Source organism: Eschrichtius robustus, chromosome 17 (assembly GCF_028021215.1).
Source record: "Eschrichtius robustus isolate mEscRob2 chromosome 17, mEscRob2.pri, whole genome shotgun sequence".
Lineage (NCBI taxonomy): Eukaryota > Metazoa > Chordata > Mammalia > Artiodactyla > Eschrichtiidae > Eschrichtius > Eschrichtius robustus.
Window position 1 is genome coordinate 33,555,209 of NC_090840.1, and position 72,089 is coordinate 33,627,297.

The following is a 72,089-nucleotide window of genomic DNA, read 5'->3' on the forward strand; positions in this document are numbered from 1 at the left end:
GAGCTGTGGGAACAGGGAAGAGAAGGGGAAATCTCTCCCAGCAGCCTCAGAAGCAGTGGATTAAAACTCCACAAACAAGTTGATGTGCCTGCATCTGTTGAATACCTGAATAGACAACGAATCATCCCAAATTCAGGAGGTGGACTTTGGGAGCAGGATATATTAATTTTTCCCCTTTTCCTTTTTTTGTGAGTGTATATGTATATGCTTCTGGGTGAAATTTTGTCTGTATGGCTTTGCTTTATAATAGCTTTACTTTACTTCACTATATTTTATCCTCTTTCTTTCTTTCTTTCTATTTTTTCTCCCTTTTACTCTGAGCCGTGTGGATGAAAGGCTCTTGGTAGCTCCAGCCAGGCATCAGGGCTGTGCCTCTGAGGTGGGAGAGCCAACTTCAGGACACTGGTCCACAAGAGACCTCCCAGCTCCATGTAATGCCAAACTGTGAAAATCTCTCAGAGATCTCCATCTCAACATCAAGACACAGCTTCACTCAACAACCAGCAAGCTACAGTGCTGGACACCCTATGCCAAATAACTAGCAAGACAGGAACATAGTCCCATCCATTAGCAGAGAGGCTGCCTAAAATCATAATAAGGCCACAGACACCCCAAAATACACCACCAGACGTGGATGTGCCCACCAGAAAGACAAGATCCAGCCTCATCCACCAGAGCTCAGGCACTAGTTCCCTACACCAGGAAGCCTACACAAACCACTGGACCAACCTTAGCCACTGGGGACAGATACCAAAAACAACAGGAACTACGAACCTGCAGCCTGTGAAAAGGAGACCCCAAACGCAGTAAGATAAGCAAAATGAGATGACAGAAAAACACACAGCAGATGAAGGAGCAAGGTCAAAACACACCAGACCTAACAAATGAAGAGGAAATAGGTAGTCTACCTGAAAAAGAATTCAGAATAATGGTAGTAAGGATGATCCAAAATCTTGGAAATAGAATAGACAAAATACAAGAAACATTTAACAAGGATGTAGAAGAACTGAAGAGGAACCAAGCAACGATGAAAAACACAATAAATGAAATTAAAAATACTCTAGACGGGATCAATAGCAGAATAACTGAGGCAGAAGAACGGATAAGTGACCTGGAAGATAAAATGGTAGAAATAAATACTGCAGAGCAGGATAAAGAAAAAAGAATGAAAAGAACTGAGGACAGTGTCAGAGACCTCTGGGACAACATTAAATGCAACAACATTCGAATTATAGGGGTCCCAGAAGAAGAAGAGAAAAAGAAAGGGACTGAGAAAATATTTGAAGAGATTATAGTTGAAAACTTCCCTAACATGGGAAAGGAAAAAGTTAATCAAGTTCTGGAAGTACAGAGAGTCCCATACAGGATAAATCCAAGGAGAAACACGCCAAGACACATATTAATCAAACTGTCAAAAATTAAATATAAAGAAAACATATTAAAAGCAGCATGGGAAAAACAACAAATAACACACACGGGAATCCCCATAAGGTTAACAGCTGATCTTTCAGCAGAAACTCTGCAAGCCAGAACAGAGTGGCAGGATATACTTAAAGTGATGAAGGAGAAAAACCTACAACTAAGATTAATCTACCCAGCAAGGATCTCATTCAGATTTGATGGAGAAATTAAAACCTTTACAGACAAGCAAAAGCTGAGAGAGTTCAGCACCACCAAACCAGCTTTACAAAAAATGCTAAAGGAACTTCTCTAGGCAGGAGACACAAGAGAAGGAAAAGACCTACAATAATAAACCCAAAAAAATTAAGAAAATGGTAATAGGAACATACATATCGATAATTACCTTAAATGTAAATGGATTAAATGCTCCAACCAAAAGACATAGACTGGCTGAATGGATAAAATTATGGAAACACTCCCATTTACCGTTGTAACCAAAAGAATAAAATACCTAGGAATAAACCTGCCTAGGGAGACAAAAGACCTGTATGCAGAAAACTATAAGACACTGATGAAAGAAATTAAAGATGATACAAATAGATGGAGAGATATACCATGTTCTTGGATTGGAAGAATCAACATTGTGAAAATGACTCTACTACCCAAAGCAATCTACAGATTCAATGCAATCCCTATCAAACAACCACTGGCATTTTTCACAGAACTAGAACAAAAAAGTTCACAATTTGCATGGAAACACAAAGGACCCCGAATAGCCAAAGCAATCTTGAGAATGAAAAACGGAGCTGGAGGAATCAGGCTCCCTGACTTCAGACTATATTACAAAGCTACAGTAATCAAGACAGTTTGGTACTGGCACAAAAACAGAAATATAGATCTATGGAACAGTATTGAAAGCCCAGAGATAAACCCACACACATATGGTCACCTTATCTTTGATAAAGGAGGCAAGCATATACAGTGGAGAAAAGACAGCCTCTTCAATAAGTGGTGCTGGGAAAATTGGACAGGTACATGTAAAACTATGAAATTAGAACACTCCCTAACACCATACACAAAAATAAACTCAAAATGGATTAAAGACCTAAGTGTAAGGCCAGACACTATCAAACTCTTAGAGGAAAACATTGGCAGAACACTCTGTGACATAAATCACAGCAAGATCCTTTTTGACCCAGCTCCTAGAGAAATGTAAATAAATACACAAATAAACAAATGGGACCTAATGAAACTTAAAAGCTTTTGCACAGCAAAGGAAACCGTAAACAAGACCAAAAGACAACCTTCAGAATGGGAGAAAATATTTGCAAATGAAGCAACAGACAAAGGATTAATCTCCAAGATTTACAAGCAGCTCATGAAGCTCAATAACAAAAAAACAAACAACCCAATCCCAAAATGGGCCAAAGACCTAAATAGTCATTTCTCCAAAGAAGATATACAGATTGGCAACAGACATATGAAAGAATGCTCAACATCATTAACCATTAGAGAAATGCAAATCAAAACTACAATGAGATATCATCTCACACCAGTCAGAATGGCCATCATCAAAAAATCTAGAAACAATAAATGCTGGAGAGGGTGTGGAGAAAAGGGAACACTCTTGGACTGTTGGTGGGAATGTAAATTGATACAGCCCCTATGGAGAACAGTATGGAGGTTCCTTAAAAAACTACAAATAGAACTACCATACGACCCAGCAATCCCACTACTGGGTATATACCCTGAGAAAACTGTAATTTAAAGAGAGTCATGTACCAAAATGTTCATTGCAGCTCTATGTACAATAGCCAGGACAAGCAAAAGCTTTACAGACAAGCAAAAGCTAAGAGAATACAGCACCACCAAACCAGCTCTACAACAAATGCTAAAGGAACTTCTCTACGTGGGAAACACAAGAGAAGAAAAGGACCTACAAAAAGAAACCCAAAACAACTAAGAAAATGGTCATAGGAACATACATATCGATAATTACCTTAAACGTGAATGGATTAAATATTCCAAACAAAAGACACAGGCTTGCTGAATGGATACAAAAACAAGACCCATATATATGCTGTCTACAAGAGACCCACTTCAGACCTAGGGACACATTCAGCCTGAAAGTGGGGGGATGGAAATAGATATTCCATGCAAATGCAAATCAAAAGAAAGCTGGAGTAGCTATACTCATATCAGACAACATGGACTTTAAAATAAAGAATGTTACAAGAGACAAGGAAGGACACTACATAATGATCAAGGGATCAATCCAAGAAGAAGATATAACAATTATAAATATATATGCACCCAACATAGGAGCACCTCAATACATAAGGCAACTGCTAAAAGCTATAAAAGAGGAAATCGACAGTAACACAATAATAGTGGGGGACTTTAACACCTCACTTACACCAATGGACAGATCATCCAAAATGAAAATAAATAAGGAAACAGAAGCTTTAAATGACACAATAGACCAGTTAGATTTAATTGATATATATAGGACATTCCATCCAAAAACAGCAAGTGCGCATGGAACATTCTCCAGGATAGATCACATCTTGGGTCACAAATCAAGCCTCAGTAAATTTAAGAAAATTGAAATCATATCAAGCATCTTTTCTGACCACAACGCTATGAGATTAGAAATGAATTACAGGGGAAAAAACGTGAGAAGCACAAACACATGGAGGCTAAACAATACGTTACTAAATAAACAAGAGATCACTGAAGAAATCAAAGAGGAAATCAAAAAATACCTAGAGACAAATGACAATGAAAACACGATGATCCAAAACCTATGGGATGCAGCAAAAGCAGTTCTAAGAGGGAGGTTTATAGCTATACAAGCCTACTTAAAGAAATAAGAAAAATCTCAAGTAAACAATCTAACCTTACACCTAAAGGAACTAGAGAAAGCAGAACAAACAAAACCCAAAGTTAGCAGAAGGAAAGAAATCATAACGACCAGAGCAGAAATAAATGAAATAGAAACAAAGAAAACAATAGCAAAGATCAATAAAACTAAAAGCTGGTTCTTTGAGAAGATAAAGAAAATTGATAAGCCATTAGCCAGACTCATCAAGAAAAAGAGGGAGAGGACTCAAATCAATAAAATCAGAAATGAAAAAGGAGAAGTTACAACAGACACTGCAGAAATACAAAGCATCCTAAGAGACTACTACAAGCAACTTTATGCCAATAAAATGGACAACCTGGAAGAAGTGGACAAATTCTTAGAAAGGTATAAGCTTCCAAGACTGAACCAGGAAGAAACAGAAAATATGAACAGACCAATCACAAGGAATGAAATTGAAACTGTGATTAAAAATCTTCCAACAAACAAAAGTCCAGGACCAGATGGCTTCACAGGTGAATTCTATCAAACATTTAGAGAAGAGCTAACACCCATCCTTCTCAAACTCTTCCAAAAAATTGCAGAGGAAGGAACACTCCCAAACTCATTCTATGAGGCCACCATCACCCTGATACCAAAACCAGACAAAGATACTACAAAAAAAGAAAATTACAGACCAACATCACTGATGAATATAGATGCAAAAATCCTCAACAAAATACTAGCAAACAGAATCCAACAGCACGTTAAAAGGATCATACACCATGATCAAGTGGGATTTATCCCAGGGATGCAAGGATTCTTCAATATACACAAATCAATCAATGTGATACACCATATTAACAAATTGAAGAATAAAAACCATATGATCATCTCAATAGATGCAGAAAAAGCTTTTGACAAAATTCAACACCCATTTCTGATAAAAACTCTCCAGAAAGTGGGCATAGAGGGACCCTACCTCAACATAATAAAGGCCATATACGACAAACCCACAGCAAACATCATTCTCAACGGTGAAAAACTGAAATCATTTCCTCTAAGATCAGGAACGAGACAAGGATGTCCACTCTCACAAGTATTATTCAACATAGTTTTGGAAGTCTTAGTCATGGCAATCAGGGAAGAAAAAGAAATAAAAGGAATACAAATTGGAAAAGAAGAAGTAAAACTGTTACTGTTTGCAGATGACATGATACTATACATAGAGAATCCTAAAAATGCCACTAGAAAACTACTAGAGCTAATCAATGCATTTGGTAAAGTTGCAGGGTAAAAAATTAATGCACAGAAATCTCTTGCATTCCTATACACTAACGATGAAGAGTCTGAAAGAGAAATTATGGAAACACTCCCATTTACCATTGCAACAAAAAGAATCAAATACCTAGGAATAAACCTACCTAGGGAGACCAAAGACCTGTATGCAGAAAACTATCAGACACTGATGAAAGAAATTAAAGATGATACCAACAGATGGAGAGATATACCATATTCTTGGATTGGAAGAATCAATATTGTGCAAATGACTATACTACCCAAAGCAATCTACAGGTTCAATGCAATCCCTATCAAATTACCAATGGCATTTTTTACGGAGCTAGAACAAATCATCTTAAAATTTGTATGGAGACACAAAAGACCCCAAATAGCCAAAGCAGTCTTGAGGGAAAAAAACAGAGCTGGAGGAATCAGACTCCCTGACTTCAGACTATACTACAAAGCTACAGTAATCAAGACAATATGGTACTGGCACAAAAACAGAAACATAGATCAATGGAACAAGATAGAAAGCCCAGAGATAAACCCACGCACCTATGGTCAACTAATCTATGACAAAGGAGGCAAAGATATACAATGGAGAAAAGACAGTCTCTTCAGTAAGTGGTGCTGGGAAAACTGGACAGCTACATATAAAAGAATGAAATTAGAACACTCCCAGCACCATACACAAAAATGAACTCAAAATGGATTCGAGACCTAAATGTAAGACCGGACACTATAAAACTCTTAGAGGAAAACATAGGAAGAACACTCTGTGACATAAATCACAGCAAGATCGTTTTTGATCCACCTCCTAGAGTAATGGAAATAAAAACAAAAATAAACAAGTGGGACCAATTAAACTTCAAAGCTTTTGCACAGCAAAGGAAACCATAAACAAGATGAAAAGACAACCTTCAGAATGGGAGAAAATATTTGCAAACGAATCAACGGACAAAGGATTAATCTCCAAAATATATAAACAGCTCATTCAGCTCAATATTAAAGAAACAACAACCCAATCCAAAAATGGGCAGAAGACCTAAATACACATTTCTCCAAAGAAGACATACAGATGGCTAAGAAGCACATGAAAAGATGCTCAACATCACTAATTATTAGAGAAATGCAAATCAAAACTACAATGGGGTATAACCTCACACCAGTTAGAATGGGCATCATCAGGAAATCTACAAACAACAAATGCTGGAGAGGGTATGGAGAAAAGGGAACCCTCTTGCACTGTTGGTGGGAATGTAAATTGATACAGCCACTATGGAGAACAATATGGAGGTTCCTTAAAAAACTAAAAATAGAATTACCATATGATCCAGCAATCCCACTACTGGGCATATACCCAGAGAAAACCGTAATTCAAAAAGATACATGCACCCCAATGTTCATTGCAGCACTATTTACAATAGCCAGGTAATGGAAGCAACCTAAATGCCCATTGACAGATGAATGGATAAAGAAGTAGTGGTACATATATACAATGGAATATTACTCAGCCATAAAAAGGAACGAAATTGAGTCATTTGTTGAGACGTGGATGGATCTAGAGACTGTTATACAGAGTGAAGTAAGTCAGAAAGAGAAAAACAAATATCGTATATTAACGCATGTATGTGGAAACTAGAAAAATGGTACAGATGAACCAGTTTGCAGGGCAGAAGTTGAGACACAGATATAGAGAACAAACGTATGGACACCAAGGGGGGAAAACCGCAGTGGGGTGGGGATGGTGGTGTGCTGAATTTGGCGATTGGGATTGACATATCTACATTGATGTGTATAAAATTGATGACTGATTAAAAAAAAAAAAAGACTTAAGTCATCATGATGTATATAAAGACTTCAGTCATCACTTTTGTAGATAGCATTGTAGAGCTTATTTATTCTGTAGATAGCAATGTAGAGCTTGTGTCCCATACTACATACCAACGAGCCATTCACATCATAGACAGTCAATAAATGCTGAATTAAAATGTTACTATGTAAAAGAAAAAGCAAATTATAGCCAATGGAATTAGTTCCATAAAGTTTAAATTATTCGTAACAGACACTATTATTAAAGAGACACATCAACACTTTAATATTGCTAGACTGAACTTCTTTAAAAGATATCCTTGCTCACATATAAAATAACTCTTCATATAAAAGTGTGTTGAGTGGTGCCAAATTATTCACACTGCATCTCTCAGTACTCTATTACTTCGTGAGAACAGATGAACTGATTCAGAATACAGCAATATAATTTCCTTTGTTCAATTGCTGGCTATGCCTCTTAATAGCTGTGGGACCTTACACAAGTAATTAACATCTCTGTGCCTCAGTTTCTACATCTGCAAAGTTAGAGTGATAATAGCATCTACTGCATAGTGTTGGGGTACTAAGTGAGTTACTCTATGGAAATTGCTTAGAAGAGTCCCTGACACGTAGCAAGCATTATATAAGTGTTAGGGTTTGTTTTTTTTTTAATTCATTTATTTATTTACTTATTGGCTGCATCGTGTCTTCGTTGCTGTGCGCGGTCTTTCTCTAGTTGCGGCGAGCGGGGGCTACTCTTTGTTGTGGTGCGTGGGCTTCTCATTGTGGTGGGTTCTCTTTGCTGTGGAGCACAGGCTCTAGGCACGTGGGCTGCAGTAGTTGTGACACGTGCACTCAGTAGTTGTGGCTTGCAGGCTCTAGAGAGCAGGCTCAGTAGTTGTAGCACACAAGCTTAGTTGCTCCGCAGCATATGGGATCTTCCCGGACCAGGGCTTGAACCCGTGTCTCCTGCATTCGCAGGCAGATTCTTAACCTATAAGTGTTAGTTATTATTGCTGTTGTTGATATTGTTGTTGTTGTTGCTGTTTTAGAAATTCAGTACCTCATGTCCATATCCCCATAATCCACAAAGGACTTGAAGGGTGATATTATGGCCAACCAGAATCTCTTCCTCAGGAGTTCTGGGCTATGAAAAAGAACCAACACCGTAGACAAGTCCCTAGAGAAGTTAGAGGAGCCAGTTCTTTAACTGAAATGCAGATAGTGAGGGCTCCAGGCTGGGTAATAACTGCTCTATGAATCTGCCAATGTCCTCTATCCAAAGACCACCAGGAACACATCTGCAGTTCTATAAATATGGGTTTACTGACTCATTGCAAGCAGGAGTTATGTGTACCATGAGGAATCAGGACATCTCAGTAAGAGGATGTTTGTTAGACATAATTTATTATAGGATTTGGACTTCTTGTAGGTGGTTCTGAGGAGCATTCAAGGAAACGGGTATCTTCCCTGCATTGGATGCTCTCCGGGAGCAGGTATCTTAATAATTTATATCTAGACAGTGAGAATAATGAAACTGAGATAAAGCTATAATTGGTAAAGAAGAAGCAGGTACTCATTATTAGCCAGGAAAGGGCAATGTTTGCTCATTTTTGTGGTTTGAACAATGTTTTTACCTCTGTCTGTTCAAACATGATGATGAAGTGGTCTTATTTTTCCTTGCTCCACTACAGTGACAAAATAGTCTTGTCTGAGGTTGGTGTTCTATGAAAGTGTTTATATTGAACAGGAGAATGCCACAGATTCATTGGGAGTGCCAGGCCAGCTCCCAGCTAATAAGGGCTGCTTTTCTCTTTCTTAAACTAGGTAAGAATGTTTTGCTTGAAGCGCAGAGCTGGCCAGGAAAATAACTATTATTATTATTATTTACATAGATTGACAGGTTTATAACTTATAAAGTTCTTTTATATTCATTGTATAACTTGAGTCTCTCAGAACAATCCTAGGAGATAGGTAGGCTATAGGGCCTCCACATCGCACAACTCTAGGGGGCCCATTCATAACGTATTCCACGTGAATGGCACCTCCCCACTGTGAATAGTGTCCTTGGCAGGAGTTGTGCAACAAGGTTTCCCTGGCAGGGCAGACATTTCTATTCCTTTTTCCAATTATAAAAATTAAGTCAAAGAAGCTTCCTGAGTGTTCCTTAGTTCCCAATAAACCTTAGAGTTCTCTCTGGCAACCTGTTCAGCTGCTGACGTTGGATCCCTGCTTCAGTCATGTTTCCGATTCCAAATTGCACCAGCCGGCGCTGTTATGACCTAGACTACAGGTCCCCAACCTTTTTGGCACCAGGGACCAGTTTTGTGAAAGACAATTTTTCCACGGACTGGGTGGGGGGAATGGCGAGCGATGTGGAGCGATGGGGAGCAGCAGACGAATCTGTGCTCGCTTGCCCGCCGCTCACCTCCTGCTGTGCGGCCCGGTTCCTAACAGGCCACGGACCGGTACCAGTCTGCAGCCCGGGGGTTGGAGACCCCTGACCTAGACTATATTGGCTACTACAGTAAGAAAAGCTCTGCCTTCTTCCACAACTTTGTCTATGCTTGCCCAAAAAAGGATGCTAAAAAGGGTACTGAACTTATAATCTCTTTCATATAGCCACTGCCTAAAGCAGAAAAAAAAAAAAAAAAGTGTGTCTTTGTCTCTGTGTGTGTGTGTGTGTATTGCCTAAAAAATATATCTTAGTATATTTTGCTTACAAGCTAGGAGTGACAGCTGGAGAAAATGATTTTGAGTTCTGAAGACATTTGAAAAAGCAAAATATCCTGCTTAATTCAGGAGCTAAAATTTTTAAATGCAGACTGTGCTACTGGTAACATATCTTTCCACACTCTTGGAAACCTGCCAAGTAAAATGTCAAGAGAAAATGGAATTTCCCATGAAATGTCCATTAATAATAAATTTTTGTCCATCACTGTCTTTTTGTAGCTGGGAAATTCCCTCTTGCTACTAAATTCCTCTCCTGAGACATCATATAAAGTGAAACCGAAAATGTACTACCCTAGTGATACAGCAAGCAGTTCCCGGAAAGAATATGAGCTTTAATTCAAATAGATTTGTGCAGGAATCATGTCTCTGTAATTTAAAAACTCTATGACTTTGGGCAGTTTGCCTTACCTCTCTTCATTAAATTACCATGCATTGCTTCTTTCCCCTAATTTCTGAGTGTGCCCTGGACTTCACTATCAGACCCTGGACTTCCCTATCAGAACATTTATCGCACTCTACTGTAATTGTATGCTTAGGTTCTATCTCCCTTAGAACACTAAAAGCATTTTAAGGACAGAGACCATGTGTCTTTTGTTATCCCTGTATTTCCAGCACCTAGCATTATGGCACATAATATTTGTTAAATTTATTTGTTGTCTTAGGGGAGGTGAACTGGAGATCTGAAGAATCAGGAAGGCTTACTTTTCATTTACATACCTTTTTATAATTCTTGTGGTTCTTTGTTATGGCAGTCCCTGGAAACTAATACACCCGGGTACAACTTTTTAAAACTTTTTATTTGGACATAATAATAGACTCACAGGAAGTTGTAAAAATAATACAGAGCGGTCCCACATATCCTTCACCCATTTTCCCCCAATGGTTACCAGATGCTTTTAGACCAAAAAATAGAAAAAAATAGAATATGAGATGTTTTTAATTCTTGCATTTGTACTTTTTTAAGTAGTTTATTTTTCAACTTTTCTGTCTTGTTTCTAATTTAAAAGACTATGAGATATATCCCCTCTTTTTTTGGATTTCCTTCCCATTTAGGTCACCACAGAGCATTGAGTAGAGTTCCTTGAGCTATATACAGTAGGTTCTCATTAGTTATCTATTTTATACATAGTATCAATAGTGTATGTATGTCAATCCCAATCTCCCAATTCATCCCACCCCCCCACTTCATCCCTTGGTGTCCATACGTTTGTTCTCTACGTCTGTGTCTCTATTTCTGCTTTGCAAATAAGATCATCTATACCATTTTTCTAGATTCCACATATAAACGTTAATATATGATATTTGTTTTTCTCTTTCTGACTTACTTCACTCTTTATGACAGTCTCTGGCTCCATCCACATCTCTACAAATGACCCAATTTCATTCCTTTTTATGGCTGAATAATATTCCATTGTATATATATATCACATCTTCTTTATCCATTCCTCTGTCGATGGACATTATATGTATACATATAGCTGATTCACTTTGCTGTACAGTAGAAACTAACACAACATTGTAAAGCAACTACAATAAAAATTAATTTAAAAAATAAAATTAGAAAAATAAATAAATAGCACTTACAGGAACAAAAGGCATTGAAGCTTAAAAAAACAAACAAACAAAACAAAAAACAGACTATGAGAGATTTCAAGCATGCCATTTGAAGCTACCATGTCCCTAAAATAGCACATGCAGATATAAATAACCTTTATTCTCAGTAAATGGAAAATATGACTTAATATGATTCCACAGAATTTTGAATAGATGAATTCAACATACAGGTGTTGAGGCTTGTTTTTTAGCCTAATTTGCATAATTTTTCTCATTTTTTTGTTTCTCATTTAGTTGATGTAGTTTAGCATCAGTATTCTTTAGGTTTTCTGTCATTAGCCATTCATTATGGGCATTAATTAAACAATGTACATATCACTAAGAATACATATATTTTAAGCTGTATAATGGTGAAACTATCATGAAAGCTAAAGGTTTGAGGTTGTGATAAACAAATTGAAGCCAGATATTTAGAAGGGCTGCAATAAAAAGAATCTTAGCATTTAAATGAGTTTAGAAGCACTGAAATCCAGGAATCAGCAGATCAACATTATACTATCTATCTCGAAAAGAAATGAAAGAAGGTGTGTGGAGAAACAGCACTCTCATTTGTCTGCAGAAAAAAAAAATTGGAAGAACCTCAGTGAAGATCAATTCAACAATACAAACCAAAATTACAAATGAACATAACTCTTTTGTCCAGCAATTCAGCTTCTAGGACATATATATGGATACACTTGCACATGTATGAAATGACATATGTAACGATTACTTACTGCAGCATAATTTGTAAGAGTAAATATGTGGAAACCAGCTAAGTGTCCACCAATGAGGGGTAAATTATGGTATATCCATCATCTAAAAAAAAAAAAAAGATGAGAAAGCTTTTTATGCATTTGTATGGAAAGATATCCGAAATAGATTACTAAGTGAAAGACAAGCAAGGTGAACAGGTATATACTGTAATACTAATTAAATAAAAGTAAGAGACATAATATACACCCACATATATTATTTATTTTGTATTTACCCTATTAACCTTTTATTGAAGTATAACATATATATATATACAGAAAAGTGCACATTGTGTAACCTCAAAGAATTTTCATAACTGAACATACCCATGTAACTGGCACCAAGAGTCTAGGTCCTAGATCAAGAAACAGAACATTTCTGTCACCCCAGAGGCCTCATCATGTCCCTTCTAGTCACTATGACCACCCTACAAGAGTAGACATTATCCTGATTTCTAAAAGCATAGGCTAGTTTTGCTTATTTTTGTACTTAATAGGAATTGACTCATAAAATGTATACTCTTCTGTGTCTAGCTTTTTCATCCAGTATTGTATTTGTGCAATTCATCAATATTGTACACTGCTCAATATCATTGCTGTTTAGTATTCCACTGTGTAAATGGGCCACAAATCATTTACCCATTCTACTATTTATGGATATTTGGGTAATTTCCAGTTTGAAGCTATTATAAATAGCACTACTATGAACTTTCTAGTATATGCATATGCATGTCCATATACCTAGGCAAGGAATTGCTGAGGATCTGCATATCTGCAATTTTAATAGTACTGCCATACAGTTTGTAAAATTGATTGTACCAACTGACACTCCCACCAGCAATGTACAAGAGTTCCAATTGTTACAAAACCTCACCCACACTTGCAATATTCTGTCTTTTTAATTTTAGTTATTCTTGTATTTGGGTAGTGATATTGCACTGTGGTTTTAACTTGTAGTTCTCTAATGACTGATGATGTCGAGCACCTTTTCACATTCATTTGCTATTTGCTATTTAGATATACCCTTGTGTGAAGTATCTAGGTCTTTTGCCTAATTTTCTATTGAATTATCTGTCTGTTACACTTTTAAATTTTGAACCATGTGAATATTAATTTTTTAAAATTTAAAAGTAATGTAATTAAAAATTTAAATAGGGGTTTCCCTGGTGGCGCAGTGGTTGAGAATCTGCCTGCCAATGCAGGGGACACAGGTTTGAGCCCTGGTCTGGGAGGATCCCACATGCCGCGGAGCAACTGGGCCCGTGAGCCACAACTACTGAGCCTGCCGTCTGGAGCCTGTGCTCCGCAACAAGAGAGGCCATGATGGTGAGAGGCCCGCGCACCGTGATGAGGAGTGGCCCCCGTTTGCCGCAACCAGAGAAAGCCCTCACACAGAAACGAGGACCCAATATAGCCAAAAATAAATATAAAAATAAATTTTAAAAATATATAAATAAATTTTATAGCATTCTATGCTGCATGTTCTCTCCTTCTGGAATTATAATATACTAGTATTTCAGAAGCTCTAAAAAGTCTTAAAGTTTTCACCACCACAGAACAGTTGGAGAAACGCTGTTTCCATTCTTGTCTAATTTTTAGTTTTCATGGAATTAATAATTGCTTCCTTTTTTCACTTGCTTATATTTTTTAAGTTCTCTCTCGAATTTTATCATGTATTTCTTTAGATCTATCAAACATCTATCAATATAACTACCCAAATACTCAAAATTAGTAATCTAAATAAATTCAGTTACACTAACCAGTCTTCCTTCTTGGAGTCTGCCATCTTCCTTCTCCAGTAAAAACGATTGCTCTCTAATTCTGCCACATATCTTTCACCCTGGCATTTCCCTTCACATTCTCCTGGTCCTTTTTTCTGGATCCCATGTCTTTCTCTTTCTTGTCTTGCTCTCATGTTTTGTTGGAGCACATCCTCTAGTAACTTTCCCTAAAAAAAAAAAAAAAAAAAAAGGTGGATGGATGGATGGAAAATAAATGTTTTCATCCTTGTATATGTGAAAATGTTTTTATTCTACTCTTATACCTGATGGATAGTTTGACTATAGGATTCTAGGTTGGAAGTTATTGTCTTACAAAACTTGAAATTTCACGGTAGTGTTTTAGCATAAAAGTGTTATTGTTGAGAAACCCAATGCCATTCTAATTCCCATCCGTTTATTCCTGCTTCTTCCCTCTGAAAACTTTTAGAATCTTCTCTTTGTTCTTAGTGTTCTGATCTTTTTAATGGTGTGCTTTAACATAGGTCCTTTTTCATTCACTGTGGGTAGCTGGTGGGCCCTTTCAATATGAAGATCTTTGTCTTTTGGTCCTGGCAAAAATTCTTGAATTATTATTTTGATCATTTCCTCCCTTCTTAATTTTTGTTCACTTTCTCTAGAATTCTTAGTTTGTAAACTGACTGGATGAATGAATGAATGGGAAAAGTTTTCTGAGCACTTTTTGTAGCAAAAAGCTTATTAAGGAATGAACCACAGATTATCAGACCATATCTTTAAAGCTAAGTATTTTATTTTAAATTATCAAATTTTAAAACACACTCTTAAATTACAGCTTCCATTTATTGTAAAATGTAAAACTGCTACTCTCATTTCAGGCAATACAAAAATACAGGAAGCACTGATTTTCTGTAGGCAGAAATCCCTGATTGAAGTCAGGCATTCCCTATTACTTTTGCTTTAGAATTCATTAAATGCCTAGCATGGACTTGGTCTTGTGTATAATATTTGCACCACACTTCGCAAAATAGTCATTTCAGGTGTAGAAAAGTGTTTGTTTAAGCTAAAAAGACCTTTGCAGTCTTTTTTGGTTGGCATTAAACACCGCATTCTTCCCAGATCTATAAGAAAGAAATGTTTGCAGTCTTACCTGGAATCAAGGGAGGGACTCTCTCAAGGTTACTTTTCAATCTCTGTCTATAATTATGGACGTCAGGAGAGAAAAAAAAAAAAGTCAGAAAAATACGTCCCTAGTAGAGAAGCACTCAACAGGAACTAAACATCTTAACTTTTAGACAGGATTAAACTCTGACAGGGCTTATCAGCCACCCCCACACGACTAAAGTAGTTGGAAGTGAGGTTAGATTGGAGTCCAGATAAGCAAGTGAATCTACACCCATACCTGACTCACCGGGCTGAGAAGTGCGGAGCCCTAGTAAGTCACGACCGCACTCCCTCAAAGGGCTTTCCGCGCAGGCGCGGAGTCAGGAAACGGCAGCTGCCACACCCACCCCGCTACCTCCGGTGTTTGGCGACTCCCGGAAGACGCGCCGATGGGACCAGAGGAGATTCCTCCTGGATGGGAGGGTCCGCTGACTGGGTGTGAGGCTGCGGAGAGGAAATTTCCCCAAAAGAAAACCTTTCCAACCTAGCGGGTTGGGGGGAGAGAAGACAAATTGAGCGCCCCTGGCTCACTTCCCCACTCCCAAGCCCCCGCCCGAGCTCCGCCGGTGTGGCACACGTCGTCTGGGCACCACAAAGCGGAGATCTCGGGCCTCAGGCCGAGGCGGGAGCCTTGCTGGGAGGATCGTGGGCCAGGGGCCCTCATCCACGCCTCGGCATCCGCTGCTGACGTCGCCTGAGAAGTCTTGGGAGGGAGGAGCTCCGACAGGCAGGCTCGGGTGGCTGGCAGTGCCTGGGAGGGCCAGGTCGGAGAGAGGAAGCTCCTCCCCTGTGCGCCCCGCCGCCGCAGAGTTGACCCGTCTCTAGAAGAGAAGAGTCCGCTCCTGCTCCGGGTAAGCAGCGGCTTGGCGTGGGCTGCGCGGGGAATGGACAACCTCGTGACCTAGTGTCCCGCAGCCTGTAGGGCCTGCCGACCCGGCTTGCGCAAGGGGTGGAGCCGCGGGAGCGGCGGGCACTTCCGGAATCGACCGGCTTGCCTGAGTGCCCGCGCCACCCGCTACCATGAACGAGGAGGCCATCTGCAGCGCCCTGCCCACCATCCCGTACCACAAGCTCGCTGACTTGCGCTACCTGAGCCGCGGCGCGTCCGGCACCGTGTCTTCTGCCCGCCACGCAGACTGGCGCGTTCAGGTGGCCGTGAAACACCTGCACATTCACACCCCGCTGCTCGACAGGTAGGGCGCCCCGGCGGCTCCACCGCGGAGCCCCGAAATCTGCGTCCCCCACCCCACTGGCTCTAACCCCGGGCAAGCGGGCTCTGAAGCCCAAACGACGGTGACCACTTGGGATCGGCCGCACACCTCGTCACCTCTAGGCAGCCGTTCAACGCTTGGGCTAACATGGTGGGGAGAGCAGGCTTCTCTAGAGATGCAGCAATCACGCTTCTTTTCACTGCCCTCTCCTTTTTTTCTTACTCCTGGGCCTCCTTTCTCCAGACACCAAAAATCAGCAATCACAGCCCAACTCTAAACGTCCTCTTTATTGAAATTGGGTTTTTGTTTGCTTTGTTTTTCCCTTTTTTTTTTTTTTTTTCTGAAGTCGAATTCTAGGGCTGCACTGCCCAACAGGTAGCTCTTAGCCACAGGTGGCTATTACTTTTTTTTAAAGTGGCTATTAGAAAATTTCAAATTGTATATGTGGTTCACATATTTTTATTGAACAGCACTGCTCTAGAGTCTGGGACGTTTTGGTTTGGGCTTTTTGTTGTTTTTGGTTTACACATGTAGGCATGAAAGTTTAGATATCAAACTCAATTTAGTTTCTCCTCTTACCGTCACAGGGAAGGAAACCTGTCTCTAGAGGAAACTTGTATTATTTTTGCTAACAATAAACTGAAATCAGAAAGCTGTTAAATGACCAAAAATTTTGAATGTCTCTCCCATCCTGGAACAATTTTAGTGCAATGTCCAGATTTCAAGGGAAGGGTAGATTAGTTCCTGTTTCCAGAGAAACCTTTCAACCATATATATTAATCAGTGAGTCTAGTCACTAGTCTTGTGTATTTTCCTTCCAATAGGAATTTAACTAGGCCCTGCATTCAATTCTTAGTGAGTTAACATCCACGATTGCAACATTCTCCTCTCCTCCCCCTATATCTAAAGTGAAATATGTCATGCTAGATGCCTGATTAACCAGAGGCTGTCAGTATCCAACAGCAGATAAATTCCTCAGCTTCAGCCCTGCTAATGTTATTGACTTTCATCTGCCTGTGGCTTTTATTTGCTCTCTTGCTATCAGGCTTGGATGGGCTAGATCTCACAGTAAGTTTGAGACACCTCTAGAAATTGTTCCCGCTTTTAGTGTACCATAATCCTGATTTCGTGATATACAGGGTATATTTACCCTGGGTCTTGAATTTTGTGGAGCAATTACTGGGAAATTATGTGTATGTGTATGTAGTCAACTTTGAAGGGTGGTGGTTGATTAGAGAGGGTAGATGTATTTTAGAATCAACTATTAAAATATATGGAAATCTAGCACTGATGGACTCATTAGGTATTTTAAAGGAGATTGATCCTCCTATTTTGGATGCTGCTTCTCAAGATTTTAATTTATCTAAGTTTTGTGCCATTTGGGGCCAAGAAATGAAGAGAGTTCCCTTTCGTGCTCATTAACAATTTCATAATCTAAAATTCTTCACTAAATCGGGTAGGAAATTAATTCTGCTGTCAAAGAAGCCATAAGGACCAGTGCAACACTCTGGCATTACTGCATCACATTTTTTCTTCCACTTGTTACCTAGAATGTTAACATTAGCAGTATTTATGTAGTCTGAGCATAGGACTGGGCTATGCAGTTGACTCACAGGGTGTCTTATGTCCTCACTTACAAAGTGGGAATAACAGATGCATGTACTTCTTGGGCTCTGGTGTGGATAATGTTTGCATTGTTCTTTGGGATCACAAAAGAAAAATAAGTTTATGTGCTGTAACATGTTCTTATTTTAGTGATTGGTGAATTATTCTCTGTAACCTGACTTCTGCCCAGTGAGTGGACCTTCCCGAACAATCTCCCAACTCCTTATGGTAGATGAGTCTGATAGGTTTTTCAAATACCTTGTGTAAACAGTGTAACTGTTTTGTAACTGAAATTTGCTATGGGTAATTTTGGTAATATGTCTATAAAAGCTGTTTTACATTTTTATTTTTTAAAATATAAAAACCTATTTTTAAACTGTTTTGGCTTTTTCTGTTTTCCCACTCATTCTTCCTGAAATCTGACTTCAAGAATTTTCCTTCTCTGATTAAGCAGTGAGTGGAAAAAACAAAGGCTTTAGAGTCCCACAATTGCAATTCAAATCTGATTCCAAATCCGCCACTTACTGTTGGCATGACCATTAGAAATTATTAATTTATGTGAGCCTTAGTGCTCTCATATATAAGGAAGGGATAATGAAACCAACTGTAGTAGAGAGGCCGACACATAATAGGATCACAAGAGAAGGAAGAATACATCATACTCTTAATGGGAGGAAGAATTAGTATATTAAGTATCACTAAGATATCCCCTAGCATGCCCTCTCTATAATTCTTTCTCCGAGTATCCAGGGACCTTCCCGGCAAAGGTGCCACTCAATAACTGTCTTGTTGACCTACATTTCATGAGGTAAATACAGACCTGTTTCAGCTTAGGAAATATAAATTTAATTAAAGCAGGTCTCACAAATTGGTATAATTGGTTGCCTCACAGTTGGGATATTAAGTGGCTAAAGAGCAGGGAGAAGAAGAGAAACTCTTTATGCATTCTTGTAATTCTTGTATTTTGAAACATGTAAGTATATTACCTATTCAAAACATAGATGACTAAGATTTTTTTGCTTTATTTTGCTTATTGTTTGTTTTTAAAGGAGGCTTCATAGTCTGGTCTGGAATGTCTGTTGCTTTTCTTATTTCAGCAGCCATTCATCAAGAGCTTGGGTGGTTTAAGCACCAACTAATCATCATCACTTACCTAATAAGCTTCTCCTAGAGACAATTCTCTTTCTATTACTGCTGCTACCAATACCAAATCATCCATGGTAAAAATTGATGACAAATCCAGTTCCCTTCATATATATATGTACACACACACATACGTACACACACACATACATACACACACATATACACATATATATATATGTATATACCTCCCTTAGTCAATCAGGTCAGTCAGTCAGCCACCAGAGCCTGGGTATTCTATTCAGCTAGTGTTTTTCTTTCTATTTCCCCTGCAACCTTTATAGTTTCAGACTCTCATTGCTTCACATCTTAACTAGTATTATAATCTTCTAACACCTGGCTTTCAAACTCTACCTCCTTCTGCTGATCCTACACCTTGCTGCCAAGTTAATCATCCTAAAAGTTTGTTCCACTCATGTCATTCCTGTGCTCAATAACCTGTAGTCACAACTCAGTGACTACCAAATAAAGTGTAAACACTCTCACCTGGCTTTAAGGCTCTGCGATGAGGCGCTACCCTACCCTATTCACCTTCACTCCCTTTACACACGCTGTTACACATCCTGATTCATATTAAACAATTTGCCATTTTCCAGATATAGCCTGTACTTTAACTTCCTTGAATTCATTTGATACACATCTATTAGACAAATTCTGTGTGCCAGGTACTGTTCCAGATCCTGGGGATACACAGATGAAAAAGAAAGGCAAAATCTCTCCCATCTTGGAGAGGGACCACATATCTTGGATGCCCTTTTTCCAATGGTTGAAATTCTATCCATCCTTAAAGTACTGTTGACATCTCTCTCTAAAGGCTGTAGCAACTCCCTTAGCCCAAATTTACTAGTTCTCTGAGCTCCCTATATTTATTTATTTATTTATTTGCTTGCTTGTTTGCTTGCTTATTTACTTGTTTTTGATGGCACTTATCATATTCTGCCTTATATTTTAAGTATTTGGTTTGCTTTTCTTATTTGCTTTTCTTATTTTTTAACTTTATTGAGGAATAATTGACAAATATAATCATATATATTTAAAGTACAACACATGATTATTTGCTATACATATACATCATCATGGAATAATTACCAATATCAATATAATTAACACATCCAAAGACATACAAATGACCAATAGGTATATGAAAAGGTGCTCAACATCACTAATCATTGGAAAAGTGTAAATCAAGACCACAGTGAGTACTTATTTTTCTTAAAAAGATTTCTGGACAGTTTGAGGTCACAGACTATGTGTTTTGTTTTTTGTTTTTTTTAAACTTAATAGTCTCCATAATGCTGAGCACAGTTCTTTATTCATAATAAATGTTCAATATTTATTTGTTTTATGAATGAAAAATCAAATGAACCTGGGATCCAGAGTTAGCCCAGGGATCCATTATAAGCATTTACCTGTTCTCAGTGTCCTTTTCCTGTGTTCCAGTATGTAATTTCTAAGCATTATTGACCCTATGCAACTATTATCATCTAGTCATTAAAATCTACAACATTTAAGTGTTTTAGTATTCAGGATATTTAGAAAATTTTTACATGGTATGCAACCATAAAATTTAATATAACAGTCTAATCAAATTTGATCATTTTAATACAACATAAACTTAATGTAATTAGTTCAAGCACCTATCATTCTAATATAGATAGACTTTATAAACTTAAACATTGTATTCTTTCCCTTTCCTGAGAAGAGTACAATAATAATCTGTATGTAGCACTTTTTTCTGTCAGTGGCTTATACAGGTATTTTGGTCTCTAAACAGACCTATGGAATATATAGGGTAGATATTATCCCTACTTTAAACACGAAGAAACTGAGAGAAGCTACATAATTTACATGAGGTCAAAAGCTAATGAATGAAAAAATCCAGGATTAATTAATATTTATGGGCATGATTGTATATTTTTCATTACTTTGAAATAATTATACATTTTCTTTCTTTAGTGAAAGAAATGATGTCTTAAGAGAAGCTGAAATTTTACACAAAGCTAGATTTAGTTACATTCTTCCAATTTTGGGAATTTGCAATGAGCCTGAATTTTTGGGAATAGTTACTGAATACATGCCAAATGGGTCATTAAATGAACTCCTACATAGGGTAAGTATTATACATTTTCAGTGGTTATAATTCTGTTATTCAACCTATATAGTGCTTTGGTTTTACAAATGATCAGATTATTTGGGGATATATAGATGAATCAAAATAAGAATAATGAAAAACGTCACCATTTATGGCTTCTTTTGTGTTGTTAAGAATACTGTGGGGGGCTTCCCTGGTGGCGCAGTGGTTGAGAATCTGCCTGCCAATGCAGGGTACACGGGTTCGAGCCCTGGTCTGGGAGGATCCCACATGCCGCGGAGCAGCTCAGCCCGTGAGCCACGGCTGCTGAGCCTGCGCATCTGGAGCCTGTGCTCCGCAACGGGAGAGGCTGCGACAGTGAGAGGCCCGCGCACCGCGATGAAGGGTGGCCCCCACTTGCTGCAACTGGAGGGAGCCCTCGCACAGAAACGAAGACCCAACACAGCCAAAAATTAAAAAAAAAAAAAAAAAAAAAAAGAATACTGTGGAGTCAGACCCTGCATTCTAAGTGACCTAGATTATTTTGCTTAGGTTACTGTTCCTGAGGTTTGCACTGAATTCTAATATCCACATGTATATATATGTAGGAGAGGAGCAGGGGAGAGAAAAGATAAACTCTGCACATCATACAATTTATTGTTAGTTTAAGCCAGATTTCATTTTATGTTAAAGACAATTTAGGGTTCAAATTAAATGTTAATAATACCAGTTCATAATGTTCTGAATTAATAGGCCAAATAAATCTGAGTATCAAATATATGAGCTTTTCCAATAATAGACAATGGCATGAGCCATGTACCTTTTTCTCAAGGTATCAGTTATCTGGCTTTAATTGTGAATCCCATCAGTAAACAAATACGGCCGGGGTGGGGGGGTGTCCTCATTCTCAAAATATGTGTATTCATCTATTGTTGTTTGCTTGATCTCATATTACTAAGATTATCTCTAGCCTGCAGTTTCTGTCAAGAAATATTTTTAAAGAACTCGGTCTATTTTGTGAGGGTTGCTTTAGTTAAAACTGAGTAACATAATCTGTAAAATCTAGTCACTGGACACTCCTAAATTCTGATACATCACAGTGTTCTATAAGCAAACAAGGGAGAATGGGTGCCACTGTCACCACTCATGGAGTGACTTCCTCTTTATTTCAGGATACTACACATTCTGTTTGTGACAGGACCATCTGAAACAAGGGCAGAGTAAAGTAACTAGTGTCAGTGTATAAGATTTGTGTAACCAACACAGCAAGTAAGATACAAATACTAATTAAACACAGTTTCCTTTTGTTAAATGAGTATAAGCATAAATTCTAATGTTGTCTTCCCATACCCCAGCACCCCAGTAGATGCTCTGGAACCCAAATTTGGAGCCCATTAGAAATTCTAGAGCCTCCTACAGGGGGATTGCTAACTCCTGGAAGGAATCATAAAATACATAGTGAGCACTCATCTACTTCCTCTCCATGATCAAAAGCTTCCATATAGCACTATACTGCAGAGAGGCCTTGTTACTTCTTTAAACTATATAATTTTCAGAAAAAGTTACCTTTTTAAAGATTAAAAGATTCAGTTACTCAAGGGGATGGGAATCTGTGTATACAAGAGGAATTAATGTTGAACATTTGTGTTTTGTGTTTCTTTTGGTGTCCTGTATTATTAGGTCAGGATTTATCTTGAAGCACCTTCCCCCAACCTCACAAAAGATTGTTGAAAAAAATCAAAATACTATGTAAAGACAAGTATTTTGAGCCATTCCCCTGCCAAGTTAGTTAAGCTGACCCATTTGCAGAAAAATTCTTAAGAACAGTTTTGAGCTCAGTGGAAGCATACTTTTTCATATTATTTAGTAAAATGTACCCAGTGGCATTGTCCCTGATGATTCATTGTTGGATTTTCCCAAATTATCTAATTTTTCTGAGTATGTTCATTCTCCTGGGAAGCTGTATTAACTTTTATGTTCAGAAAACATTTAAGAAAGTTCAGATGACTATCACTTAAAAGTACCAGGAAATATGAAGATGATTTTTGTCTCCTTCACAAAAGCAAAACTCCCAAATGCTAATTTTTCAAGCTGAAATGCAAGTAAATATATGATTTTAAATTATGAAGTATTAGTGCTTAGTAAATAAATATGGTCATAATTTTAATTGATGCAGTGGTTATCATAAGTATGGTTTTATATTAATAGGAAATTTAAAATATAAGTTTTGAATGGAAACAAATTGTGTGTGTGTGTGTGTACACATTCATGGGCACAAGTTATTTGATAGAAGCCATAGAATGGGAAGATGGGTATGAGTATAAATATATGTCTGGGTATTATACAGATAAAAAATAATTTAAAACTGTCTCAACTGAAGAAAGACCCCATACCATGTAGTTGCATTACCAGTATAAACTAAAAGGAAATATCAGTACTGTAAAGTCATTATTTTCTCTAAAAATTGAGGAAAGTAAGATACAAGGATGTTAAATAACGTCAAATTGATACTGTATAACAAAATGAGTACTTTTTGCCCTGAATTTAGTTATACCAGATATTTAGTTTAATACTATATTTCCTCATGGAATATTTCATTTTCTAAGTGGAAATAAATTTGGCCACTAATTTTAGCTTTGTTTCTTTCCATATATATGAAGAAAAATGAATATCCTGATGTTCCTTGGCCATTAAGATTTCGTATTCTGCAAGAAATTGCACTAGGTGTAAATTACCTGCACAATATGAATCCTCCTCTACTTCATCATGACCTGAAGACTCAGAATATCTTATTGGATAATGAATTTCATGTTAAGGTAGTTACTTTTTTTAAAAAAAAGCTTGTCTGCATCCTTGTGTTTAATAGTTTTAAAGACTTTTTAGTTATTTCTTCTACCTTGCCAATTTAATATCTCTGCCTTTTCCATAGCCCCTAATTCAGTGCCACTTCTTCCTGCTGCAGTGAGTTAGTTATTCCTAGACTACAGACATTGGTAAAATTATGGTTCAAAATATAGTCATTATGTTCTTAACTTAAATTGTCAAGTAGACCTTTGTTAACTTTTTATTTTGAAATTATTATAGATTCATAGATGGTTGCAAAGATAATACAAAGAAGTCCCATGTACCCTTCGCCCAGTTTCTGCCAGTGGTTACATCACATATAATTATAGTACTATTTCAAGACCAGGAATTTGGCATTGGTACAATGCATGTATATAGTTCTGTATCACTTTAACATGTGTAAATTTGTGTAACCACCACAGCAAACAAGATATAGCAGTACTCTATCACAAGAAAGATAACACTTATGCTACCCCTTTATAGTCATACCTTCTCCCCTCTGTCATACCTAACTACTGTCAACCACTAACCTGTCTTCCATCTCTATAATTTTGTCATTTTGAGAATACTATATGAATGGAATCATACAGTGCGTGATATTGTGAGATTGCTTTGTTCACTTAGCATAATGCCTTTGAGATCCATTTAAGTTGTTGCTTGTGTCAATAGTTGGTTTCTTTTTCATTGGTGAATAGTATTCCATGGTATGGGTGTACAAAAGTTGTTTAACCGTTCACCTATTGAGAGATATTTTGGTTATTTTTAGTCTTTGGCAATTACAATAAAGCTCCTATGAACAGTCCTGTGCAACTTTTTGAACAAACATAAGTTTTCATTCCTCCTAGATGAATGCCCAAGAGTGTAACTGCTTGGTCATATGGTAAACATATGTTTAGCTTTTTAAGAAACTACGTAGCTACTTTCCACAGTGGCTGTACCGTTGTATATTCCACCAGCAATGTATGAAAGACCCAGCTTTTCTGCACCCTCACCAGCATTTGGTTTTATCATAGTTTTCTATTCTAGCATTCTAATAGATGTATAGTGATATATCACCATGGTCTTAATTTTCATTTTCCTATAATGTTGAATATTGTTATTTATTTATTTGCCATCTCTATATCCTTTTCAGTGAAACATCTCTTCATATCTTAAGACCATTTTCTACTTGGATTCTTTGCTTTTTTACTATTGGGTTTTAAGAGTTCTGTATATTTTTTAGATATAAGTCCTTCATCAGATATGTAGTTTGCAAAAATTTTCTGCCAATCCAAAGTTTGTTCTTTTCATCCTTTTAACAGGGTCTTTAACAGAGCAAAAGTTGCAATTTTTTTCTTTTATGATCATGCTTTTGCTGTCATGTCTAAGCACTCTTCACCAAGCCACAGGTATTGCAGATTTACTTCTATGTTATCTTCTAAAAGTTCCATAGATTTATATTTTACATTTAAATCTGTGATCTGTGATCTATTTTGAATTAATTTTTTGCATAAAGCATAAGATTTAGATACCTAAAGGCACCAGAGGAGTAGTGATTTCAGTTACCCTATATGTAACTGATGACAGCAAATAAAAAGTAGTTGCTGAGAAATTAATACTAAATGTAACTCACTTTATTTTTGCATAGTATTTTGCTACACTTCTTCAAATAATATACATAATTGAAGATTATTATAAGTATCCAAAAATGTTCAAATAAGTAATAAGGAAGTTGGAACAATAGAAAAATAAATATAAAAAGTGTGAGAAAAGTTAAGTGAAAAAATAAACCTTTATTGAAGGCACTTCCTCTCCCTAGAATAAAATGGAAGGAAAAGGAAGAGAGAAGCAAGCTGCTGCCTCAATATTGCTTTAAAAAAAGAGGCAAATCTATTATATCAGTTACAGAACCATACAAGTAGAAGTGACTTATTCTAGTCCCCTGATCAGCTGGTCCCCTGAATCCTCACTACAACAATCACTCATCTCCCAAGGGAGTTACCCTGTGACAGCAGAGTCTTTAAGATCCATAACTGAATGACTGTGACATTTTTTTGTATGGTCAGTCAAAACTCCTTCTCTGTTGCTTCCACTCAGCGGTCCTAGTGATAAAGTGAGTTCAAAGTCCAATTTTATTTCCACCTGACAGCCCTTCTGAGATTTGAAGTTAGCTATAATCCCCCTACTTCTCACATACACTTCTCCCTTATACACATCTTTAGTTTATTCAACCAATTTCCTTATTACATAGGTTTTAATCCCAGGTGCTATCTAGATGCATCTGTGTTTAAATCTCTCTTAAATTTTGATCCTCAGAACTAAACAAAGTACCCATATTACCTAACACAAGTTTGTGTGGCCAACACATAGTGAGGTCAAACAAACCAAAATGTCAGAGTTTGGAGCAGAGAAAGGTTTATTGCAGGGCCAAGCAAGGAGAAGAGGTAGCTCGTGCTGAAAAAACCCTAACTACCCAAAGGGTTTCAGCAAAGCATTTTTAAAGGCAAGGTGAGGAAGGGGCACACCTTGGGTATGTGGTCAGCTCTTGCACAAATTCTCTGGTTGGTTGATGATGGTCAATCCTTAGGTGCTAGAAGGTCTGGGGGTTACATGCCCATGATCATCAAGTAGTTAATTTCTTCCATTTGGTGGTGGTTTTAGCATCTGAAAAACTCAGGAAATATGCATCGGATACTATTATCTAGGTAGTTTAGAAAGGAGCTAAAGCAGAAGATATGGGGTTGGGGGGGAGGTCTATCCCAGGAAGGCCTCATAGGGTCCTGCTCAGTTACACCCTTGATGTGGTGTGATAAATGTAGAATGGTCCTTAAGTACTTTACTTCGTATTCATAGTTCCTTACTAATTCGTCTTTTGGGGGGCAGTCCTATAACAACATTCAAATTGGGCTCAGTGTCAACAAAAAGCACTGAGAGGTTTTCTTTCTTTTTTTTTTAATGTATTGTTACTTAAGTCATGTCTCCTTGTCATGTACTTTATAGAATATTTTCTGGACATCATCAAAGTTTATCTTGTTAGATTTGGGTGATAACTTCAGCTCTTAAGACCTTTTTGAATGTTTTTTCTGTAGTCCAAGGATTTTTAACTTTGTCCTCCAGCTTTGTGTCATCTTCAAATTTAATTAGCTGCTTTTTTGTATCTTCAAGTCGTGATTAACTATTAAGCAGTACAGAGCTCAAATCAGAGCTACACAACATGGTCTGAAAACCTCCCTTCAGGTCAATATCAATCCTTTTATTAATTAGGACTTTTGGAGAATAAGCATTCATTTTGTTTGGAATACTCCTAAAAGAGCTGTTATACAGCCCATATTTCTCCATTTTTTTCCATTAGAATATTACAAAAGTCCTTGCTTGACTGCTTTCCCAGGTGTCCTTGTTACCGAGTCCAAGTTCATACTGCTCACTGCAGGACAGGGCCAGTAAATCAACAGATGAGGTGTTGGGGCAAGGAATAGCAGCTTTATTCAGAAAGCCGGTAGACCAAGAAGATGGTGGACTAGTGTCCCAAAGAACCACCTTACCCAAGGTAGAATTCAGGCTTTTGTTTTTATACTAAAAGGGGAGAGGGTGTGGTTGGTTGTTGCAAATTTCTTGGAATCTTTTGTTCTTGCAGCAGTCCATGTATGTCAGGTCTTGATGTTCCTGTAAACCTCCAACAAGACAAATGTAATTGTCTGTTCTGTAACTTTTTATCTCTGTATGAATAGAAAAGTGTTATACCCTTAAAGGTCAGAGCCTTGAGAATGGGCTGTCTTGTATATTTCAGGCTATAGGCAACATTCTTAACTTGTAGCAAAAGCAATAGAATACAAAGGTTAAAGTAAAAGAAACAGATCCAATATGGAGTCAGATTTATTCTTCCTTGTTACATACTCATGACTTACTCCCTTTCCTTTTCTTCCTCATTATCAGAGTGGCTTTCCCTGACAACCCACCTAGTTCCTCTGTATCCTCATACCTTGATTAATGCTTCTCCGTAGTATTTTTCACCATCTTACAAAACATTTTTTATTAATGTGTTTATTGACCATCTCCCCCAATTATAATATAATAAGCTTCACAAAGACTAAAATTTAGTCTGTTTTATTCACTGCCACCTGCTTAGCATATGCCATATAGAAGCATTCAATAAGTAGTTGTTGAATGAACAAATGAATGAATTCCAGATCTTCTACATATACCCAATAGGCCTGATAATTTAATAGTCAAGGATATTATTAAAGTACCTCAGAATGTTTTATAATATACAAACTGTTTTAACGTTTACTCTTTGACAGTAGTACTACTGGCAAAAAAGGAAATGAAGTCTGTCATTCCTTTATTAAGTGTTTGTGGAGCAACAGTGTTGTGCTAGATACCCCAAGTACTTGGGATATGTCACATGAGGTCTGAAATTGATCACTGGGCTGATATAATTTTTCATTAGTTCTTTCTGGCTCTTTTATCAATTAGTCATAAAGTAACCCTTTCATTAAATTTTCTAAATTTTTAAACCTGGGATTAAGGATAGTCTCTGCCAATATATAGATTTGCAAAATCAATATTATTTTCCCTTTTTAAAAATCAGAATGACATTTGCTTTTCTCGTATCCTGTAATACCTCCATCACCATGGAGGTATTTGCGAGTATTCTAACTAAACCTGAAATACATATAAAATGACCTGAGATTTGTACTTTATAAACTTTTCAACCTCCTTGGACTTTATTTTCTTCATCTCAGTCCAGAAACTATTCTTGATAGAGAAAACAGAAGCAAAGTAATAGGTGATGATGATCCCTGCTTTCTCTTTTTCATTTATCAGTAGGGTACCCATGGTCTTTCTTTGAAATAAATAGAATTTAAAATAGTTTGGCTTTGTGTGTATTTTTAACTTTTATTAGCTTTAGCACATACAAAACTGTGACCTTTCTAATACTATTCTTATAAATTATGACACTCTTTTATATGCATCCTGTGTGTCTCTACTTTTTATTTTATAAATGTTCCTTAAAAGTCAAAGTTTAGGGGCTTCCCTGGTGGCGCAGTGGTTGAGAATCTGCCTGCCAATGCAGGGGACACGGGTTCGAGCCCTGGTTTGGGAAGATTCCACATGCCGCAGAACAGCTGGGCCCGTAAGCCACAATTACTGAGCCTGCGCGTCTGGAGCCTGTGCTCCGCAACAAGAGAGGCCGCGATAGTGAGAGGCCCGCGCACCGCGATGAAGAGTGGCCCCCGCTTGCCGCAACTAGAGGGAGCGCTCGCACAGAAACGAAGACCCAACACAGCCATAAATAAATAAATAAATTAATTAATAAAAATTAAAAAAAAAAGACTACAGGGCTTGTTGATGGATGGGGAGTGAAAGAAAGGGAGTCAAGGATACTTCAAGTTTAAAAAAAAAAAAAAAGTCAAAGTTTATCAGTGACTCATGAAAAAGTAACAGTTACCTGATCTACCTATCTTCTTGGAAGGGCCTTTAGATGAAGTGCAAAAAATCTTTTAAAATACTTAATGAAATTAAATGGAAACACACCTTGCTACAGTTTTTTGAAGTAAATTTTTATACTGGAATGCTAACCAGAAACATAGTATCTAAAAGAAAAACATTTACTACCAATTAAGATCAACCAGGACTTTTCTACTTTAAAAAGAATACATTCAATTTGTTTATCTGCTGGTCAGTATCAATTAGTGCACCTTAAATACAAATGAACCTGTGGTAGGCTTATTTGAAATAAATATTTATATGTACCATGTTTGATTTCTCAACTGTTCTGTCCGTCATGTGTGGAAACCAGAATACTTAGAAGTTATTCCTCATAGCTTCTTACTGATAACTTTATAATTTTACAGACATGGATAGTATTATGTAAATGAAAATAGGTATTCCGGTAGGGTAATAAGATTATGGATGATTTTTATGAATAGTGTGTTTTAATTTCCTCTAGTTTTTTAATCTTTTTTTAAATTGAAGTATAGTTGATTTACAATATTGTGTTAGTTTCAGGTGTACAGCAAAGTGATTCAGTTTTATATATTTTTCAGATTATTTTCCTTTATAGGTTATTTTGAGATACTAAATAGAGTTTCCTGTGCTAATACAGTAAATTCTTGTTGCTTTTATCATCTTTTTTAACTAAAAAGAACCTTTACCTTTGAAATGCATGTTAAGATCTTGTATAGAATAGAAAAGTTCCTATTCTCTGTCTTCATTGCTGAATGATATCAGGACCCTCAAGAAATCATGGAACTTATATTCCTCTCATCATATTCTTCACTTTTTTTTCTTCTCTGGAAGATCCAGATTTAATGAATCGTGTCTTTGGTATATGGTGTTTGTAATAGAGAAGGGGGAGAAATATGGTTCCATGTGAAAGCCAAACTAAATTAGCTGATAAAGGGAATTCTGATTCAGTTTTCTAGGTGAGATTTGAAAACATAGATGAAGACTTTAGGTGAAGTAAAAGGAGCACATAAGGAAGCAAGCTCAGAATACATTTTCTCCAGCACTGTATTCAAACCAGTATTTAGCCCAGTAGTTTGCAATTTGTGGGTCAGGTATAAGATGGACCACATCCCAATTTTTTTTTTTAACATTTCTCACTGTGGCACAGAAATAAACTTTGCTTCTCATAGTAATGCTTATTATCCTAGAAGATGTGCAGCTGAAGTACTGTTTTTGCTTTTAGAGAATGAGTGGGAGGAATAAGAGTTTGTAGTGGCAAGTAGAAGTAGGATATACGGTTCCCCAGTCTTAATACCACCTCAAAGTGTATTAAAGACCCTGAAACAATGTACTGTGCTTGTTGGTATTGTATGAATAAGAGCAATCTTTAGAGGTTTATTCCCATGTACAAAACATTAATAATACTAATACACAGGGGTCATTTACTATGTGTCAGATACTGTTCTGAGTGCTTCACTTAGAATAACTAGTTTAATTTTCTCAGTACAACCCTGTGTTATGTTATTATCCCCAGTTTAAAGATGGGTAATCTGAGGCACAGAGAAATTAGAAAACTTGTCCAAGGTTGCACAGCTAATTAAGGGGTAGAAATGGAATGTAAATCTAAGTAATCAAGGCTCTAGAACCCATGTTCCAGAACACATATTATATTGCCTTTAGAAATCAATCCAACTTATCTTCATGTAGTGGCACCATGTTTCCTCTTGGTTTTTTCTAATTTTTTTTCTTAGACTTACCCTTTTATTATGATAATGTATGAAAGATTCATATAGGCTACCCCCTCCCTTTTTGGAGTGGGGCCATAATTTTTTTTTAATCTCAAATTCATCTAAACACTAAATAAAGTATTTCTTCTCTTAAAGCTAGTAAACATTTTAAGAGTTAAATGATTGAACCACAAATGGTGTGCTGGATGGAGCTCATTCCACTCTGTTGACTCCTAAATTGTGCCGTGTAAAGGTCTAAGTGATTTAAATTAAATGTCTTCAAAGTTTTCCTATACTCTTTTGTTCACTAAATATTGTTTCTGTTCTTATATTTTTGTCTCCCTTTTAAAAAAAAAACATTGGAACGTTTTAGATACTTAGTTATACGATATTGTGTATTGATAGTATCTGCACAAAATTTACAAGTGAAGTAAAACTGTAAAGGACATATCAAAAATACAGAATGTTTGTCACTGATAATGCTTTAGGCACTCCTTGTCATGGACATAAATATGTTTTATATGCTAACTATACTATTGTCAACAGGTATTCTTTTAGTGGTAGGCATAAATCATATAATAATGAGTTATACTATATTGGAATTTTACTTATTTCAAAATTTAAGGATACTATTTTTAGCACATTATAAATAAGAACACATAAACCTGAGTTGTAAACAATACCCAGTGACAATCATATTAGATATGAGTAGTTTAGCAGTTCTGTGAGGTATAGGTAAATTTTGAAAGCACATGATATAAAGCTACTTGTCACAAAAAGTGAAGTGTATATACTCGTTCAGAATAAAAGGCAAAAATACTCCTTTTTAATTTTTCAAAACTTAGTCTCTTTTAAAATTTGTAATATTATGCTGAACTTCAAGTCAGTTTATATTGCTTTTAGAGTTGTTGGTTTCAGCACTATGGAATCCAATTTGTTAAGAAACTAATAGACTATTATAGAAATAAAATATTAATATATATAGCATTTACTCTGGTCTCATGTTTAAATATAATAAATATAAACAAAAACAATCAATTCTTGAATTTTTTTAAAGAGAAAATTTAAAAATTCAATTACTCTTTTCCCTTCCAGATTGCAGATTTTGGTTTATCAAAATGGCGCATGATGTCCCTCTCACAATCACGAAATAGTAAATCTGCACCAGAAGGAGGGACAATTATCTATATGCCACCTGAAAACTATGAACCTGGACAAAAATCAAGGGCTACTATCAAGCATGATATATATAGGTACAGCATGTTACTTTTGCTCAGAGTTAACCTTGTCTAAAAAACAAGATTAATCAATCAGAATTTTGAAGCTACATTTTAAAAGTATGATTTTTATGCTTCTCTCATAAGTGTGGTGAAAATAAATTAGAGACAGTGGTTAATGTTTTTCAGATTAAAGATGCCTTGCTTTGGGAGTTCCCTAGTGGCCTAGTGGTTAGGATTTCAGTTTTCACTGCCGTGGCCCAGGTTCAATCCCTGGTCAGGGAACTGAGATCCCACAAGCTGTGTGGTACGGCCAAAAAAAAATAAAAAATTAAAAATATGAAAATAAAGATGCCTTGCTTTTTTTAAAAAAAAAATATTTATTTACTTATTTATTTGGTTGCGGCAGTGGGCTCCTTAGTTGCGGCACATGGGCTCCTTGGTTGCAGCATGAGGGCTCCTTAGTTGCAGAATGCATGTGGGATCTGGTTCTCTGACCAGGGATCAAACTCGGACCCCCTGCATTGGGAGCACGGAGTCTTAACCACTGCGCCACCAGGGAAGTCCCGATGCCTTGCCTTAAGCTACTTTTACATCCTTAAAAATTATTAAAGCATATCTTATTGTCCTACCAATTTATAATATTCAAGGGTTTTTATCATATGTGACCTTGATGGGGGAGGGAAACAGTGCAATTAACATTTAACACTACCAAAAGAGACAGTACTTACACCAGAAAAAGAGTCAATAGAATAGGGCTACATGAGACAGCCTTTTTTATTGCTCTTTATTTTGTGTGAATAATAGAATCATGTAATTAAAGGGCATAGCTTATCTAGGTGTTAAAGAATCATCCACAAGTTATCCTTGCCTATAACTTCAAGTTTTTATTACAGTAATTTCCTGATTTTTCAAATTGAATTAATTCCCTTTCAAAACAAAACTGTATATGAATATTCATCATCTTGGTTCTATACAGTGATTCTTTAAGCAGCATTTCACTACATTATTACTTTAAAAAATGGTATCTCCACAGTCAGCTTTTAAAATCAGTACCATTTTAGTTTATTATGAATAGTTTATAAAGTACTATATGTATATTTTTATCTTAAACAGCTATGCAGTTATCACATGGGAAGTCTTATCTAGAAAACAGCCTTTTGAAGGTAAGTGTACTTTGACTTCCTTATTCTAGGTGACATCATATTGGTAAGTCATACTCAGAACTATCTGAATAAAGACCACTTATTTTAAATCTGCCTAACAGTCATTTTGTGGAAAACACACTAGAAAAACAACAATTTATCAATGTGAATCCACTGTATGTTGGAAAGTACTGGATTAAGGATCAGAAAAATGTAGATTCTTCTTGTTCTGATAGTAATTAACTCTATTATAAGCCACTGAATCTCTTAAGTCCTCATTTTTTTTCATCTGCAAAGTAAGAATTTTGAATTCTTATTTCTAAGATTCATTCCAACTATAAAATCGTTTGTATGAAAATTTAACTAGTGCTTCTTCCAAAGACCAGCAAACACTGAAGAATACTTTTCAAATTTTCTGATAATAGTGTCTCTTTCTTTACTTTGAGGTTCATTTAGGTCAGTTTGCTGTGTAACAACCTCAAAATCTCAGTAGTTTACAAACTAAACATTTATTTTTCATTCACATTCGGTTATTAGTTGCTGTGGCCCTTCTTGGCTCTGCTAGGTTCTGCTCAGCTTTGCTGAGCTCTGTTTTACTCTACTCTCTTCATACTCCATTGGCCAAATCAAATCGCATGGCCAAGCCCAGAATTAAAGAGGTGAAGATATAAACTCCTCCCATGAGAGGCAGCAAGTCTGGCAATAGCTGGGATATAAATATTCCTTTGACAGAAAGGGAAGTAACGAATTATTCCTAAGATTTTAAGATTCCCTCATGCTCATTTGGTTGGCTTTAGAATGTATTTAATATATTAAACCATAATATATTTCTAATGAATGAAATATATTTGTTTTGACAGAAGTCACCAATCCTTTGCAGATTATGTATAGTGTGTCACAAGGACATCGACCTGACACTAATGAAGAAAGTTTGCCATTTGATATACCTCATCGAGCACTTATGATCTCTCTAATAGAAAGTGGATGGGCGCAAAATCCAGATGAAAGACCGTCTTTCTTAAGTTAGTGTACAGTTTTAATCTGGACCTTTTGAATTACAAAAATAACAAATATGCTATAAATAAAATATTCCTTGAACAACTATACAAGTTAGATGACAAGCTCAAAGTTTTTTTTAATTCAAAGTTGTTTTTATTTTATGAGATGAGCTTGAAGTGGTAAAGAGAGGCTGTTGACTATCATCATAAAAAGGTTAGAAATTTATTCCAAGTACAATGGAAAGCCATTAAAGTGAGTTTTTCAGGGAAATAACATGATTAAATTTAAGTTTAGGAGATATCACTCGCTGCTATGTATAAAATTGATTGGAGAAGGGCAAGAGTAGAATTTCCAGACCAATCCTGGAGATCGAAAAATCAGATAGAATTAAGATTTATTTCAGAGGTAGAATGAATCATCACCTAAATGTAAACATAGAAGAAAATCTTCATGATCTTGGGTTAAGCAAAGAGCTCTTATATATGACATCAGAAACAAGATCTGTTAAAAAAATTCTTTGATAATTGAACTTCAAAAAAATTGAAAAATTTTACACTTCAAAAGATGCTATAGAAAATGAAAAGACAAGCTGTAGACTGGGAATCTTCTTTCCAACTAAAAAAAAAACAAATATATTTTCCATTCAAAACTTATGTCTAGTGCTCATCAGCATTGTATTTTAAAAAAATCAAAAGTTGCTCTAATAATGGATTAACATTTTATCTCTTATCTCCCAGAGCCATGTAATAGGGTGTGTGTGTGTGTATGTATGTGTATATATATGTATACATATGTATGTATGTATTGGCTTGGCCAAAAAGTTTGTTTGGGTTCTTCTATAAGATCTTACAAAAACCTGAACGAACTTTTTGGCTATCCCAATATATATCTCCTTTGTCCCCAGTGCCACTTCCAAACTGTAATTTCTTCTCCATTCCCTAAAGACTCCAGCTCTTCTGAAGATCATGCCATTAGGCAGTACTTCTCTACAAACTTCCTGGTTTTTCCCTATTGTTCATTGCAGAACAGTGGCTTTTGGCTTACTGACTTCTACATCCTGCATTGCTCAGTGCTGCTGAATATTTGAGAGGAACGCTCTGCGGATCTCTGGAGTTCTCTCTCTGTGTACCTCTCCTCTCCTCTTTGGTGCTTTGTCCTATAAACTCTATCTGCCTCCGTCTACCCTAACTCCCAGCCCTGTCTCTTCAACTCTGAGCTTCCACTGGGCCCCACCTTACTTCCCTACCCTGTAGTATAGCTGGAAACTCTCCCAAGGCAGTAAGCTTGGGTAGTCAGGCTGTCATAAGGCTGACCTGCGTTGTTTCCTATCACTTAGAGATCACTGTCCTTTGTTGCCTGATATCTAGTGTCTTGAAAACCACTGTTTCATGCATTTTATCTGGCTAATGGTTGTTTAAGGCAGGAGGGTGAATTGGTCCTTGTTGCTTCATCTTGGCCAGAAATGGAATTCATTGTTTTCTTTTTAAATTAATGGCTAAAACTGGGCACTAAACACTACTTAGCAATTCTGTTATGTTCCTCAAATACATCTACTATTCCATTCTCATAGATCACCTGTTCTTAAGTTGTGGTGCAGGGACCTCTGGAGGTGGGGTTGGTTCCTGAGACTTATAAGGGGTTCATAAAATCAAAACTTTTCAAAATAATAAATATTAAGGTATTATCTTCCCTTTTTACTCTCATCCTCTGGAAAAATCTTTCCAGAGACTAAATTAAGTTTGATGATATCATTGCTCCAACAGATAATGGAATGTGTTTTCATATACTCTGATGTGTTAAAATTTTGTTTTAATCTAATGTAGTAAATACCAATAGATATGATCAACATATACAAAAGCTCTTAATAATTTTGAAGAGTTCTGAGACCCAAAAGTTTGAGAATTACAGACTTAGATGATCATCTTGTACTACTGTAGGAGATGCGTAAGTCCCATACTTCATGTTTCCAAAGTGAAGATGAAATTCCATTTCAATCCCCAGAAGGAAAGCATGGGAGGAACATTTCTAGGTCCTATCTGCCCCTCAGCACTCCTCATTTGTTAGTTTTAGAGAAAAAGAAAGCACACTTATCTAGTCCCTTCTCAGTTTTCTCCTCCTTTTAGAAGTAAGCTTGTCTAAAGAATGCACATTTTGTGCTTCCCCATATGGAAGCAGGTGAGGCCTGTAGCTGAGTGAGTAAAACTGTCAACTGAAGGGACAAAGTATTACTAAGCTCATATGCTACAGATCTAAAAAGGGACATATTCCAATTAGCTTTATCAGTAATAAAGGTGATATTTTGATCATCATCTATCATTATTGTGTGGCCTTTCTTAATAGATTCTGAACTTAGGAAGAGAAGACAGGGGTAATGCATATTGTACCTTATCTTCCCTTCTTAAACCTCCTACACTCTATGTTCTGTATTTCTTTTGAGCATTGAGAAAGTAGAAACCATGAGAGAGCACTCCCTCATAGTTCCACTACCAGATCTATAAACTTAGTTGTACTTGACCTGTCTTTCCTGCTTTATCTCTTTTACAGTGGGAAAAAAGTGTTCTTATACAATTGTAAACAGTATTACTTGCGCTCTGGATGCCATTCCCTTACTCTCTCCAGCATTCTGTTCCTTATATTCTCTCTCTGCTCTTGCATTGCCAATCTCTGCCTGTCTACTGGATCGTTCATCTGTCATACAGATCTATGCTATTATTATATCTTATCTTTATATAGGAAAAAAATTCTTGACCCCATATCATCCTTCAGCTACCACCTCATTTTTCTACTCCCATTTAGATCTAAACACCTTGTAGGAATTGTCCATACTTATTGTCTCTACTTCTTCATCTCTAATTCAATTTTTAACAAACTTGCATCAGTCTTCTGTTTTCATATCTCCACTAAAGCTGCATTTGTTCAAGTTACCAAGGATGGCAATTTTGGAAAATACTGCTTATCTTACTTGGCCTCTCAGCAGATTAGATATGGCTGACTCTTCCCTCCTTGAAACTTTCCCTCTGATAGCTTCCAAGACACAAGAGACCATACTCCCTATTATCCTCTCTTCCTCTATCTCTTTTTTTCTTCCTCTGCTCAGTTTCTAACTGTTGGAATGCCTAAGAGCTCTAATATGGGTCCTTTACTGTTTGCCATCTGTACTTTCCCCCTAGATGATCCAGGCCAGACCATGGCTTTTATACCATCTATATGTTAGTGATGCTCAGTTTTATATCCAGAGCCCTGGCCTCTCCCTTAAGCAACAGGTCCATATATTATTGTAGTAATAGTGGTAATTATGATTGTTTCTACTCATTGGCTATTATGAATCATGCTGCTATGACTGTTCATGTGCAAGTCTGTGTGTGAACATATATGTTTTCATTTCTCTCAGGTAACTACCTGAGTGGAATTGCTTGGTTGTATGGTAAATTTATCTTTCATTTTTAAGAAACTGCCGAACTGTTTTCCAGAGTGGCTGCGTCATGATACATTCCCACCAGCAATGTGTGAGGTTTTCTGTTTCTCTACATCATTGTCAATACTTGTTATTTTCTGTCTTTTTAATTATACCTATTTTAGTGGGTATGGAGTGATGCCTCATTGTAGTGTTAATTTGCATCTCCTAATGGCTAATGGTGTTTAAGCATATTTTCATGTGCTTTTTAGCTATTTGTGTGTCTCCTTTGGTGAAATTCAATCTTTTACCCATTTTTAAAATGGGTTGCTTGTCTTAAGTTGTTAGAGTTCTTTTTATATTCTAGATATAAGTTCTTTAGCAGATACATGATAGGTAAAAGTGTTCTCCTAGTCTGGGGCTTGTCTTTTTGTTTTTCTAAATAGCATCTTTTTAAATGCCAAAGGTTTCACTTTTTTTGAAGTCCCATTATCAAAAAATTTTTATGGATCCTGTTTCTGATGCCATATCTAAGGATTATTTGCCAAACTCAAGGTCATGAAGATTTTCACCTATATTTACATTTAGGTGCATAGTCCATTTCAAGTTAATTCTATGTATGTTGTGAGGTAAGAATCTAAATTTTTCTGTTTTTGTGTGGATAGCCAACTGTCCTAGTACCATATGTCGAAAAGACTATCCTTTCCTCATTGAATTGCCTTAGCAACTTTGTCAAAAAACAATTGCCCATACTTGTAAGAGCTTTAGACTCTCAATTATGTTCCATTGATCTATCTTTAGATATGTCTATCTTTATGCCTGTACTAAACACTCTCAAGACAGTTGAATGTCATCAGTTTGGGGAAAAATTTACTTAGGGCCTTATCAGTTAAATATTAGCGTTTATGTTTTTCATTTTAATGGTTATAAGCAACCTGAACTCATTTTTTTTTTTTCTGAACTCATTTTATTTATCTTATTTAGAATGTTTAATAGAACTTGAACCAGTTCTGAAAACATTTGAAGAGATAACTTTTCTTGAAGCTGTTATTCAACTAAAGAAAACAAAGGTAAATTGTTAAATGTAATACCGGAAATTAGAATGTTAAATCATGGAGAGTTTTAGTTTGGTTTAGTTTAGTTTTTTTCTACATACCTTCCACAGATACAAGCTACAGTACTGGGGCAGTAGTTATCAGAGAGTATGAATGCTGTCTTGAATCTGTCACCAAAGAACTTTTCCATTTCATTCAAACAGCCACCTCCAGATTTCAAGGGATTTTCAGACCTCTCATATAGCAAATGTAAATTTAAAATGTGTAATGAGTGCCAGTTGTATACAGTTAAGGCCCTAAATTACTACAGTTGTTGTTGTTTTAAATCTATGTTTATTTCTCTGAAGTTTTGATATATAGAGAGTAAAAGATGTCTGGGTTATTGCACTTTATTGCCAAGTTAAGCTGTAGAATTTTTATTAATAATTGAGGCCCAAATGTGTATTTTCTATGGCTTGTTTATATCTTTTTGTTTTCCCACTCAAACACTCCATGTTGCATAGACCAAAGTAGCAGTTGATATGAATTACCTAGAACAATTGTCTTATTTACTCATTCTGCTCTTGTAGATCAGAAAAACAATTGAAGGAACCCATTACTGCAAGGTTTTCTTGCTGCTATCAAAAATTGTTTAGAAAGCAACTACAGTCCTTTAGGGACAAAGTTAGCCTAGTTTAACACTTTCTGGGTTTCATTAAGTTGCATTTGAGATATGATAATAAAAACCATCAGTTAGGGGCTTCCTTGGTGGCGCAGTGGTTGAGAATCTGCCTGCCAATGCAGGAGACACGGGTTCAAGCCCTGGTCTGGGAGGATCCCACATGCCGCGGAGCAACTGGGCCTGTGAGCCACAATTGCTGAGCCTGCGCGTCTGGAGCCTGTGCTCCGCAACAAGAGAGGCCGCGATAGTGAGGGGCCCGCGCACCGCGATGAAGAGTGGCCCCCAGTTGCCGCAACTGGAGAAAGCCCTCGCACAGAAACGAAGACCCAACGCAGCCAAAAATAAATAAATAAATAAATAAATAAATAAATAAAATTAAAAAAAAAAAGAGTCAATTTGTATTAAAAAAAAAAACCATCAGTTATTAGCCAATCTCTTAGGTTGTGAACAGGCATAATCTACAATTGATTTATCACTAAATGACATTGCTTGCCTCTTGCAGTTTGCTGTATCTGTAAACATAATCTTTGGTTTAAAAGGGAAGTGCATAAAGGAAACAACTGCCCTTAACCAAACTTAAAATTGATTGTGGCAATATTAGTGCCTGAGTTTTTTAAGGAACTGAGGAGGAACTGTGCTTTAATCCTTTGATAAGTTTTCATTGACTTCTCCGCTTCTGAGTAGGTAGTCTTTTCCAGAACATTCCAATCTCTCCACTTCTTAGTAGATACAAACTTCTGTTAACATTTATTTTTGCTTTGTCTTTTCAGTTCCCTTTTCTCTCTTCACAACTTTCTCCTCTTCTGCCAAGCAAAGGTGGATAGAAGCGTCTGTTTTCTTGGTTCTAAGAAACTGAACTGGAAGAGAACCAATTCAGTTCCTTTTTTTGTCCCCAACCAACTTAAATACTAGGATCTATATTTAAAACTGTTAATTTGGGGGAGAAATTTTGCTTCTTAAATAAAGTAATTTCGTGTATATTTTTAAATACTTGAGTATCATTTAATAGCATTACTTTCTTTGGTCACTGTTTTAAAGTTGCTGTATTGTTTTCACTCAGAGTTGTTATTTTTTTCTTTTTTTTTAAATCCTTGTGTTAATTCTGTAAAACTGTTAGGGAAAGAATATCATCTCCATTTTATAGATGAGATAACTGAGGTATAGGGAAGTAAGTCACATAACACTCTACACAGCTAACTAATGGCAGGGCCAAGGGTAGAATACAAATTTATTAAGATAATAAGATTTTTCATAAAGAAATTTCTGAAAACAAAGATCGCAATTTAGGGTGACTTGTTTTGTTTGAGCTTCCTACATTTTTTTCAGTTCTTTGAACTGGCTCCTATAATTCATGTTTTCACAGATAGTATCTCTTATGTCTTGAGCAGTAAAAACTGAATCAAAAGAAGTTTTTCTTTGATATGTTATTTTATTTCTTTATAGGGACTGACTCACTAGTTCATAAATAATTTGAATTATCATTAACTGATCGGTTATGAAAAGTGATGTTAGTAATTAATGATACTGTATAACAAGAAATATTTTAATAAATTTAAAAGAACAGAAGAAATTTATATAACAGAAATGGATCTAAAGATGAATTTTAAAGGTTCATATAAAAATGTATTTAACAAATGTTCACTGGACTGCTGTGTGTAAAGTACTATGCCCCATAGATTATATACATAGATGAATAGTAGTTTTTTTCTCCTAAAACTTCTTAGACATGTTATGGAGCAGACAGTTGTTGAGTATGAATAATGAAGGGCTGGGTGTGGATCCCACTAATTTCTAAAGTTCTGTAGAGCATTTGACGTTATGCTGGTTTGGGGAAGAAAAGCAGACTAATGGTTTTGTTTTTAAATCACTCAATAGTGATGGCAGCTAATCCAAGTCTGGCTTAAAGAGACAGGAGTGAATCACTAAACAATTTTAGTACAAAGGCATAGTGTTTTAATAAATCATCTGTTTAATAGCTACCACTTATTGAATGCTTACAAAGTAATCTTAGGGCCTCTGCATATATTATAATCCTTCTTACAGTGATCCTGCAAAATATGTATTCTCATCTCCAGTTTACAGATAAGTAAACTAAGTTTAAGTCTCATGCCCAAAGTCAAACAGGTATCCTGGGATCTAAACCAGATCTCATTGGCCCCCATTGTTCCATTAGGGCACTCTGCCTCCTTTAATTAGTCCAGCCCTCAATTTCTTATCTATAAAATGAAAATAATAATAGTACTTAGAATCATGGTGCCTAAATTATAGTAAATGCTTAATAATTATGGATAGATAGATACACACACAAATTGAAATATATTAAGTACCTAGTTTGAACCAGATACTTTATATTCATTATCTCAATCTCTAGAATGATCCTGCATGTAGATATTATTCCATTTTAAAGGATGAATTTGCTCAAGGTTACCAGTTAATATGAGGCAGGATTCAAAGACTGTGTCTCTAAAGTTATTTCCCCTATTCTACACTATCTCTACCTTTAAGTTAGATATTATATTCTCAACTGATTGAGATTTTCTTTCTATTGATTTTGTATAAACATACAAAATATGTTAAGTAGATTGTATTTTACTCATATAATTTTCTAATTATCTCTAATTCAAGTACATATATTCATTCTTATTACAGAGTGCTTCAAGTACCATTCACTTATGTGACAAGAAGAAAATGGAGTTATCTCCGAACATACCTGTAAATTATGGTCCACAGGAGGTAAAAATAATTATGTTGATTAAACTCAAAATGTGAGCAGAATATGAGAAGTCATTTAGTCTATCTCAGTCTTTTATAGATGGGAAGCTAAAGTCCAGGGAGGTTTTAGGATTTTAGAATGGGAATCTCCAATTTGAAATCCAGCTCTTCTGATTCTTAGTTCATTGTTCATCTCATCAAATCACAGTCCTTTCTTTCTTGGGTATTGACTTCTGTCCCTGTCCTTGTTTTATGTAATGGATGGTGTTCCAGGGTAGTACATAGACAAATCATTGGTACAGTTCTGCCACTATATTTATACCTTCTTATTCAAATGTAAAAAAGCTATAATACCTGCCTTGTTCTTAACCTCTTACAATGATTAATAGAAAGAAAATGTCATTTGTGTGGCTATCCAAAAAGAAGGATTTCTTTAGTAGCATTCATTCAGAATTATTTCATATTAATGATTTCTTTTAAGAATATATAAGATATGTTCTCTTTACAGATTCAGAAAAGTAATAATACCTTCAAAATGAATCTTAAAACACAGTATGTAGTCTTTGAATCACTTTTATATTCACTATCTCATCACCGGATCTTTGAGCCCATACATGCTCATTTTTAGATAAATACACAGAAAAAGAATCTGAGGGCCAAATTATTTAAATGCCTTGTCGAAGCTTAGGTAGTAATTCCATGACAGAGCTAGGATTGGATCCAACTTCTATATTACTTTTTCCATGGATTCCCACTCCTCCATGTTGAAGGAACCTGAGGCATTGAGAATAGGCATGTGCTCTAAATCAGTAGGTAATCAGAGTTGCAGATCTCAAATTTCTCATGAGCTGGACAGAGTCTCTGAGATTATGTACAAAATATTGAAAAAATAATGATTTCTAATATATTTAACTATTGCCCCACCCATCCAATTGACCTGATAAAGAAATCAAGTTCACTTTTTTTGTTACTTCACATATGTGTTTAATTTTGTAAAGTGTAATTTGTATTAGTTTTGATTCTTTGATTATAATAAGCCAAAAGCAGGAACTGTTTAGAAATTAAAGCTGTATAACTTTTAAAATGATTTTTCATTAACCTAAGTCATTTATCTTCTATTTATTTTAGGAATCATGTGGATCCTCTCAGCTCCATAAAACTAGTGTTTCTCCTGGAACTTCAAGGTCCCTGTCAGCTCCTCAAGACAATGATTTTTTATCTAGTATGTAAATTTTTCAGTCAGTATTACTTGCAAGTTTTCAGTTTTCTTTCAAGATCATATTCTTGCAAGCAGTCTTGGTTTGTATGGAACATGTCTTTCATTTTCATTTATAACTCATTTTTTAAAAGTGACAGTCTAAAGATGTGAAAATAGTAGTGGGATGTTAAACAAATTATTTAAGTATTAAAAGCATTATGTTAGACACTACAGAAAGATATTTTTAAAAATCTCTTGTAAGAAACAGGAGAAATGTTTCTAAGTCACCATAATATTAGACAAAGAGCAATGTAATGTAAAAGATATAGGGATATAGAACTATGGTAGTATAGTGGAAGAGTAACATTTTTTACAAAGTACTGTCACAACAACCTTGTGAGGGAGATATTCCTCATTTTACAGATTCTTAAGATCAAGACTTCTGGATCACATAGTTAGTAGCTGGCAAATCCAAGATTCGAAGCCAGGTCTTTTTGATAAATATTTTCATGTCACTACTACACCATGTTATCATCATGAAGAAATTATTTCTGGCTGAAGGTTGGACCTATAGTTATAAAGGATGGGCATTCCAGGCAAAAGGAACAGCATAGAGGCAAAGAAGCAAGAAAACAGAGAACAGTGAGTAGTTGGGTTTAGCTGGTGAAGAGGGTGAATGAAAGGTGATAAAAGATCAGGAGGGTGGAGTCATATCATGATGAATTCTAATACTATGCTAAGCCATTCAGGCTCTTTTGCTTGGGTAGGGAGCAATTACTGCAAATTTTTGAGCAAGGGTGTGACATGATAAAATTTTTTGCTTTAGGAATATTTATCCTGGCTGGAATATGTAGGATATTTTGGAAGGGAAAAGGAGATTCAAGGTGGGGAGACCAGTTAGGAGACTATTGGTCTATTATTGTACTACAGATGAGAGATTATGAGACCTGCTCCATAGTGTGAAGGAGAGAATAGTGTGAGAGATGTTACAGAGGACACACTTTTCACTTGCAGGAAGGAAGAGAGAAAACAAGATAAAGCTGAACAAGTTTAGCTGGAAGAACATCGGTGCTATTAACAGAAATAGGAGTTGAAACAGGTTTTAAAGTTAAGATGAATAATTAAGTTTTTAATTTTTTTTCTTTTTTAATTTGAGCTGTTGAAAATGTAAGGTTCACTGAAGACAGAAAATTTAATTACATGGATTTGGGAAGGGAGGTGACAATTGAGGCCCTGAGGTTGAATAAGTTTACCAAAGGAGAGTGTAAAAAGACACATCATATGTAAATTTAGAGGACACATTTGAAGTGCAGAAGGAGGAAGATGACACAGAAGAAAAAATATGGTACCACACGAAGAAGTAAAATTCTATGATTTATAATTTACATAAGACAGAAATATGGTAAAAACATTAAGCATAAACCTTTTTGTTCCAAAAAATATTTACTTGTGGAATTAGGTTTATGAACCAGCTTATGCAGTGAAAAATTAAGAGACACTGAATACTACCCTCTCTATGACCTGGATGTTCATATTTTAGCTAATAGGAGTAGCTAAGGAATATTCTACCCTTAATGAAAATGTTGTGTTTTATAGGAAAAACTCAAGACTTTTCTGTGATGCATCAATGTCCAGTAAATCACAGTTCTGACAGTAACATTTCTGTGGCTCAAAGAACAACATTCTGTGATCACAGGGCTGCTCCATGCTCTTTAGCAATAATAAATCCACTCTCAGCTGAGGGAAATTCAGGTAAATATGTACTATGAGACACTTTGTAAATGATGCCATTTATCTCACAACCATATGTTCAGTAGATCTGCTATACGATGTTTTATTTGTCTTTATTTCTTCAGTATGATATATACATACCATAAGTAGGAAAGCACTTCCAATCCCCGAAGACATGAGTGTTCATATGTAATAATAGGCCAAAGTGGTATTCCATGAACATCTATCTAGGGAGGGAGTGCTAAGAGGAGGCGTGACTTAATATGTTACTAAAGGTAAATACATTTTTGTTTATCAAATATGCAAGTATTCTTTATGTTTAAAAAAAAACCTGAGAAAAAGTGACATTTGCCCCCATGATTTATAGTGTATAAAAATGCAGTGCTTTTTCTTGGAGGGAAAGGGAAGAGATAACCCAAATATCTGAATGTTTCTTGAAAATAAATAGCATCCCTCAAAATACTGGTGTTCCATATAAGCACAATCATAGTAAAGTTAGGTTTTATGCCTTATTATTTTGTTTTTCATCTAATTTTACTCATAGCTATATATCTGTCCCCACCTTCTTACTTGTCATCCCTTGCTTTTCTACAGAGCGATTTCAGCCTGGTATAACCCAACAGTGGATCCAGAGTAAAAGGGAAGATATTGTGAACCAAATGACTGAAGCCTGCCTTAACCAATCTCTAGATGCCCTCCTGTCCAGGGATTTGATCATGAAGGAGGACTATGAACTCATTAGTACCAAACCTACAAGGACCTCAAAAGTCAGACAATTATTGGATACTAGTGACATCCAAGGAGAAGAATTTGCCAAAGTTATAGTACAAAAATTGAAAGATAACAAGCAAATGAGTCTTCAGCCTTACCCAGAAATACTTGTGGTTTCTCAATCTCCATCTTTAAATTTATTTCACAATAAAAGCCTATAAGTAACTCTTTTTCAAGAAGAAAAGTCAGTGCATAAAAGGGTATTTTATATTTCTTTTGACTTCATAATGTTGTTTTTATGAGATTCATATGAATATTAGAAACTTTAATGAAATTTCTTCTTCAGATAAATACTAGTCTGCTTCCAAGACATTATAGTATTTTTAAAATTAATACAGTAGAAAGTTTGATTTTTGCTGCATAGTTCAATTCTTTTTGTCTCTGGTTAATTGAAGCTATTTTTTCAATGTAATAATTATATTTTTATTGTACAAAACAGTGTCTTCAGGTTTCATGTGTTTCTCATGGAAACCATTTTCACATATACTTTCTTTGTGGATTATTTATTGTTTAAGATGCTTGACTTTCTGAAGACTTAAATCAAAGAAACTTTTAAATGTTATTTATTGAGTTCTTTAGAAAATTGTTTCAAAGATAAGCAATACAAAGTGTATAAAGAAAAAATCCTTCAACATGTGTTTCTACTTCTATTTCTAGCCTCAACTAACAACCAAGGTAACAACCAAAGTTAACAGCATGATGTGTATCGTTCTATCCCTTTCTTCCTGCTCATATTTAAAGTATATGCCCGGGGCATGCCACAGATGGCTAACCTATCTGTCACTCCTAATTCGTTTTTCCCGTACCATATGCATTATAGAAGCTTGAAAGCCACTGGTTTTCCAGGCTCCCTTTCAGTCCCACATCAAACTTTGGGATCAATCCTATAACAAGGGCTGCCGGGACCCTCTGTCAATAGTCTCAAGTTCAGAACAGAAGCAAGAAAAACTACAATCCTGCAGCCTGTGGACCAAAAACCACAGTTACAGAAAGATAGAGAAGAAGAAAAGGCAGAGGGCTATGTACCAGATGAAGGAACAAGAAAAAACCCCAGAAAAACAACTAAATGAAGTGGAGATAGGCAACCTTCCAGAAAAAGAATTCAGAATAATGATAGTGAAGATGATCCAGGACCTCGGAATAAGAATGGAGGCTAAGATTCAGACGATGCAAGAAATGATTAACAAAGACCTAGAAGAATTAAAGAACAAACAAACAGAGATGACCAATACAATAACTGAACTGAAAACTACACTAGAAGGAATCAATAGCAGAATAACTGAGGCAGAAGAACGGATAAGTGACCTGGAAGACAGAATGGTGGAATTCACTGCTGCGGAACAGACTAAAGAAAAAAGAATGAAAAGAAATGAAGACAGCCTAAGAGACCTCTGGGACAACATTAAACGCAACAACATTCGCATTATAGGGGTCCCAGAAGGAGAAGAGAGAGAGAAAGGACCAGAGAAAATATTTGAAGAGATTATAGTCGAAAACTTCCCTAACATGGGAAAGGAAATAGCCACCCAAGTCCAGGAAGCGCAGAGAGTCCCATACAGAATAAACCCAAGGAGAAACACGCCGAGACACATAGTAATCAAAGTGGCAAAAATTAAAGACAAAGAAAAATTATTGAAAGCAGCAAGGGAAAAACGACAAATAACATACAAGGGAACTCCCATAAGGTTAACAGCTGATTTCTCAGCAGAAACTCTGCAAGCCAGAAGGGAGTGGCATGATATACTTAAAGTGATGAAAGGGAAGAACCTACAACCAAGATTACTCTACCCGGCAAGGATCTCATTTAGATTTGATGGAGAAATCAAAAGCTTTACAGACAAGCAAAAGCTACGAGAATTCAGCACCACCAAACCAGCTCTACAACAAATGCTAAAGGAACTTCCCTAAGTGGGAAACACAAGAGAAGAAAAGGACCTACAAAAACAAACCCAAAACAATTAAGAAAATGGTCATAGGAACATACATATCGATAATTACCTTAAACGTGAATGGATTAAATGCCCCAACCAAAAGACATAGACTGGCTGAATGGATACAAAAACAAGACCCATATATATGCTGTCTACAAGAGACCAACTTGAGACCTAGGGACACATACAGACTGAAAGTGAGGGGATGGAAAAAGATATTCCATGCAAATGGAAATCAAAAGAAAGCTGGAGTAGCTATACTCATATCAGACAAAATGGACTTTAAAATAAAGAATGTTACAAGAGACAAGGAAGGACACTACATAATGATCAAGGGATCAATCCAAGAAGAACATATAACAATTATAAATATATATGCACCCAACATAGGAGCACCTCAATACATAAGGCAACTGCTAACAGCTATAAAAGAGGAAATCGACAGTAACACAATAATAGTGGGGGACTTTAACACTTCACTTACACCAATGGACAGATCATCCAAAATGAAAATAAATAAGGAAACAGAAGCTTTAAATGACACAATAGACCAGACAGATTTAATTGATATATATAGGACATTCCATCCAAAAACAGCAGTTTACACGTTCTTCTCAAGTGCGCACGGAACATTCTCCAGGATAGATCACATCTTGGGTCACAAATCAAGCCTCAGTAAATTTAAGAAAGTTGAAATCATATCAAGCATCTTTTCTGACCACAACGCTATGAGATTAGAAATGAATTACAGGGAAAAAAACGTAAAAAAGACAAACACATGGAGGCTAAACAATACGTTACTAAATAACCAGGAGATCACTGAAGAAATCAAAGAGGAAATAAAAAAATACCTAGAGACAAATGACAATGAAAACACGACGACCCAAAACTTATGGGATGCAGCAAAAGCGGTTCTAAGAGGGAAGTTTATAGCTATACAAGCCTACCTAAAGAAACAAGAAAAATCTCAAGTAAACAATCTAACCTTACACCTAAAGAAACTAGAGAAAGAAGAACAAACAAAACCCAAAGTTAGCAGAAGGAAAGAAATCATAAAGACCAGAGCAGAAATAAATGAAATAGAAACAAAGAAAACAATAGCAAAGATCAATAAAACTAAAAGTTGGTTCTTTGAGAAGATAAACAAAATTGATAAGCCATTAGCCAGACTCATCAAGAAAAAGAGGGAGAGGACTCAAATCAATAAAATCAGAAATGAAAAAGGAGAAGTTACAACAGACACCGCAGAAATACAAAGCATCCTAAGAGACTACTACAAGCAACTTTATGCCAATGAAATGGACAACCTGGAAGAAATGGACAAATTCTTAGAAAGGTATAACCTTCCAAGACTGAATCAGGAAGAAATAGAAAATATGAACAGACCAATCACAAGTAATGAAATTGAAACTGTGATTAAAAATCTTCCAACAAACAAAAGTCCAGGACCAGATGGCTTCACAGGTGAATTCTATCAAACATTTAGAGAAGAGCTAACACCCATCCTTCTCAAACTCTTCCAAAAAATTGCAGAGGAAGGAACACTCCCAAACTCATTCTATGAGGCCACTATCACCCTGATACCAAAACCAGACACACTACAAAAAAAGAAAATTACAGACCAATATCACTGATGAATATAGATGCAAAAATCCTCAACGAAATACTAGCAAACAGAATCCAACAACACATTAAAAGGATCATACACCACGATCAAGTGGGATTTATCCCAGGGATGCAAGGATTCTTCAATATACGCAAATCAATCAATGTGATACACCATATTAACAAATTGAAGAATAAAAACCATATGATCATCTCAATAGATGCAGAAAAAGCTTTTGACAAAATTCAACACCCAGTTCTGATAAAAACTCTCCAGAAAGTGGGCATAGACGGAACCTACCTCAACATGATAAAGGCCATATATGACAAACCCACAGCAAACATCATTCTCAATGGTGAAAAACTGAAAGCATTTCCTCTAAGATCAGGAATGAGACAAGGATGTCCACTCTCACCACTATTATTCAACATAGTTCTGGAAGTCTTAGCCACGGCAATCAGAGAAGAAAAAGAAATAAAAGGAATACAAATTGGAAAAGAAGAAGTAAAACTGTCACTGTTTGCGGATGACATGATACTATACATAGAGAATCCTAAAACTGCCACCAGAAAACTGCTAGAGCTAATTAATGAATATGGTAAAGTTGCAGGATACAAAATTAATGCACAGAAATCTCTTGCATTCCTATACACTAATGATGAAAAATCTGAAAGAGAAATTATGGAAACACTCCCATTTACCATTGCAACAAAAAGAATAAAATACCTACCTAGGGAGACAAAAGACCTGTATGCAGAAAACTATAAGACACTGATGAAAGAAATTAAAGATGATACTAACAGATGGAGAGATATACCATGTTCTTGGATTGGAAGAATCAACATTGTGAAAATGACTATACTACCCAAAGCAATCTACAGATTCAATGCAATCCCTATCAAATTACCAATGGCATTTTTTACGGAGCTAGAACAAATCATCTTAAAATTTGTATGGAGACACAAATGACCCCGAATAGCCAAAGCAGTCTTGAGGCAAAAAAAATGGAGCTGGAGGAATCAGACTCCCTGACTTCAGACTATACTACAAAGCTACAGTAATCAAGACAATATGGTACTGGCACAAAAACAGAAACATAGATCAATGGAACAAGATAGAAAGCCCAGAGATTAACCCACGCACCTATGGTCAACTAATCTATGACAAAGGAGGCAAAGATATACAATGGAGAAAAGACAGTCTCTTCAGTAACTGGTGCTGGGAAAACTGGACAGCTACATGTAAAAGAATGAAATTAGAATACTCCCTAACACCATACACAAAAATAAACTCAAAATGGATTAGAGACCTAAATATAAGACTGGACACTATAAAACTCTTAGAGGAAAACATAGGAAGAACACTCTTTGACATAAATCACAGCAAGATCTTTTTTGATCCACCTCCTAGAGTAATGGAAATAAAAACAAAAATAAACAAGTGGGACCAATTGAAACTTCAAAGCTTTTGCACAGCAAAGGAAACCATAAACAAGACGAAAAGACAACCCTCAGAATGGGAGAAAATATTTGCAAATGAATCAACGGACAAAGGATTAATCTCCAAAATATATAAACAGCTCATTCAGCTCAATATCAAAGAAACAAACACCCCAATCCAAAAATGGGCAGAAGACCTAAATAGACATTTCTCCAAAGAAGACATACAGACGGCCACGAAGCACATGAAAAGATGCTCAACATCACTAATTATTAGAGAAATGCAAATCAAAACTACAATGAGCTATCACCTCACTCCTGTTAGAATGGGCATCATCAGAAAATCTACAAACAACAAATGCTGGAGAGGGTGTGGAGAAAAGGGAACCCTCTTGCACTGTTGGTGGGAATGTAAATTGATACAGCCACTATGGAGAACAATATGGAGGTTCCTTAAAAAACTAAAAATAGAATTACCATATGACCCAGCAATCCCACTACTGGGCATATACCCAGAGAAAACCGTAATTCAAAAAGACACATGCACCCGAATGTTCATTGCAGCACTATTTACAATAGCCAGGTCATGGAAGCAACCTAAATGCCCATCAGCAGACGAATGGATAAAGAAGTTGTGGTACATATATACAATGGAATATTACTCAGCCATAAAAAGGAACGAAATTGAGTCATTTGTTGAGACGTGGATGGATCTAGAGACTGTCATACAGAGTGAAGTAAGTCAGAAAGAGAAAAACAAATATCGTATATTAATGCATGTATGTGGAACCTAGAAAAATGGTACAGATGAGCCAGTTTGCAGGGCAGAAGTTGAGACACAGATGTAGAGAATGGACATATGGACACCAAGGGGGGAAAACTGCGGTGAGGTGGGGATGGTGGTGTGCTGAATTGGGCGATTGGGATTGACATGTATACAGTGATGTGTATAAAATTGATGCCTAATAAGAACCTGCAGTATAAAAAAACAAACAAAACAACTAATACTAAACTTTCATTGGGTTATTTGTATGGAAATATGTTAATATAAATGTTTCAGACATCACATTAAATTTGTAAAAATCTTATATTTATATTTGTATGGAAATATGTATGGAAATATGTTAATATAAATGTTTCAGACATTACATGAAATTTCTAAAAATCTTATATGTTCTGGTATAATGTTATAAGTAATAATCCTAGTTATTACTTTAAAATGTATATCTCAGAAATAAAATAAATAAATAAATAAATAAAGTATATGCCCGGGGGGGACCTTCAAGATGGTGGAGGAGTAAGACGTGGAGATCACCTTCCTCCCCACAAATACATCAAAAATACATCTACATGTGGAACAACTCCTGCGGAACACCTACTGAACACTGGCGGAAGACCTCAGACTTCCCAAAAGGCAAGAAACTCCCCACGTACCTGGGTAGGGAAAAAGGAAAAACAGATACAAAAGAATAGGGAGGGGACCTGCCCCTCTGAGAGGGAGCTGTGAAGGAGGAAAAGTTTCCACACACTAGGAAGCCCCTTCACTGGCGGGATGGGGGGTGGGCAGTGGGGAAGCTTCAGGGCCATGGAAGAGAGCACAGCAGCAGGGGTGCGAGGGCAAAGTGGAGATATTCCCACACAGAGGATCAGTGCCTACCAGCACTCACCAGCCAGAGAGGCTTGTCTGCTCACCCGCTGGGGCATGTGGGGGCTGGGAGCTGAGGCTCAGGCTTCGGAGGTCAGATCCCAGGGAGAAGACTGGGGTTGCTTGTGTGAACACAGCCTGAAGGGGGCTAGTGATCCACAACTATCTGGGAGGGAGTCCGGGAAAAAGTCTGGACCTGCCTAAGAGGCAAGAGACCATTGTTTCAGGGTGTGCGAGGAGAGGGGATTCAGAGCACCGTCTAAACGAGCTCCAGAGACAGGCATGAACCACAGCTACCAGTGTGGACACCAAAGGCGGGCATGAGACACTAAGGTTGCTGCTGCAGCCACCAAGAAGCCTGTGTGCAAGCACAGGTCACCATCCACACCTCCTCTCCCGGAGCCTATGCAGCCCGCCACTGACAGGGTCCCGTGATCCAGGGACAACTTCCCCAGGAGAACACACAGCGTGCCTCAGGCTGTTGCAACCTGACAGTCAGGCTCGCCCCGCATTCCGTACCCATCCCTCCCTCCCGGCCTGAGTGAGCCAGAGCCCCCTAATCAGCTGCTCCTTTAACCCCGCCCTATCTGGGCAGGGAACAGACACCCTCAGGTGACCTACACGCAGAGGCGGGGCCAAATCCAAAGCTGGACCTCAGGAGCTGTGCAAACAAAGAAGAGAAAAGGAAATCTGTCCCAGCAGCCTCAGGAGCAGTCGATTAAATCTCCACAATCAATTTGATGTGCCCTGCATCTGTGGAATACCTCAACAGACAACAAATCATCCCAAAATTGTGGCGGTGGACTTTGGGAACAAATGTAGATGTGGTGTTTGCTTTCTTCATCTAATTTGTTTCTGGTTTTATGTTTATTTTAGTTTAGTAGTTAAAGCTTATTATCATTGGTAGATTTGTTTATTGATTTGGTTGCTCTCTTCTTTTTTTTTTATATGTATTTTTTCCTTTTTCTCTTTTTGTGAGTGTGTATGTGTATGCTTCTTTGTGTGATTTTGTCTGTATACCTTTACTTTTACCATTTGTCCTAGAGTTCTGTCTGTCCATTTTTTTGGTTTTTTTGTTTTGTTTCTTTTTTTCGGATGGTTTTTAGGCTTTTAGCATTGGTGGATTTGCTTTTGGTTTGCTTGTCCCTTTTTTTAGTACTTTTTTTTTTATTTAAAAAAATTGTTTTTTAATTTTTTCTAATTATTTTATTTTACTTTATTTTTTTCTTTCTTTCTTTTTTATTCTCCCTTTTCTTCTGAGTCAAGTGGCTGACAGGGTCTTGGTCCTCTGGCCGGGTGTCAGGCCTGAGCCTCTGAGCTGGGAGAGCCGAGTTCAGGACATTGGTCCACCAGAGGCCTCCCAGCCCCACGTCATATGAAATGGTGAAAGCTCTCACAGAGATCTCCATCTCAATGCTAAGACCCAGCTCGACTCAACAACCAGCAAGCTACAGTGCTGCACACCCTATGCCAAACAACTAGCAAGATAAGAACACAAGCACCCATTAGCAGAGAGGCTGCCTAAAATCATAGTTCACAGACATCCCAAAACACACCACTGGATGCAGTCCTGCCCACCAAAGACAAGATCCAGTCTCATCCACCAGAACACAGGCACTAGTCCTCTCCACCAGGAAGCCTACACAACCCACTGAACCAATCTTAGCCACTGGGAGAAGAAACAAAAGCAATGGAAACTACGAACCTGCAGCCTGTGAAAAGGAGGCCCCAAACACAGTAAGTTAAGCAAAATGAGAAGACAGAGAAATACACAGCAGATGAAGGAGCAAGGTAAAAACACACCAGACCAAACAACTGAAGAGGAAACGGGCAGCCTACTTGAAAAAGAATTCAGAATAATGATAGTAAAGGTGATCCAAAATCTTGGAAACAGAATGGAGAAAATACAAGAAACGTTTAACAAGGACCTAGAAGAACTAAAGAGCAAACAAACACTGATGAACAAAAATAAAATTAAAAATTCTCTAGAAGGAATCTATAGCAGAATAACTGAGGCAGAAGAACAGACAAGTGACCTGGAAGATAAAATAGTGGAAATAACTACCGCAGAGCAGAATAAAAAAAGAATAAAAAGAATTGAGGACAGTCTCAGAGACCTCTGGGACAACATTAGACACACTAACATCCGAATTATAGGGATCCCAGAAGAAGAAAAAGATTAAAAAAGGGATTGAGAAAATATTTGAAGAGATTATAGTTGAAAACTTCCCTAATGTGGGAAAGGAAATAGTCAATCAAGTCCAGGAAGCACAGTGAGTCCCATACAGGATAAATCCAAGGAGAAACACTCCAAGACACATAATAATCAAACTATCAAAAATTAAAAAGGACAAATTTTAAAAGCAGCAAGGGAAAAGCAACAAATAACATACAAGAGAATCTCCATAAGACTAACAGTTTATCTTTCAGCAGAAACTCTGCAAGCCAGAAGGGAGTGGCAGGACATATTTAAAGTGATGAAAGGGAAAAACCTACACCCAAGATTACTCTACCCAGCAAGGATCTCACTCAGATTCAACAGAGAACTTAACACCCTTACAGACAAAAAAAAAGCTAAGAGAATTCAGCACCACCGAACCAGCTTTACAACAAATGCTAAAGGAACTTCTCTAGGCAGGAAACACAGAGAAGGAAAAGACCTACAATAACAAACCCAAAACAATTAAGAAAATGGTTATAGGAACATACATATCAATAACTACCTTAAATGTAAATGAATTAAATGCTCCAAACAAAAGACATAGACTGGCTGAAAGGATACAAAAAGACCCGTATATAGGCTATCTACAAAAACAGAGCTGGAGGAAACAGGCTCCCTGACTTCAGACTATATTACAAAGCTACAGTAATCAAGACAGTTTGGTACTGGCACAAAAACAAGAAAGATCAATGGAACAGGATAGAAAGCCCAGAGATAAACCCACACACATATGGTCACCTTATCTTCGATAAAGGAGGCAAGCATATACAATGGAGAAAAGACAGCCTCTTCAGTAAGTGGTGCTGGGAAAACTGGACAGCTACATGTAAAAGAATGAAATTAGAACACTTCCTAACACCATACATAAATATAAACTCAAAATGGATCAAAGTCATAAATGTAAGGCCAGACACTAAAAAACTCTTAGAGGAAAACATAGGCAGAACACTCTATGACATAAATCACAGCAAGATCCTTTTTGACCCACATCCTAGAGAAATGGAAATAAAAACAATATTAAATGGAACGTAATGAAACTTGAAAGGTTTAGCACAGCAAATAAAACCATAAAAAAGACGAAAAGACAATCCTCAGAATGGGAAAAAATATTTGCAAACAAAGCAACTGACAAAGGGTTAATCTCCAAAATATATACGCAGCTCATGCAGCTCAATATCAAAAAAACAACCCAATCCAAAAATAGAAGACCTAAACAGACATTTCTCCAAAGAAGATATACAGATTGCCAACAAACACATGAAAGGATGCTCAACATCACTAATCATTAGAGACATGCAAATCAAAACTATAATGAGGTATCACCCCACACCAATCAGAATGACCATCATCAAAAAATCTACGAACAGTAAATGCTGGAGCAGGTGTGGAGAAATGGGAACCCTCTTGCACTGTTCATGGGAATGTAAATTCATACAGCCACGATGGAGAGCTGTATGGAGGTTCCTTTAAAAACTAAAAATAGAACTACCATATGACCCAGCAATCCCACTACTGGGTATAAACCCTGAGAAAACCATAATTCAAAAAGAGTCATGTACCACAATGTTCATTGCATCACTATATACAATAGCCAGCACATGGAAGCAACCTAAGTGTCCATCAACAGATGAGTGGATAAAGAAGATGTGACACATATATACAATGGAATATTACTCAGCCATAAAAAGAAATGAAATTGAGTTATTTGCAGTGTGGTGGGTGGACCTAGAGACTGTCATACAGAGTGAAGTAAGTCAGAAAGAGTAAATACCGTACGCTAACACATATATGAAATCTAAAAAAAAAAAAGGGGGGGTTCTGAAAAACCTAGGGGAAGACAGGAATAAAGACACAGATGTAGAGAATGGACTTGAGGACATGGGAGAGTGAAGGGTAAGCTGGGACAAAGTGAGAGAGTGGCATGGGCTTATATATACTCACAAATGTAAAATAGCTAGTGGGCAGCAGCCACATGGCACAGGGAGATCAGCTCGGTGCTTTGTGTCCACCTAGAGGGGTGAGATAGGGAGAGTGGGAAGGAGACGCAAGTGGGAGGAGAAATCCAGATAATTGTATATATATATAGCTGATTCACTTTGTTATACAGCAGAAACTAACACACCATTGTAAAACAATTATTCTCCAATAAAGATTTTAAAAAGAAAAAAAAAATCCTATGATAAACCATAATGGAAAAGAATATTTAAAAAAGAGAATGTATATATATGTATGACTGAGTCACTTTGCTGTGCAGCAGAAATGAACACAACATTGTAAATCAACTATACTTCAATTTTTAAAAATTAAGGTTAATAAATAAATAAATAAATATATGCCCATTTGGGTATGGATCTTTTCTAATATTATCATCCTTATAACACATCATACTGCAACCTGATTTTTGCGCTTAATAGTACATCATGTGCAGCCTTCCAGATCACATATAAGCTTAACTCATTCATTTTAATTGCCACATAATATTATCAGGGATGCTTTTTTCATTTTCTTAACTCTTTCACACCAGTAATATACAGTGTGAGTTCTTTTTTTGTTTAGTGTGTTATGTCACTAATGTGAAAACTTACAAGTAGTAATAGCCCTTTTCTGAAAATGTTTATTAGCAGTGTCAGCAAAAAGTGTGATACAAGATAAATTTGAAAGTACAAGTTTTCAAGTTGGAATATACAGTATGACCCACAGTTTGAAAAAAGAAAAAATGAGTAAAATAACTAGATGGCATTGAGGCAATTAAATATTTTATTAAAATAAGTATTTTAATCTCCATTTTGGAGCTGGACCTGTGGTGCCTCATTACTGTGTCTCTGAGAAATATGGAAATTACTAGGGAAAGTTGGAAACTAAGCATATGAATTATCTTTTATTATATCTTATTTTTTAAAGTGTTTGGATAAAGATTATTTTGGGAAATGGGAGGAAAAATCTTTTGGAGGCTTTATCCGTTTCTCTATACAACTTTTTAAGTATTTTGAATCTTGATGGTTTCAAATTGACTTTTATCATTTGATGATGTGGTACCTGGATTGATAAAGTGAACTTTGCCCTTTTTTTTTTTTTTCATTTTCTGCGTAGATCTAAAAACTCAAGATTTCCAATCAGTCTGTATGCTTATGGCTCCATGCATACCAACCACTTTCTTCCATAACTTAGGGAGGCACAGATGCAGTCATCCATCATTGCAGCTCTGCAAACTTTTTCTGCACAAATAACAACAATGTACAATGAAGAAGATGATGACAAGGATCAAGGTGAATCTACAATGAGCTCTCAGCCATTAGTAGAATTGTTACAGTCTCAGCAACCAATGTTCATTATACCAGTAATTGATAACACAGTGATGTTTAGGGGAAGGTGCAACAAGGTATTCTGAGTATGACCTGTCAGTATAGAACAGGGCCTGGTGTAGACACTTTCTAAATATCTCTTTAATGAATGGTTCAGTGGAATGAAAGCAGGAGAAGGGAGGAGGAAGATGTTTCCTTGAAATCACATTTCCCAGGATGTAATGTGAATACAGCTGGTAGTAAGTGGGATTGTTTTAGGTAGTACCCAGACAAACAGCACTAAATTAACATTTGAGTCACAGAGGAATTTCTTTGTAATTCTTTATCGAGTCATCTAGTTAAGTAAAGCAGAATGTTACAGTTGTGCTATCATCCTTTATTGTTAACAAAAAGAGACTAGGCTTCAGGAAAAATAGTAGGAATTTTTATAATTTTAAAAATCATATTTCATTTGAAAATTACATATAACAAGTGGTACTGGTTTTCTACTTATATAAAATTTTCATTTTATAATATTTAAATAAAAAAATATGAAGTACTAAATTATAGGTGGTATACATGAATGTGAACAATAGAATTATTAAGAAAATGACTAAGATTCAATCCCTCTAAGAAGGGGCCTAAAATTTTATAATAATCTACTTTTTAACTAGATAGTAATAGGTAATGCTAATGCATTCTTTGCACCGTATGTTAAGGCAGTGCTACGCAGAGGAGTAGTCCACAGAGCAGCTGCATTAGCATCACCTGGAGCTTGTTAGAAATGCAAACTCACGGCCCTTAACAGACCTTTTGAATCAATCTCTGGTAGTGAGTCCAGGAATCTGTTTTAACAAACTCTCCAGGCCATTATGCATGTTATAGTTTGAGACCCTCTGTTTTAAGAAACACATAGAGGAGGGGATCAAGATGGCAGAGTAGAGTGATATGGAACTTGCCTCCTCCCACAAATACATCAAAAATGCATCTACATGTGGAACAATTCTCGCAGAATACCTACTGAAAGCTTGCAGAAAATCTCATACAACCTAAGCTACAAGTAAGACTGCCACATAACCAGGCAGAATGAAGGGAAAAGGGAGAAGAGGAATCAGGATGAGACCTGCACCCCTGGGAGGGAACTGTGAAAGAAGAAAGATTCCCTCACCCTGGGAACCTCCTTCACTGGCTGGGAAGTCTGGTAGGACAGATAGGGAGCTTCAGAAGCTCAAGAGGAGAGTGCAGAGCTGGCTTACAGCCCTGCAAAATAAAGAGAGACCAGCACAGACAGTCCGTGACACATCGCCACACTTCCCTGCCCCAGAGGCGCACCTGCTGACGTGCACAGCTACTCAGTGCTGATATTCAGGCTTCAGCAGACAGATCCAGGGAGGGGACTCAGTTTGGCTGCACAGAAACAGCCTAAGGGCCTGGAGTGTGGCCCAGCTGCAACCCGGGTTGTGCACAGGACAGAGCATAGGTTTGCTATAGGAGCCCCATTGTCAACACAGGAAGGGAGGGGTGGGGCGTGGGTTCACCATAGCAGCCTCATTATCAGCTTGCTCACAGTGAAGCGGGGTGCCAGTCACAGCAGGTTTTGCCAACTTTGTGGGTGTGAACACATGGAGGCAGGCTGAAATCTGAGCCGATTACTGGCACTCCCACAGTGGGCACAGGGACCAGCTTCTGCAGGTTTTCATGCCAGTGGCTCTGTGAGTGCACATGCCTGCCTAAAGGACCTCCAAGCCAATTACTGGCACTCCCCCAGTGGAGGTGGCCACGGACAACAGTGCCAGCAATGGTGATCTTTGTTGGCGTGCACACCAGGTGGCAGGCGGCATCACAGAGTCACACTTACTAGCAAACAGCTCCTGGAGAGAACACACAGCAGCTCCTTTCCCAGAGGGAGCCCTCCAGTCCTGTCTACATCACACCACAGCTTAGAACTCTATCTGGAGGCTTCTACTCCAACAACTGGGGAGCAGACACTGCCCCCAACAGGTTTGTGACAACCACAAAGCAAAGAGGAGGCCCTGCGCAACATCCATTGCAGGCACTGGTCACCATGGCACCAGTCACACCCTCTATCAAGGGGACAAGGGCCAGCACACCCTGAGGAAAGATGTGGCAAGCATCCATGCTAAAAACAGACCTCACACCAAAATATTGGACTCATACAGTCTACAGAGGTTGCTCCCACATAAAAACAGCCCTTCAAGACCATAGTAGATAACGGTTTCTCTTAAATTCATAGAGTCAGAGCAATATAAGTAAAATGAAGAAGCAGAGGAACTACTCCCAATTAAAAGAACAAGAGAAATCCTCTGAAAGAACAAACAGTGAAAGAGACCTCTCCAGTCTACGAGACCCCAAGTTCAAATAGGTGGCAATAAAAATGCTGAAGGAATTAAGAAAAGATTATCAATAGAAATGCAGATCACTGTAACAAGGAGTTAGAAACTTTAAAGAAGAACTAATCAAAATTAAACAACTCAATTGCTGAGATGAAAACTGAGCTGAAGGCAATAAATAACAAACTAAATAATGCAGAAGAATGAGTAAGTGATCTGGAAGATAGGCTAAGGGAAATCATCAAATCAGAATAGCAGGCAGAAAGACAAATTTTAAAAATGAAAGCAACATATGACATCTATGGGGTAAGTAAAGCACATCAACCTACACATAATAGGAATCCCAGAAGGAGAAGAGAAAGAAAAGGGGATCAAAACTGTATTTGAAGAAATTATGGCTGAAAACTTCTCAAACCTAAAAAAGGAAACAGATATTCAAGTACAGAAAGCACAGAGGGTCCCAAACAAGATGAACCCGAACAGATCTGCTCTAAGACATATCATAATTAAAATGGCAAAAGTTAAAGATGAAAAAGAGGATTCTGAAGGCAGCAAGGGAAAAACAAAGAGTCAGTTATAAGGGAGCCCCCATAAGGCTATCAGCTGATTTCTCTCCAGAAACTTGGTGGGCCAAAAGGGAGTGGCAAAATATATTCAAAGTCTTGAAAAGGAAAAATCTGCAACCTAGAATACTGTACTCTATCCAGCAAGATTATCATTTAGGATAGAAGGAGACACAAAGAATTTCTCAGAGAGGCAAAAACTTAAAGAATAAAGCAATACTAAACCTATCCTAAAGGAAATATTGAATGGTCTTCTCTAAATAGAAAAAAGCAAGAATCTATAGGAAAGGGGGAAATCTCAACAATTCATCAAAAAATAAAATACCAAAGAATAAACCTAACCAAGGAGGTGAAAGGCTTATACACTGAGAACTATAAAACATTGATAAAGGAAATTAAAGATGATTCAAGCAAATGGAAAGATATACCATGTTCTTGGATTGGAAGAATTAATATAGTTTAAATGGCCATACCACCCAAAGCAATATACAGATTTAATGTGATCTCTATCAAATTACCCATGACATTTTTCACAGAACTAGAACAAACTATCCTAGAACTTAGATGGAACCACAAAAGACCCAGAATTGCAAAAGTAATTTTGAGGAAAAAGAACAAAGCTGAAAGCATAACCTTTCCAGATGTCAAACAATACTACAAAACTACAGTAATCAAAACAGCATGGTATTGGCACAAAAACAGACATATGGGTCAATGGAACAGAATAGAGAGTCCAGAAATAAACACACACACCTACAGTCAGTTAATATTTGACAAAGGAGGCAAGAATACACAATGAAGAAAAGACAGTCTCTGCAGCAAGTGATGTTGGGAAAGCTGGACAGCCACATGTAAATCAATGAAGTAAGAGCACTCCCTCAAACCATATACAAAAATAAACTCAAAATGGCTTAAAGACTTAAATATAAGACATGACACTGTAAAACTCCTAGAAGAGAACATAGGCAAAACATTCTCTGACATAATTTGTAGCAATATTTTCTTAGGTCAGTCTCCCAAAGCAAAAGAAATAAAAGCAAAAATAAACAAATGGGACTTAATCAAACTTACAAGCTTTTGCACAGCAAAGGAAACCATAAACAAAATGAAGAGAAAGCCTATGGATTGGGAGAAAATATTTGCAAATTGTGTGACTGACAAGGGCTTAATTTCCAATATATGCAAACAGCTCATATGACTCAATAAAAAAAGCAAACAACCCAATCAAAAAATGGGCAGAAGACCTAAATAGACATTTCTCCAAAGAAGATGTACAGATGCCCATCAGGCACATGAAAAGAAGCACAACATCACTAATTACTAAAGAAATGCAAATCAAGACTACAATGAGGTACCACCTCACACAGGTCAGAATGGCCATCATCAAAAAGTCTACAAATAATAAATGCTGGAGAGGGTGTGGAAAAAAAGAGAACCCTCCTACACTGTTGGTGGGAATGTAAATTGGTGTAGCCACTATGGAAAACAGTATGGAGGTTCCTTAAAAAACTGAAAATAGAGTTACATATGATCCAGCAATCCCACTCCTGGGCATATATCTGGAAAAGACAAGAACTCTAAATCAAAAAGATACATACACCCCAATGTTCATAGCAGCACTATTTACAATAGCCAAGACATGGAAACAACTTAAGTGTCCATCAACAGATGAGTGGATAAAGAAGATGTGGCATATATATGGTGAAATACTACTCATAAAAAAGAATGAAATAATGCCATTTGCAGCAACATGGATGGACCTAGGGATTATCATATTAAGTGAAGTAAATCAGACAGAAAAGATAAATAATAGTATATGATAGCACTTATGAGTGGAATCTAAAAAATATTGCAAATGAACTTATTTACAAAACAGAAACAGACTCACAGACATAGAAAACAAATTTATGGTTACCAAAGGGGAAGCGGAGGAGAGATAAATTAGGAGTATGGGATTAACAGACACACAATACCATATATAAAATAAACAACAAGGATTTACTGTATAGCACAGGGAACTATATTTAATATCTTGTAATAACCTATAATGGAAAATAATCAAAAACATATATATATAAAAAAATATATATATATAACTGAATCACTTTGCTGTACACCTGAAAGTAACACAATATTGTAGATCAACTATACTTCAATAGAAAGAAATTTTTAAAAAGAAACAGGATAGAATTGTGCATAAAATAATTTCTCTTTGGTTCACAAATCTGTTTTCCTTATGTCTGATTGCCACAATTTCTTCAGAATGTAATCTCAGAACTGAGGTTTAATTTAAAATTTTTACTATTTTTTCATCCAACTTGAATTCCTAAAACAATTTTAGTTATATTTTGCATTTTGGAAAGATCACTTCACGTTAAACATGATAATCAGATCAGTGGATTAGAATCTGCAACTCAGCTCTTTAAGGAAGAACTTCAGAAGGGACAAACGAATTATGACAGTAGAAAAGCAGAGCTGATGTGGGACAAGACGAAATGCAAGACTAAATTATGCTGAAAGTTATACTAAAGAAATTGACATAATTATGAAAGACTAAGGTGTTGCATCAGCAGTATCAAGCAGTAGGGGGTGGTTTATATTTCCCTCCTTTGTCATTAATCCTCTGCCCACCCTCAGCCCCCTCAGTCAAATACTTAATTTCCTAATTTATGAAGAAAAATTAGGACCAATTGGGAGAACAGGAGAATCAGAAAACTTCCATGTTTATCCATTCTCACAAGCAACTCATTAGTTTCAGAAATGTGTTTCTTCTCTAAAATTGCACTTCCCATCTTTCATAGAGCCTACTTCCCAAACTACCTCCTGCCATTTCTCTCACTCTCCACTGGACCTTTTTTTTTTTTTTCCCCAAAACCCGGATTTTCCTTAAAAACAAAATTCCTTTACTTCATCTGTTCTTCCCTTCTAATCCTTTTCCAGAAAATTTATTCTACAGTGCCTCTACTCTTGTTACCAATTTTGTCCTTAATCATTTTAAATTTGGTGTCAGAATTAACGATTTTCTAAGGTTGAAAGGAAAAATTATGCCTCAAATTCCTCTACAGCGAAGATGTTAAGTATGCATGCATGTATCATGATTAAAAACTTTCATTGATGATGGGGGACCTTATTACCTATCGAGGCAATGTATTTCATCTCCAGACCATTCTATCAGATAGTTCTTTCCTATATGAAATAAAATTGTTGTTAAGGCAGGACAAGAAAATTTTGACATAAAATTCTCTCTCTGCCTTTTTTAAGCCACTACTCCCTCCTCTGCAGTGTGCATTGTACATCTGCAATATACATTAATTAGATCTCCTTAGAAGACACAGGAATGCCTGCTCGCCAAACACAAGCAATATCTTCCTGGAGCCAGCAAGGTAACTCCTTAGAAGATAACATTCCTTTCTCAATCCTGTAAGGGGTCATGATGATTCACTATTTGCCTTGTTGGACTATGTAAACTGTCAATATGTTACTTTGTTGTCTCAAAAGCTTATATAACTGTGCTTTCACCTCTAATGGACAGAACAATCCTCAGAGCTTTCTGAAAGACTTTCCCAGGTTATAGTCTTCAGCTTGACTAGAATAAAGTTATCCATTTCTTTCTTAGATTGACTGTTGATTAATTTTTTTTCGATGACACCAACACCTACACTGATTTAAAAATCGATTTCCCTGTTGTATGTATCTATTGGTCCAAACCTTGGAACAGTATTGTTAAAAAGAAAACCACAGGCCCAAAATGGAGTCACTTGACCCAGGCTCACATCAACAAACTGGGGCTTAATAACTAAACTAATTGCAGTTTCAGCCATCTCTAGGAATGTAATCTTAACTGGTCAGTATGGAATTATCTGGTCAGCACCAGTGAGGTAATCTGCCACATAGACCCTTTTTGTTCCCAGAAGGAAAAGAACCTCACCCAAAACAATCCTTTTGTTTGTTTGTTTACGACTTCCTTGTCCTACCTTTAAAAACCTTTCCCTTTCTGTAGCCCTTTGGAGCCCCTCTCTAGTCACTAGATGAGATGCTGCCTGACTTATGAATCATTTAATAAAACCAATTAGATCTTTAAAATTTACTCAGTTGAATTTTGTTATTTAAGATTATGGAATAAATCTAATCTCTCTTCCATATGACAGCCCTTTATATGTTTCCAGGCAACTTCTGTTCCTGATGACTTTTTTTTTCCTGCTTCAACATACTCCCTCTTTCCTTCAATGGCTATTTAAGAAGAGGCATGATCTCTATTCCTCTTAAAGTATGGTACCCATAACTGCACACAGTGCTCCTAATCTAGTTAGGTCTTACCGGCATGGTTGGGATATCTCTTCCCTTATAGTTAATATACTAAAAACCTATTTTTAGCAGTCACATTTCATTGCTGAATTGATATTTAAATATTACCTAAAAATCCTTTGTCTTTTTATATCTATGCTATTTTGCCTTATTTCTACTTGGGTTTTTAGGCCCATATGTAACAATTTGCCTTTATCTCTCTTAAATTAATTTTTCTAACTTCATCCCTAGTTTCAGTCATTCAATATAATTTTGATTCCTAAATCTGGAATCTCCCAGCTTTTCATCCACAAACTTCACAAAGTTGCTCTTGGTAATTTTATCCATCAACTTTTCATTTTACTAAATAAAATGTTGAGTGATTCTGGGCCAAAGTCTGGAAAATGCCACAGGCTTCCTCCCATTAACTTGACAAAGCTCAATTAATCATCACTATTTAGGTACACCCATTCATCTAGTCACTAATGAACATAATTGAAATATTTTTAGTGTTTACATATTATTTATCATAAAGAATATGAAATCTACAAGTTTAATCAAAATAATTTCTATGTCCAGGTCAGTTTTTAAAGTATTGGCTTGTTTTTTCAATCTGAAATGTGTATTTAGGGACTTCCCTGGTGGTGCAGTGGTTAAGAATCCACCTGCCAATGGAGGGGACACGGGTTCAAGCCCTGGTCCAGGAAGATCCCACATGCCACGGAGCAACTAAGTCCATGTGCCATGACTACCGAGCCTGTGCTCTAGAGCCCGCAAGCCACAACTACTGAGCCCACGTGCCACTGAGGCAAGAGATCGATGGGCTCCAGGCTAGGCATTTACAACTGGCCTCCTGTTCACACCTCCTGGGGTGAGAAGAAGATGAGCTCCAGGCTGGACATTCATTACCAGCTCCCTGTTTACATTTCCTGAAGAAAGAGACAAACGGGCTCCAGACTACATATTTATGACCAGACTCCTGTCTATATTTCGAGATCTGCACTTCGATATAAGAAACAACAACAGGAATAGGGTAGATAACCGGACGTTGGACACTTTTATGGCAAGGACAGAGAGGGGGTAAGCGCTGTTAAAGATCAAGAGGTCATACATTTCCCATCCTTAGGGCAAGGGAAACATTGCCCATGTGCAGAAAGGTTCCTTGGTGGCCAAAAAGGAGGGGGCACCACCCCATAATATGTGATGCTAAGGCCGTCCCATACGCCTCTGAATTGTAATCCATCTTGGAAAAAAGTTGAGCACACATGTTGGGGAGGGTCCTAAGGTAGGTCAGGTGTGGAAAAAGAAACCAGATAATTAGTCAAAGGTAAACAAAGACCGGGAAGAACTGCCCTATATAAATGACCTAACCGCCTGTTTACTGCACGCCTCCTCATTAGGGAGGATGCCCACACCCTTTCTCTCCGGGTGTGCATCTCTGCCTTGCTTCTATCTTAACTAAACAAACAGTTTCTTTGTGTGCTCTCCCACTTGTTGTTGTGCTATGTCTCTAATAATAAACTTTGTACCTGTTTCTACAGCTTTGCCTCCGTGAGAAATGCATTTTTCATTGGGGGCAAAAGCCAGGGGGTGTGGTGGCTAGGACTCCTGGTTTTCATCCAGGCTATCCAGGTTCAGTTCCTGGGCAGGGAATTAATATGTTGCTTCATGACACCATTTACTGCTGCCTCTCCAAGATCACCACAACTACTGAAGCCCGCACGCCTAGAGCCCTTGCTCCGCAACAAGAGAAGCCACCGCAATGAGAAGCCCGCGCACTGCAACGAAGAGTAGCCCCCGCTCGCCACAACTAGAGAAAGCCCGTGCACAGCAGTGAAGACCCAAGGCAGACAAAACTAAATAAATAAATGTGTATTTCAATGTAAGCACACTTTTCTTTTTTTTTTTTGGCAAGGAGTACATTAAAATATTAAAAGAGACACGTCTCCTCTCCTTTCATAGAAGCAATATGGTATTGCTCAGGCCCTGCTTATAAAATCTAGGTGCAAGACATTATGGCCACCAAAATCTCACAATTTAAGGATACCAATTGTATAAAGAATCCTTAAGTTTAATTTAATTTATCTAAAAAAAATTAAGAAAATTAAAGACTAAAGAGAAGACAATTTTAAAATATAAATAATACTCTTAGAGAGATTTGAGTGGATATATCTTTAAAACTAGAAGTTACTGTGAGATAGAAACAACTAGAAAATTTTTAAACTAGGATCCTCAAACTAATAATCCAGAAGCTGTTTATTCTTGAAAACTGTACCACTTCTTATTCAACTACTGACCTAGGTAGTTTGTTATGGTAGATAACCAGTACAAAGTTCCAACTTCCATCACCTTTGGTTGATTCCTTTTTGCAGATATTCAGAAACCCTGAGGGAACTTATCAACAGAATAGCTGCAAGTACTTTTCATTTCCTGTTTGAAGTCTCTTCCCCTCACTAAGATCACTGAGCTCTCTCACCTTACCCTCCTTCCCTCATATTTGTTTCTGAGGCATTCTCCAAGTAGTTTACAACACTCAAAGTGTTGAAAAAAAGGATGCACTCACTAAGAAAGGCTCTAACTGGCAGGATGACCACCAGCCTTGTTTCCACCTCTGCCCCTTAGTAGAATGGCACAAAGTTTAAAAGGGTAAGGGGAATAAAAGGTTGAAAAATTGTCTCTATTATTGGGGGGATAGTCTTATCACAAACAAAGGAGAGATATTTCACCCAGGCACCCTACAAAGGTTAAATGACTCAAAATTCTAAATTTCTTCTATTCCCAGAAGTGAGTTAACAGTTTAGAATTTTAGGCTTATTATGAACAATGGAGCTGAATCTCCCCTAAGGGAGGAAGGTGGAAACTAGTCCTGGGAGCCTGGCCCACTTATCTGTTAAGCGCAAAAGGCTCAGAGCCTAAGGCCCATGAAAATATTTTAAATTTAATTTCTTTTAAAATTAGGAGGAAAAAAATGAATATAACAACAACTAATACGAGCAGTTGTAAATATACATTTTTAAATAGTTTTTATGTATGGAGAAGCCTATGAAAGTCCTAAAGCAGCTCTAATTGAGCAGCAGCTTTCTTGATGCTCTGAGGATAGACGGTGGTTTGGGAAGTTTTCTTGGGTTGAAAAGACTGGACCCTTGCAAACACAGCACTCCAGAGGAACCAGGATGGGGGTTTGGGGCAGGAGAGTGGATAGCAATTGATAGTTGGGCTTGTCCAGGTCAGGCAGGACCAGTACCCAATATCACCAGCATATAGCAGAAAGAGCAAGTGGAAAGACAGTGAGTACCACAGGTTAAAGATATGGTCTTTGGAGCATGAACATTCTCCCTATTCTGCCTGCCAGGTTGGGCATAAATTTTAGGATCCTGAAGAAAGAGTAAGATTCAGAATTCCCACCAACCCTATCAGGTAAGGGCCTGAGTCAGTTTAATTAATTTAGAAACATAAATAGATGTATCTTGTTCCTAAGCGTAATAGACAAAGTCACTCCTGATACACAGGCTTATTGGGGAAAAGGCTTTTTGAAGAAAGAAATGTTTCATCTTTCATATCGGTAACAGTTTTAGGAGTAAATAGAATTGCCGGGGAAGAAATGTCCTCTATTACAGGTTCTTCTCAGTCTTTGACAGCATAATTCCAGGGAGTATTTTCCCCTCCAGAAGTATTGTACTTGGAGGAAAAAACCAGTTTTGTGATTCTGAACCTGCAGGAGATGCAGACTTCAAAGCCTTCTCTATTTAGGCTGATGGGGTACAGGACACACTACTCTAAAATATAGCATCTTGGCATATAAAATATCTTAAGCTGAAGGAGTTTGAGAAAACAGCAGAAGGTCACTCTGAAGGTCTCCTCACCCTTCTTTGCTAAAACAGGTCATAAAACTCCCATGTGAAATGTACCCTCCCTGTATCAGGAGGAAGGAAGAGCTTCTCACCTGAGACAGGGAATTTGGGGCCAAGAAATCTGTATAAACACATATTGTTAAACTAACCCTTATCTCTTTTCATCATTTACTACCCCTAGCCCAAACCCCTTTGTGTTGTCACTTCTTCACAAATTTATTTTTTGTCCAAAAGGTATGAAACCTCCCTGTTCTGCTCCCTGTTTCGTGAAGGTTCGCATGTATATGTAAAAAATTAGTAGAATTTATATACTTTTCTCCTGTTAAACTGTCTTGTCAGTTTAATGTTCAGACCCAGCCAGGGACCCTAAGAAGATCTCGGAAAAGTTTTTCCTCCCCGACAAGGTATTTCAAAGTACTATGAGATAACCCAGTTACTTTATTCCTAAAGTAATGTCCATCTGAAGTATGCTATTTCCTGAGCATTGATCAACATAAAACTTCTTTTAGATTACTTCCCTTTTCTCCATTAGAAGTCATATTATCATTCTTGCCACAGTCATTGTGTAGAGAATTACACTGGGTTAAATGAAGAAAACCAACTAACATATTTCTGTGATGAAAGCAAATGTGGAAAATGTCAGCTATATCTGTATTAATCTATTTACTAGTAAATATGCTCTTTAAAGAGAACTACCTTAGAAGTCTTATTTTGTCACTAATTCAAAAGCAACTTTTGCTAACGATATAATGAATCATTTTTGTTTATTTTAATGATTCACAAATGAATTCAAGGAGCTAGACCTGCACAGGCATTTTCCATCAAAGAATGCAAAAAGAAAAGAAAATTGGTTGGAACACTGAAAATTGCCCTGAGTGTATTGTATGACCACTAAAGACAATTAGAATTTTAAAAAATCAGTTAACTAGAAATTTTATTTGCCAGTAGTGATATTACTTTATTAAGCACTTAACAATTAAATTTTTCTTTAAACTTGAAGTATATTTACTACTGATGTTGGGGGAATATAATTAAAAACAGAATATTTTCCCAGCCCAGAAGTTCTCTTCCACAAAGGAAATAGAGAAATAAAAGTTTAGTTATTGAATAAGCATTAAATTACAATGTGATAGGCATCACAGTCAGCTCGCTACAAGATAAAAATAAATGTTACCCTTCTATGTAGCCAAGCAGATACAACCTATTCATGCACCTCCTCAAGATAAACAATAACTGGTTCTCAAGTAAGAGGACTTGACAGCACTGTTTTTCATACATATTTCATCCTAGACTCACCTGGTCAAATTGGGGTGAACTTCTGTGTTAGCTAATTCTGTGTTAGCTGTGTTACCTAATTTCCAAAGGAAAACTAAAATTTCATATCTTATGATACAAGATAGTTTTGCAACTTGGAGCCATGTGTCCCCCCTCCACCAAGTTAGGCACTGATCATTTCACAGAAACTAAGAAATGAGGTACAGTCTTCTTTGATGATTACATTTCTAAGAGATGGCCCCCTGGTCTTCAGATGAATATTTCTGGGTGATATAGTTACCAAAGGCCTATTTAGTCTCCAAAAGAATTTATGTACATTCGAAAGAGACAAGAAAATGCTTACAATACTGTTTTCTAAAGTAAATGTTATGAGTCAAAAAAAAAATGAGGGGAGGAAAATATCTTCAACAGGGAGAATTCAGCCTTTTAAAAATATCTGTATTTGTCCTGACACTAATTAAACAAAATTAGGCATTTTTGAAAGCAAGGAAACTGGGCTACTTGTTTCACAATGCACAAATAATGTCATTTTGAGGGAGACCTTACCTAAAAAAAAATTACTTTTTCCTGGCTGAGTGAAACAATGATCTAGCAAACAAACTAACAAACAAAAGACAATTACAGAGAGAGAGCAGAAGATGGCGGAAGAGTAAGACGCAGGGATCACCTTCCTCCCCACAGATACATCAGAAATACATCTACACGTGGAACTGCTCCTATAGAACACCCACTGAACGCTGGCAGAAGACCTCAGACCTCCCAAAAGGCAAGAAACTCCCCATGTACCTGGGTAGGGCAAAAGAAAAAAGAAACAACAGAGACAAAAGAATAGGGACGGGACCTGCACCAGTGGGAGGGAGCTGTGAAGGAGAAAAGGTTTCCACACACTAGGAAGCCCCTTCGAGGGCAGAGACTGTGGGTGGCGGAGCGGGGAGCTTCAGAGCCACGGAGAAGAGCGCAGCAACAGGGGTGCGGAGGCAAGGCAGTGAGATTCCCGCACAGAGGAGCGGTGCCGACCAGCATTCACCAGCCCGAGAGGCTTATCTACTCACTCGACGGGATGGGCGGGGGCTGGGAGCTGAGACTCGGGCTTCAGTCGGATTGCAGGGAGAGGACTGGGGTTGGCAGCGTGAACACAGCCTGAAGGGGTTAGCGCACCACGGCTAGCCGGGAGGGAGTCCGGGAAAAAGTCTGGACCTGCCTAAGAGGCAAGAGACTTTTTCTTCCCTCTTTGTTTCCTGGTGCACGAGGAGAGGGGATTTAGAGCGCTGCTTAAAGGAGCTTCAGAGAGGGGTGCAAGCCGGGGCTATCAGCGCGGACCCAGGAGACGGGCATGAGACGCTAAGGCTGCTGCTGCAACCACCAAAAAGCCTGTGTGTGAGCACAGGTCACTATCCACACCCCTTCTCCTCGG

At 37.1% G+C, this 72,089-nt stretch overlaps 1 protein-coding gene across 2 annotated transcripts; it reads left to right on the forward strand.

Moving 5' to 3' along the window:
• Positions 1–16,190: 16,190 nt before the first annotated feature.
• On the forward strand, positions 16,191–46,441 carry RIPK2 (receptor interacting serine/threonine kinase 2). 2 transcript variants are annotated; one of them, XM_068525530.1, is made up of 11 exons: positions 16,191–16,510; positions 21,233–21,386; positions 24,008–24,163; positions 32,441–32,598; positions 33,679–33,728; positions 34,568–34,729; positions 39,085–39,170; positions 42,466–42,549; positions 43,657–43,750; positions 45,323–45,478; positions 46,052–46,441. In XM_068525530.1, exons 1-11 carry the CDS (start codon positions 16,338–16,340, stop codon positions 46,387–46,389), a joined length of 1,611 nt encoding a protein of 536 aa, XP_068381631.1. In that variant the 5' UTR covers positions 16,191–16,337; the 3' UTR covers positions 46,390–46,441. The 2 variants fall into 2 exon arrangements, with proteins under 2 accessions (XP_068381631.1, XP_068381632.1); XM_068525531.1 differs by lacking the exon at positions 21,233–21,386 and having other exon boundaries at positions 16,376–16,510.
• The last annotated feature ends 25,648 nt before the right edge of the window (positions 46,442–72,089 follow it).

Bases quoted from the DNA above. Each gene is read 5' to 3' on its own strand.
- RIPK2 (XM_068525530.1), top strand. From the start codon at position 16,338: ATGAACGAGGAGGCCATCTGCAGCGCCCTGCCCACCATCCCGTACCAC. The intron at 21,387-24,007 runs GTAAGTATTATA...ATATATATGAAG, and splicing joins TAAATGAACTCCTACATAGG to AAAAATGAATATCCTGATGT. The intron at 43,751-45,322 runs GTATGTAAATTT...TGTGTTTTATAG, and splicing joins AGACAATGATTTTTTATCTA to GAAAAACTCAAGACTTTTCT.